The following is a 72089-nucleotide window of genomic DNA, read 5'->3' on the forward strand; positions in this document are numbered from 1 at the left end:
GACGCTTCAATCAACCAGTATTGATCTTATATGCTTATCATTTGTGTTTGAGAGTTATTTTCATGACATTAGCGTTATTAATATAGAGAACTAAATCAATGACTTCATATTAATAAACTGCTGTAATTATTGACTGAAGATTTATAATATTGATTGTTATTGATATTGCTGTTCCTCACACCTTTCATTGATGACATCCCCTCAAACCTATGTCGCTTCGATCCATCGTCCTCTAGCACAGAATCCACTATTCAAGGTAGATAATAGCTAGGATTCCGTGGCGTGTTCGCAGTTTTTGGTAGCAGATTACGGTTACGTCATTGTTTTGATGATGTCATAATGAGGTTGTGAGGTTAGGGTGTTAAAATTGTTGGTTGGTTGGTTCTTTCTTTCTTTTCTTTTTTTTTAACATGATTAGTGGCTAGTTGCCTTAAGTGACTTTCCACGGTTCCCTTAAGCTGAAGGGAATGTTCTTGGCATTGTTTGATTTTATTTGAATGAGTTGAATGAAGCGTTTTGCACTTGCACAGCTTTAGCTAATTTGCAGATGGTTGTGTTGGATATGAGTCTAGAGGAGTAGAGATACTCAAATTAAATGATTAGATTAGATGGAGTGGGTGTAATCCTATAGGTATGAGAGTAGGGAAGCAGCGTTCTTCATTTGAGTGTGGCGCTTGATGCAGGAATAATTATCCACGTGGTTGTTGATGACAGACCTAAGGAGAGAGGTCCTGGACTCCGGAGTATATTGACAAGTGTAGAAGACACTTGGAATATATTGTAATTCGTTCATTGAGTAGGCTGATCCGTCATGGTTGGTAAGTCAAGTTTGTAAGGAATTGGTGTGAATGAAATTATACTGAAGACTTGGTGAGTACTAAGTGCACTAGACAATAATCCAAGGAACAGTGAAGAAGTACAGTTTGCAGGTCAGATTTTGCTCACGATTGTGGGAACTGTGAAAAAGGAGTAGGTGAAAATTGAAGGTTTCTTTGGAAGGTTCTGAAGCATTTGTGTTACCCTACCTATAGTAAATGAGCAAATTTGTTTTCTTATTTTAAGGTAGCTCGCAAATTAATATTGCATTGATTTTGTGTATGGGTTGTGAAAGATTAGTACGACAGACTTTGTCAGCGTCTTAGTGAAAGGGGGTGAATGTGTGGGTATGGCGTAGTGTTGCCGCAATGGGATTGGTTGATTAGCAAGAAGGAGTCGTGCACGGATTCGTCAATCAGTCCGACAATAGAGTAATGCGATTGGAAGGCGAGGGGGTGAAAGAGAATTGTGGGATCGTAGTCACTTTTCATGATTGGTTATTTTTCTTTAACTTCTGTTAACTGCTTATATTTACTTTGCTTGATTGAGTTTGAAAACAGTAGACATTTTGTTTGAATAAACTGAGCCAGAAATGAAGTTTTTCAAAGCTTTGAGGTGTGCGTTGAGGGTGATGAATATATTCCAGTACTCGAAGGAGAGATTTGTCTGCCAGAGAATACTCCAGCATATATTGTGTTTGAGGAGAGAGGTACAGCGGCATGTCTTTGGTTGAAACATTCGGTCAAGATTACAAAGGAGGAAGGTTGTCTAGCTTTTCCAGAACATGGTACGTTCAATTTAAGAGTTCTGGATAACTTGAGGTCAAAGATGTACAGTCTAAAACCTCCACCGGGGCCAGGGCAGTACGAAGCAATAGCGTTATGGGAGCTGGTAGCAAAACAGCAACAGGCTTTAAAATATGAAAAGAAAATGAGAAGGGTAGAAAAGACGTTATCTGAAGCTGTGGGAGGATGAGGAACAGAAAAGGTGGAGAACAGATATGTTACATGGGGTTAGATTATTTCCAGCAAGAACAAAAGAGGATGAGGCAAAAACAAAAGATGGAAAGAAAAAGAAGAAGGGTCCGTTAGAACAGAACGCAAAAGAGCTGAAACGAGTCATGTTTAATGATGATGAAATGGAGGAAGATGAGGTAGTTAACCATATTGTAGAAACATATGTTCCACCAGGTATGAGACAGCAGAATGGAAAATAATGAAATGGGAGCGGTATGAGTAATATAACTCCTACTGCACCATTAGCTGCAGAATCAGCAAGGAGTAACCTGAGTCATGAGAGAGTTCAGATGCAGAGTAGTTTTAATGACTCATTGGGCAACAGACAACAGTTTGAAATTAACATTCCTGAGATACAGCCAGAGGTCCAGACAGTGAGAACAACTGCGGATATCGTACTATCACAGGGTCGCCAAGCGATGAATATAAGAGAACCTGTACATATGCAGATTTCATAGATGCAGACCATGAATGCAGGGCAGACACCAAGAGCTGGAACACTAATGAATCCGGATGCAATTACTGTACCTATTACGATGGGTCCAGTAACTCCATTATATGTTCGAGTGGACAATAGTGGAGAGAATTCATTGATGAGTGTGCAGAATAGACAGGGACCAAGTTTAAATGAGACAAATTCATTGATAGATTTGTCACCTGTCGAGGCATTGGGAACAATGGCTCCACAACCCAGTATGAGCTCAGGGCAAGGGCGAGAAGCATGTGCACAAACCAGTGGAATGTCACTGAAAGGTTTGTCTGCACAAGAAATCACAGAATGGTTGGAAGATTTAAATCACCCAAAACAACTGGAGAGAAAAGAAAAAGTGGAAGAGACAATAAACAGAGTGAGATTAAACATGGAAGGGAGCAAGCTTTTAGAGGGAAACATGGGGGTGAACAGACTTGACTCTTATACCGAAGGGCAATTGAGATATCTATGTAAAGCCATTACAAAGGGAGTAAACAGAGTTTATCAACAGTTACAAGACACAGCAGATGATTACGACATTGATTTGACAAAAATGAAAACACTGAAAATGAGTTATAGATTAAATCTGGAGGAAGAAGACTTTGTTCACATGAGGTCTGCATGGATGAGAACATATCTCAAAGAGCTACTAGAGAAAGTGCAGGTTTGGAGATCATTGGATAAATGGGAGAGTAGATGGGACAGGAAAAGAGAAGGACCAAAGAAAGATGATGGGGCACAGGCAGGAGATGCAGTAAAAAGGTTACCAATGAGAGAAACGCCAGGAGGGAATTTTATACATGTACCCTTGAATAGAAGTGATATTATAAGTTTTACAAATGATTACCCAAGACTGAGAGAAAAGCCAATGGAATGGTATCAGCAGACAGACAGATTTGTGAAACTGTCAAAGTGTCTGTGGGAAGACTTTAATACACTTTTTGACATTGTGGTTCCAGCAGATTTGTGGGTCAAATGTAAAAGGAGCGTTGATTGGCCAACGAGTGAACCGCAGAGAGATTTGAAAACAGATGCGCCGTCTTCTGAAGTAATGAAATATTACTATAAAGTAATTGAGTTTCTGAAAACAAGAGTTTCGCCGAAAAGTGTTGATTGGCAGCGCAAAGATAGAACAACCCAGGAAGGGAAGGAGTCAATTCATGCATATTATGAAAGATTGTTGAAGGCATTCAAACAGTTTAGTGGTGCAGAAACTATTGAAAAAGAAAACATGAAACATTTGGTACTCAGATTTGTTGATGGGTTGAAACCAGAAGTGAGTCAAATGATCAAGAATCATTTGATATGTTGGCAAGCAAAGCCGATTGATGAACACTTGCAGTATGCTAAATACTGTAGTGATGAAATTGAGTTGAAGCAAGCAGAAGAAGCTGAAAGAAAAGGCAATGGTGATGCAGATTAAGGCTGCACAAACAGGATTGCAAGGACATTTTCAACAGTTACCACTGGGAATAGTTTGTTTCCGAGTCAAGGTCGTGGTAGAGGTCGAGGTGGAATGATGCTTCCAGTGGTTAATAGAAATGTGGATTTGAGTTCAGTGGTGATGCAGGATGAGCAGCAGCGGTGAAAAGTGTTACCTTGTCATATTTGCGGATTGCTGGGACACTGGAAAAGACACTGAAAAACAGTTGAACAATTTCCCTTATAAAGTGAGAGTGAAATAAATGCTGAATGGCCGTTGGATAGTTCAGATGAGGAGGAGTATATGATGGCTGCATCATTAGAAGTGGATCAGAGAGGTCCTTGTGTGCAGGGTGAAGTGCATGGTCATGAGGTTATTTTTGGGGGAGGAGCCAAGATGGAGACCGGGATGGATGGCTAGAGCGTGTGCTCCATCCCGGACCCGCTGTAAACATCCTGTAGGGCACCCCCGGAGCGAGACCAGCGCACGGGGACGCGGGAACGGCCTCCAGAGGACCGGCGCGACTAGGTGGAGTCTAGCGCCATCAAAGTAGGAACTACCGACTCGGGGTCTCCCCTTTGCTCGGGCATCGGCGCACGAGGCATCAGCCATTACGGGGCCCGGAGAGACGCGAAAGGTGCCCGGAGCACCCGTACGCGAGTAGTCGATCCGCCCGGCCGGAGCGGCGCCTCAGGGCTCTTTACAACTAAGTCACACCGGCGAGTACGGTGCATTAGGATCGGGCGGTGCCCTCCGCCTGGAGCCCCGTCGGGCTGCATTCGGTGACGGAGCGGCCGGTGACGGTGCCTGCGCGCCCCAAGCGGGGTGGAAACGAAGGAGAACCGAGGCGCCTCTCGGCCCCCCTAGAGACGGAGCGGAACTGTGCCGAGACAGGAGAAAACACCTACCTGGAGCGCAGCACAGGGACGTTCGCCCGAGGGCCCGCTCCCCTTCCGACTTCTGGACTATACTGCACCGCAACACACGGCGCTGCGGCCCCTGGACAAGAAAGAAACAGCATGGCCGGGCCTGCGCCCCCGTCCTCCTTTCCCCCCCTCCCCGCTTTCGCCCCCGCCCGCGTGGGACTACGCGGAGTACTTCCTCCAGCGCTGGCCTTTACCCAGGCAGTTTTTGTCCGGGAGACCACAGGGTGTGGAGTTGAACTCGGGTGGAACAAAGGTCAGCACGGGCCGTCCCCGGCCGGATCGGGCCGGTCACTTCTCTCCTGCATCGGGGGCCCCTGGGCTCCGTTCGAGTGGACGCCCCCCTCTGAAGCCCACTGCTATCCCAACAACGGCCCCCAAGTACTCCTGCCCCCACTGGATACCTCACGCCTACCAAGGCTGCTGTCGCCAGGATGTGTAGCAACAATAACGGGTGACAGCTAATTATGTAAAATGGTGAGATACATGAGGTAATCCTAAGAACAAATCAACTGGGGTCGCTTGTCTGCTTTGCGGGCCCCCCACAATACCCCGTGAGCAAGCTGGGGCAAGACTCAGGAAGCCAAGAACGCGAATAAGGCTCGGTTTAAGCCCACCCCCCTGCGCGGAACCTGAAAAGCAGGGGAGCACACATTGAATCAGTGAAAAGAGGCAAAAAGGGAGACCCGCTGCAAATAACACCCAGAAGAGTTCTGTTGCACCCCACAAGGCCCCCCTTGGATGAACACAATGGTGGGCAGGCTTAAATCAGCTAAGAATCAAGACCGAGCCATGCATGGCCTGGCACCCACCGACCAACAGACAAACCCGACTCTACAAACACTGGAGAGTACACTCGTGACACAATCCGCACAACTGGAGAAAGTACTACAGGCGATTATGGACACTAAAACTTCCTTGGAAAATAGAATAGATGCGGTATCGCAAGACCTGAATCTACTCCGGGTGGATCACCGCAAGCTCTTGGAAAGAGTCAAAACGGCAGAAGAGGGGCTGGCCGAGCTGTCCCCCACGGCCCAGGACAACCAAAAACAGATCCAACGCATGGATGCGGAGCTGAAGGCGTTATGGAAACGGGCGGAGGAGGCTGAGAGCAGATCGCGCCGAAACAACATCCGCTTCTTGGGGTTTCCCGAAAATATGCAGTAACAAAGCATGGAAATATCTTTAGAACAATGGCTAATCAAAGAGGTGCTAAATGGGGCCCCATCCAAGTTCTTTACTGTGGAAAGGGCGCACAGAATCCTGGGCAGGCCTCTGCTCCCTGGACAACCACCCAGGCCATTGATTGCCAGATTCTTAAATTTCCGGGATCGAGATGCAATTCTACAACAGTTCCGCAACAAAGGCCCATTCAACTACGAGGAATCAGATATCAACGCATACCCAGACTTCACTCGGGAAGTGCAAAGAAAACGCAAGGTAAGGGTCAAATAACGCCTGCGTGATCTCAGTATTAAATCCGCTTTACTGTTCCCCGCCAAACTGAGAGTGATATCAGAGGATCGTACTCACATATTCACCTCCGCGGAGGACGTCTGGACATGGTTACACGCCAAAGGCCTTGCGCGCATGTGCGACGACGCAGAAGGAGGAGAGGAGTGGTTGACCTCGGCGTCAAGGAAGAGCTCCAGGAGGCGCACTAGGGGCCAACCGTCTGCTCAACAAGTAGCTGAAGAAAGAGCAAAAGTTCTGAAAGAAACCCCCCTGCTAACACAAAATAACTTCGTAGTAATCAGGGAGGTCCCTGAGATCAGCATGGACTCGGACACGGCCAGCTCTGACTCTACTATAACGGGTGAACCGAAAGGTCCGAGGGTCACCCCCAGAACAGCGGATGATCTCTGACTACGAATTACAGCATTATCTCCGCTTCATTACTCAGAAGAGTCATGGCTGGTCGATACGGAGGGCCCCGGAGCGAGGTGGGACCCCGGAAAAAGAGCAACCTCCAAAAAACGTGTATCTTTTGTACAAACTCATTGCTGACTGGTGAAGCCCCATCATGGGGATTGACGGGGCGCTGGGGGGACCCAGGGGGATCATATACTCCGGGGGCGCCTACAAGCATTTGCAGACTTAGGGGGTCATTCCAACCCTGGCGGTCGGTGTTAAAGCGGCGGTCAAACCGCCAACAGGCTGGCGGTAAAAAAAATGCAATTCCGACCCTGGCGGAAACCGCCAACAGAGACCGCCACTTTAACACACCGCCCGCCACGGCGGGACAAACAAACAGCGCGGCGGTCACCGCCAACAGACAGGCGGGAGACAATGTACCGCCCACCCTATCACAACCCACCAATCCGCCACCTTTTCCGGGGCTGTAGCCCCGCCGATAAAAACACGGCGGAAACAGACATTTCAAACGGAAAACGCTCACCTCCATACACCCCACGAGGAATCTGGACAGCATGGAACCCGAACTACACATCCTACCAGCCATTGTCTTCCTGCTCCTCTACCACGAGCACGCACGCCGGCGCAGAAGACAACGGTGAGTACTGCACCTATGACACAGGGGAGGGGGAGGCAAAAAAATTACGGGGACACACATATGCGACACACCCACCCTCACCCTCAACCACTACAACACACACATCAATGCATAGCAACACATCACAGTTACACCCCTAAACCCCCCGGAAGAATGCAAAGGCAAAAGGAAATGATTATAAATATAGAATTATATTGTAAGACTGAGTATAAAATATATCACACATCTATAACTTTATATACATAAATTGTCCAGTCCGATTTGTCCATCAGCCATTGTTCGTGGGCCACTGGGCCAAAACACATGGGCAAAGCCCACACAGGATACCTGCCTCCAACGGAGAGAACACTGCAGGGGCATCATATAGGAAAACTACAGGCACCTCAGGGGGAAGGGAAGGGGGGGGGCACCTCAGCCAGATGAGTCCACGTCGCCAGATCCACAAGGGGCCTCCATGGCCACTGTGCCATCCTGGGGAGTGCAAAGCCACAGTCTCACAAGTCTCTACAGTGGGTGGGTTGCCCACTGTGCCATCCTGGGGAGTGCAAAGCCACAGTCTCTCAAGTCTCTACAGTGGGTGGGTTGCCCACTGTGTCATCCTGGGGAGTGCAAAGCCACAGTCTCTCAAGTCTCTACAGTGGGTGGTTTGCCCACTGTTCAATCCTGGGGAGTGCAAAGCCACAGTCTCTCAAGTGGATAACAGTCTCCACTGGTACTGGAGGGGGACTAGTGCCCAGAGTGCTTCGTGCAGCCTTGCCCGACACAGATGCGGGCCTGCCCCTTCCGCCAATGGGCCAGCAGTGCTTGAGATGAAGGGCCCAGCGGAGCGGTGCTTGAGATGAAGGGCCCAGTTCAGCGGTGCTTGAGATGAAGGGCCCAGCGGAGCGGTGCTTGAGATGAAGGGCCCAGTTCAGCGGTGCTTGAGATGAAGGGCCCAGTGCAGCGGTTCTTGAGACGGCGGTGCCCAGCGGAGCGGTGCTTGAGATGAAGGGCGCAGTTCAGCGGTGCTTGAGACGGCGGTGCCCAGCGGAGCGGTGCTTGAGATGAAGGACCCAGTGCAGCGGTTCTTGAGACGGCGGTGCCCAGCGGAGCGGTGCTTGAGATGAAGGGCCCAGTTCAGCGGTGCTTGAGATGAAGGGCCCAGTGCAGCAGTTCTTGAGACGGCGGTGCCCAGCGGAGCGGTGCTTGAGATGAAGGGCCCAGCGGAGCGGTGTTTGAGATGAAGGGCCCAGTTCAGCGGTGCTTGAGACGGCGGTGCCCAGCGGAGCGGTGCTTGAGATGAAGGGGCCACTGCAGCGGTTCTTGAGACGGCGGTGCCCAGCGGAGTGGTGCTTGAGATGAAGGGCCCGGTGGAGCGGTGCTTGAGATGAAGGGCCCAGTTCAGTGGTGCTTGAGATGAAGGGCCCAGCGGAGCGGTGCTTGAGATGAAGGGCCCAGTTCAGCGGTGCTTGAGATGAAGGGCCCAGTGCAGCGGTTCTTGAGACGGCGGTGCCCAGCGGAGCGGTGCTTGAGATGAAGGGCCCAGTGCAGCGGTTCTTGAGACAGCGGTGCCCAGCGGAGCGGTGCTGGAGATGAAGGGCCCAGCGGAGCGGTGCTTGAGATGAAGGGCCCAGTTCAGCGGTGCTTGAGACGGCGGTGCCCAGCGGAGCGGTGCTTGAGATGAAGGGCCCAGTGCAGCGGTTCTTGAGACGGTGGTGCCCAGCGGAGCGGTGCTTGAGATGAAGGGCCCAGCGGAGCGGTGCTTGAGATGAAGGGCCCAGTTCAGCGGTGCATGAGATGAAGGGCCCAGCGGAGCGGTGCTTGAGATGAAGGGCCCAGTTCAGCGGTGCTTGTCCTGTTCAGCGGTGCTTGCCTTGGCGGTCCTTGCCCTGTTCAGCAGTGCTTGCCTTGGCGGTCCTTGCCCTGTTCAGCGGTCCTTGCCCTGTCAAGCGGTGCTTGCCCTGTTCAGCGGTGCTTGCCATGGCGGTCCTTGCCCTGTTCAGCAGTGCTTGCCTTGGTGGTCCTTGCCCTGTTCAGCGGTCCTTGCTCTGTTCAGCGGTGCTTGCCCTGTTCAGCGGTGCTTGCCCTGTTCAGCGGTGCTTGCCTTGGCGGTGCTTGCCCTGTTCAGCGGTGCTTGCCTTGGCGGTCCTTGCCCTGTTCAGCGGTGCTTGCCTTGGCAGTCCTTGCCATGTTCAGCGGTGCTTGAGTTGGCGGTCCTTCATTGCCCAGCTGGGCTGTGGCTGGCGGTCCTTCATTGCCCAGCTGGGCTGAGGCTGGCGGGGCCCTCCTGGGCAGCTGGGCTGTGGCTGGTGGGGCCCTCCTGGGCAGCTGGGCTGTGGCTGGCGGGGCCCTCCTGGGCTGCAGTACCAGGCCTGTGTGTGTCATCCTGCACACCTGGGATGGGGCTGGTGGGGCTCTCCTGGCCAGCTGGCCTGCTGCCGGACTTGTCGGGCGTGATGCCCTTCCCACCCTTCCCTGCACGCTTGTGGCCCTTTCCCACCTTTGGCGCTGTGCCAGGTGGCACCTCACTTCCTGACGGAGCCAATGTAGGGATTTTGGTCCCTGGGGTCTTTGGTCGCTCGCGCCGGGCACTGGCAATCTTAGGATGTTTTTCCGGTGGTGGGCTGGCCGTGCCTTTGCTCCTAGCTGAACTGGATGCCCTTGAGGGTGGGGGACTCCACAGTCCATGGACAACAGTCTTCACTGATCCCGGTTTTGTGGTGGCTGAGGTGCTGATTGGAGTCTTATGAGATGGACGGGGTGGGGGAGTTGTAGGAAAGAGGTCAAGTTTGGAAAGGAAAAGCAATTTAGAAAGAGAGGGACGGGTAGGTGTAGTGGGTGGGAGTGGAGGAAGAGGATGTGGTTGTAGGAGTGTGAAGTCTGGTGTCTTTGGGTGCAGGTGCTTGGGCTGGAGGCTGTCGTGAGGTGGATGGCTGTTGGGTGGGTGGGTGGCTGCCTGCGTTTGTGTAGTTTGGAGGAGGGGGTGACAGACACACTTGGAGAGGATAAAGGGGACGTGTAAATGGTAGTGGGGGTGGTGACTGCACGTGTGCGGAGTGTTCTGGTGGGTGTGCTGGTGATGGACGTAGTGGCTGAAGATGTTGTGCATGCAAGTGTGAGTGGAGACGTCACAGGGAGGGAGGAGGGAGACGAGGAGGAGGGGGACACAGTGGAGGCAGTGGCTGTTGGTATGTCTGCATGTGGATGTTGCTTGTGTGAATGCTTGTGTGATGTGTGGTGCTTATGTCTGGATGAGCTTCCCTTGGGTGTTGAGGTGTGTGCAGGCTGGTCTGTAGGTGTGTCTGGGATAGGCAGAGGTACAGGGGATTGGGTCTGGGTGGAGGAAGTTGGAGGGGGAGGCTAGAGACAGGGACAATTGCTGCTGTCAGTGCTGAGGCCAGAGCGTTGAACGATCGCTGATGGGCAGCCTGACCCGAATGAATGCCCTCCAGGTATGCATTACTCTGGTGCACCTCTCTTTGTACACCCTGGATGGCATTCAAAAGAGTAGACTGCCCAACAATGATGGTCCTTAGGAGGTCAATGACCTCCTCACTGAGGGCAGCAGGGGTGACAGGGGCAGGGCCTGAGTTGCCTGGGGCGAAGGAGATGCCCACATTCCTGGGTGAGCGGGCACGGGGAAAACGCTGAGGGGCTGCTGGGAGGGCGGTGCTGGTGCGCTGGGTGGCGGCTGTACCTGTTGCTGCGGGGGGCACGGATGTTGCCGCCACCACAAGGGAGCTCCCTTCAGAGGACGAGTCGCTGTCACTGACATCAGCACGAGTCCCCGCTGTGGAGCTCCCCTCGCCCTCCGTCTCACTGGTGAAATCCGAGTCAGTTGCATGGCCCGCCATGGCCATGTGAGATGCAGCTCCCTCGTGCTCCGATGCCACTTCTCCTCCGCCTGATGATGCTAATGCACACATGAACAGGAAGACCAAAAAAAAGATGGGGGGGAGGAGAAATAAAGACATGTTGAGTGCATGGATTACCGCTACCGTTGGCGGGCAAGACAGACACAGAAGCCCCCTGCACTACGCCGCGCACTTGGGGTCCACTACGCAATCGGTGGGACATGGCCTACAAGCCTATGGACGACAAATGCACACATAGATGACACAGGGCCATGGATACCTGTACTTGGCACCCTACAGAGGTGGGGGGCGGGGGCACAGGGCCAGGCCTTACGGAGGGGCCTAGCCTACAGAAATCGCCCTGGCCTAGGGATACCCACAGCCCTCCTCCCCCACCCAGACACCTCCACTGCGCGCAAAGTCAGCAGAATGTATTTGTACTCACCCCCTTGTGTCTGCTGTGATGTCCTCACGCGCCCATCCAAATCGGGGTAGGCCACCGCCAGGATCTGGGACATGAGGGGGGTCAATTGACGACTGGCACCCCTCCTACGTTGGGAGGCCATCCCCAGCAGAGCCTCAGCCGTCTTCCTGCTCCCGTGTCGGATGTCCTCCCACCTCTTCCGGCAGTGGGTGCCCCGTCTGTTGTGGACCCCCAGGGTCCGGACATCCTTGGCGATGGCACGCCAAATTGCGACTTTCTGGTGGGCGCTGACCTATGTGACATGTACAGGGAGAGAAAAATTGTCATCACCTTCTGCATGCTCGATGTGAGTGGCCCCCCATCCCCACCCTTGCCATGTGGCATATGCTCTCATCTGTTGTTTGATGCATGCCTCAATCGCTCCCCTCCCCACCATCTTTCATCCACCCGACTCAACCCAGGCACTGCCCACTAAGCATGGTCCCAGTGTACTTACCTGTTGGTCTGGAGGACCGTAGAGTAGCGCATACTGGGGGACACATGTTGCTTTGGTCCCCCCCAGCAGGAGTGAACAGGTGTACAGGAACCGGAAGAGTTATCATTCCATGAATGTACAGATGGTGTGTTTGGCTGACCAGTACATCTCCCATGTTAATGCCAAGTTCCCTGGGTCAGTGCATGACGCCTACATCCTGCGGAATAGCAGCATCCCGTATGTGATGGGTCAACTCCAGAGGCACCGGGTGTGGCTATTAGGGGACTCTGGTTACCCCAACCTGCCCTGGCTACTGACCCCAGTGAGGAATCCCAGGACAAGGGCAGAGGAACGGTACAATGAGGCCCATGGGCGGACTAGGAGGGTGATCGAGCTAACCTTTGGCCTCCTGAAGGCCAGGTTCAGGTGCTGCCATATGACAGGTGGATCCCTAATATACTCACCAAAGAAGGTGTGCCAGATCATCGTGGCCTGCTGTATGCTTCACAACCTGGCTTTGCGCCGCCAGGTGCCTTTTCTGCAGGAGGATGGTCCAGATGGTGGTGTTGTAGCAGCTGTGGAGCCTGTGGAGAGTGAAGAGGAGGAAGCCGAAGAGGACGACATAGAGAACAGGAACACAGTAATACAGCAGTATTTTCAGTGACACACAGGTAAGAGTAGACACTGGCATATTACATTTACTTAATGACTCCTACCTCTCTACTGTCTGACTTTTTCCCCCAGTGTATGGTAACTGTGTTGTGACTTTCCCTTCTGTTTTCAGAGCTGTGGGCCCCACTGCGTGACATCTGCTTTGTTTCCCCATGGACTACAGCTGTGTGACAGCGGTTTGTTACCATCACAATGTGAATGAACATTTTGGCACGGTCATGTCTAATACATTTGTTCTAAATCACAGCCAGACTCCAGATTGTTTTGTGCAATATGTGTTTTTATTCAAGTGCTCTAAATTGGATGGGTGGTTGCAAATCGGTGAGGGGTGATGGTGGAGGATTGTCCATGGCAGAGTCCAGACTATCAGTTTCACAGGTGCATTGTCCAAATGCCTGTGGGAAGTGGAGCAGGGGCAGTTTAAGGTTGGACAGGGTGACAATGTGGGACAGTGGGTTGACAATCAGGGTGGTATCCTTTGCTGGCGGGGGTCTTGACATCTTACTCTGCCTTCTTCCTGGATCTCAGGGCCCGCTTGCGGGGTGGTTCTCCTTCTGCAGGGGGTGGGGTTCTGGTGGCCTGTTGGTCTTGTGTCGGGGCCTCCTGTCCACTAGCGCCGGCGGAGGTGATAGGCAGTTCTTGGTGCATGCTAGTGTCAGGGGCCCTTTGAGGTGCCACAGTGTTCCGCAATGTCGTCGTAACTACCTCATTCAGGGCCACTACGATGGTACCCATGGCGGAACTGATGTTTCTTAGTTCCTCCCTGAACCCCATATACTGTTCCTCCTGCAGAAGCTGGATCTCCTGAAACCTAGCCAGGACCGTCGCCATCGTCTCCTGGGAGCGGTGGTATGCTCCCATGATGGAGGAGAGGGCCTCGTGGAGAGTGGGTTCCCTGGGCCTGTCCCACCCCTGTCGCACAGCAGCCCTCCCAGTTCCCCTGTTTCCCTGGGCATCTGTCCCCTGGACAGTGTGCCCACTACCACTGCCCCCAGGTCCCTGTTGTTGTTGGGGTGGTGGGTTAGCCTGGGTTCCCTGTAGTGGTGGACACACCGCTGATTGACGTGTCCTGGGGACAGAGGTATGGGCCCGCTGGGTGAGTGCTGTGCTGGTGTTCCCAGAGGGGGGGAGGTCTACTGTGGCCTGTGGCTGTGTGAGGGGAACCGACTGTCCCGGGGTCCCCGATGGACCGGGCTGGTCATCTAGATCCAGGGAGACAGAGCTGCTGTCCTCACTGTGGGCCTCTTCTAGGGGTGGAGGGGACATTTGTGGACCCTCCTGCGCGGTGACATGGCGTTCGGGTCCTGCAGGGGTATAAAAGTATGGTTATTGCTTCTGTGTGTGTCATAGCGTGCAATGGGTGGGTGCCCATGTACCCCAGTGCTGGCATTCCTTTGTGGGGGCTGTTGTGACGGTGGTTGGGGGGGGGGTTTGTATGTGTATGTGCAGTGGGCATGCTTAGGTGATGGGTGTCCATGCTTTGTGGACGCATGCAGGGCTAGGTGTTGGGATGGGTGGGTTGTGATGGTGAGACAGTTGCAAGGAGTAGGATGTGATGGCGGTGAGGGTGAGGGTGGGGGTATGAGTTGGCATGCAGGTGGGGGGGAGAAGTAGTTAAGATTTGCCTTACCAGAGTCCATTCCTCCGCCTACTCCTGCGAGGCCCTCAGGATGCAGGATGTTCAAGACTTGCTCCTCCCATGTTGTAAATTCTGGGGGAGGAGGTGGGGGTCCGCCGCCAGTCTTCTGCACCGCGATGTTGTGCCTGGATACCATGGAACGCACCTTCCCCCATAGGTCGTTCCACCTCTTCCTGATATCGTCCCTATTTCTTGGGTGCTGTCCCACAGCGTTGACCCTGTCGACTATTCTGCTCCATAGCTCCATCTTCCTGGCAATGGTGGTGTGCTGTAGATGATGAGAAAACCACGGCACATCACAGGATCGTAGTATGAAACATTTACTATTTAATAGTGTTTTAGGAAAAAACAAATGTCCTAATTCAAAGAAATACATTCATAAGGTTGCTTGTAGATAGGTTCCAGAATGGTAAAAAAACAGCCGACACGTGTTTCGTCATTCCTGACTTTTTCAAGGCTGTGAAAGATGTAATATAACAATCATAAAGCTATTTGGTACTGATGAGATGTATTTTAGTGTGAAAAGTGAATGAAGCAAAGATGTACAAGCCTGATAGCAAGAAGGAAAAAGAAAGAGAAAACCCCGTGTGGTCGATGTGATCAGATTAAAGATATAGAACAAGAATATTATAACACCTTACTAGTGTAGTGATTCTATATAAAAAAAAGAAAAAAAAAAAAAAGATTTTATTTTTTTTTGCCAGTGGGAAAGTGGATACTAATGACACCATAGTAAGAAATCCTGGAGAAGGTTAAAAAGCCAAACGCAACAATAAAGTGTTGGGTTGACTGAAAGTAACAGCATATCCCCACATGTGATTACAAGGATATGACAGTGTGTGTCCAAGCAGGAAAAATAAGGACATACCTCATTTAAATTTTGAAGGGTAGAATAACTGGTGGGAGTTCCATATTCCAAACAGGTTTAGTAAATTAGATCAGTATGGCAGAATGATAGACGGAGTCACAGGACCATGATAAGTCTATAATGCAATAAGGGAAGCATGGAACGTCGGTTTAGTGAGATCAAGGGAGAAAATTAGAAATTTAGAAGGGACAAATTATCTACTTATATGTCCAATTGGAGAAAAGGTGTATCAAAAAACATAAGTTAATAGTCCGAGATCAGGAAAATTTAGAATAATTGATAAATTTCGTAAAAACTACCGTAGTTGTATTTAAAACGATACTGTATTTCAAAGAATCAATTGTTACATAGGAGAACCAAATTGAGATTTAGAACGCTAACAAAAACGGACCGTAAAAATCGACAGTCCTTTTGAACCTTGAATTCTAGTGGGAGGGCGTGTAGTCGCCGTAATTTGTAAGAGTACGGTCAAGTTATGTACTGTTGAAGGCAGGTATAAAAAAATATTTAGCAAATTGTAAATTGCTACGGGTGAAATAGCCAAAACTAATAGGCTGCTGGGGGTCGCATAACTTAAAGACCACGATATAATGCGCGTTGACTTATAGAAGACATACGCCAGATGGTTAGTACACAAGGGAAAAGTGATAGCAAAGCGCCTTTACCTGTAGCCGATTTGTGAGTGGCCGGATACCGTGTTGTAACTAAGGCGAACGTCGGCAACGCGTGTTTTAAGGACGGGACGGAAAGTAGAGATGGAAGACGGACTAGTAGAACAAGAATGGGGTCCGCCATCTTAGAATGGTGCAAGGACACACAATGTCGATAATGGGAAAAGAGAAATTGTGTGCAATGTGGAAACGGATAGATAAGAAAATTTAAAACCTCGCTCATATTGATGTTTCTTGAGAACTGATATATATACAGATGTGCAGATAGTTGTGTGGATGCTAATTAGGTATGGTATATCGTTGTAATAATACATTTCTAAATTACAATATTACAAATGTATTTGAAAAATTCCTGGCAGATAGAAGGGGCACACATCACATTTTTGAATGGTATCATCAATATTTTACGATCTATACAGATAACATTAGAAAATGATTAACAAAGATGTCAAGAAAAAGAAGTGGATAATGAGATAATAGCATGACTGATAGCATGATAAATTAGTAACACAGTAAAATACACAGGTAGAATACATAGATGAAAAAGCAAAAAACCACAACAATATATTACAAAAAAGTTACAGGAAAACATGTAAATCCTTATCCGAGTTTAACCCTTCTTCCACTGTGCGGAGTCTGATTATCCATCTACTCTCTAATTGTCTCAGCAGGAGAGTTTTGTTACCACCCCTGTTGACCCTTCCCAGGGTGGCAATGCCATGTGTTTGTATGTTTAACCTTTCTTGCGATGGATGTTCTAGGTTATAATGGACTGCAAATGGGTAATCGTTGTTGTTGTTTTTGATGGCCCGTATGTGCTCTTGCAGTCTTTCTTTGAGTGGTCTGATGGTGCTACCAACATATATTTTCTTACATAAGCATAGAATACAATAGACAACAAACTTGGTATTACAATTCATGAATTGTTTTATCGTGTGTGTCATTTTGGTATTGTAGCAGACATTTTTTGTCTTGTCTAGAGTGTATTCACATACGTTACACTGGCCGCATTTATAGAAACCCGGTGGCGGGGAAGGTAACCAGCTCTCGTTGATTGCCTTTGGTAAGAAACTATGACATAGCTTGTCTCTTAACGTACGTCCTCTGCGATGGATTATGACCAGTTTGTCCTTGAGATTTTTCTTGAGGGTCTCATCGGAGAGTAAGATCTGCCAATTGTTCCTAAAAATCTTGAAGACCTCTGTGCTAGCACAGGTGTATGTTGTGACAAAGGCCGGGTTTTTTTTCCTGTCGACCTGTTTATGCGTTTTTTTGGAAAGAAGGGAAGGTCTATTTGTTTTTAAAATTCTGTCACGAGTGTTATTTAGCAATTCTTTGGAATACCCTCTATTTAGAAAACGATGTTCCAGTAAGTTTAACTGATTAAGAAATTCAGAGTCATCCAGGCAATGACGTCTGATTCTCACTGCTTCTCCAAAGGGAATAGCTTTAATTTGGGAGTAGGGATGTGCACTACTGGCATGCAAAACTGAATTGGAGGCTGTGGCCTTTCTGAAAGGTTTACTCAAGATTTGATTGCCTTGAATATATAATGTCAGATCTAAGAAGTCAACACTCACTGTGCTAGAAGAGCTAGTGAAATGCAAATTGTAATGGTTGGTATTTAAATATTGAATGAACCATTCCAAAGACATATGATCACCTGACCAAAAAAGAAGAACGTCGTCAATATAACGACCCCAGTATAGAATATGCTGTGTAAGATCTGGAGGGCCTTTGTTCCACAGATGGTGGTATTCGTAGTGTCCCATGTATAGGTTGGCAAAGGAAGGTGAGAACTTTGCTCCCATGGCCACCCCTTGTTTTTGTCTATACCAGGTACCCTCGTGTAAGAAAATATTGTTGTCCATGACTAAGTTAATCAAATCCATCAGCATGTTGGAGTGTTCATATAGAGTCGCTTGTCTTTTATCCAAGAAATGTCGAATGGCGGCCATACCCTCTATTTTGGGTATGCAAGTATACAGTGAAGAGACATCTAAGGTCACTAAAATATGACCTGTCGTCCATTCGAAATCTGCGATGAGACTTAGAAGATGTGTCGTGTCTTTGATGTAAGAGGGTAGGTTGCACACAAACGGTTGTAAAAACAGATCAATAAATTCGGAAAGTTTTTCCGTAGGTGAGTTTATGCCGGAGATGATAGGTCTACCCGGTGGAAAAGGTGCTGGCTTGTGAACTTTGGGTAGAATGTAGATACATGGAAATACAGGCGTGGGGTTGTAGAGATATTTAAATTCTAGATCTGTTAAGAGACCCCTGTGTCTCCAAAAATTTAGTTTAATCTCTATGTCACTGATGACTTTATCTATAGGGTTATTGGGGACTTTACAATAGGCTGTCTGGTCTTTAAGTTGTCTATCTATTTCCTCAATATAGTCAGTTTGGTTCATTATGACAATATTGCCACCCTTGTCTGCCTCTTTTATTACTATATCATCCATGTTTTCAAAGGAAAGTAAAGCTTTACGTTCTGCTAAGCTTAGGTTGTGAGGCCAAGTTTTTCTCCTAAGTATGTACTGGTTTTCCAATTTGTAAAGATCTCTTGTCACCAATCTGTGGAATACATCAATGGAGTTGTCTGAAGAAAAAACAGGTGTGAATCTGGAACGAGGTTTCAGACCACTACTTCATGTGGTAGTACCGGAAATGCCTAAGTCCGTTAAAATGTCAGTACAGGTGGGTGCATGGCTGCTGTTAACATTTTCCTCCAGGGAGAGCAGGGTTTGTAAGTCCCTTATGTCACCAACGGAGAAATTACATGTCTCTGGGTCTACCCTATGATGGGAATTGGGAAGAAGTTTCTGGTCAAAGAATTTAAGTAGTTTGCATTTTCGTACAAACTTAAAAAGGTCCATATGCATCTCTGTGAAGTTAGGAAATGTAGTAGGTACAAAACCTAAGCCTTTTTGGAGAACCCTACATTGGGGGTCATCAAGTTCTCTATCCGATAAGTTGATGATACATAGATCGTCATCATGCATTGTGTGTTTGTTTAGTTCTTTGTATTGCGTGTGACTGATCTCGTTGTCATGCCTGATTTGCTGTTGGCCGGCTCTGCCCCTCTTTCTCTTGCCTCTTCTGGTCCTTTTGTGTGTGTGACTTGTGCTGATCTGTTGTGTTTTTGACCCCTGCGGAATCTTTCCATTTCTAATAAAAAAGAGGATTTATTGTGTATGGTGCCTCTTTGTTCTTCTAGGGAGCTGCTAGCCTCTCCACTTGTAATGCTGGAACAGCTAGAAAGATCAGTGTCACTAGTCGCAATATTTTTTGGGACACTATGGACTGCTGATGACATTCTGTTTGTGCTAATGTCAGAATTTGAAATGTCAAATTTGCGTGCAAAAAATGGTGGTGTGCTGCACCTGTGCCCCGAACAGCTGTGGCTCTACTCGTACAATTTTCTCCACCATGACCCTGAGTTCATCATCAGAGAACCTGGGGTGTCTTTGCGGTGCCATGGGGTGGTGTGGGTGATGTGTGGGGTGGATTGTGTGGTGCTAAGTGTGGTGATGTGTATTGTTGTGTTGTGTGAAGTGCGTGCAAATATTGCTGGGTGACAGTGAATTGGGCGTCTGGGTGCTCGGATGTCTTTTCTCGGTGCGTGTTCACGAATCTCTAGGAGTGGAGGTTTGTGGGTGATGTGGGTGTGTGTTTTATATTTAATTGGGTGTGTGGGAGTGGTGTGTGTATGTGTGTGTATGTGTCTCAGGTGTGTGTATTTTGAATTGTCCAATGTGGTTGTGTTTTGTAAGTGTGTGTGTATTTTGAGCGCGGCGGTGTGTACCGCCAATGGAATACCGCGGTTGAAAGACCGCCGCGTGGATTCGTGTGTCGTGATAGTGTGGGCGTATTTCTGTTGGCGTGACGGTGGAGGTTTGGTCATCGGCAGTTTCCTGCTGCCCTTTGGTGTGGCGGACTTTTGTGGATGTCTGTATTTTGGCGGTTTGCCTGTTGTGGGTCCGAATGACCGTGGCGGTTTACCGCGGCCGCGGCGGTGTTATGGCGGTCTTCTGAACGGCGGTAAGCGCCTTTTACCGCCGAGGTTGGAATGACCCCCTTAGTCTGCGGTCTGATGTGAGCCCCACAAATGAGCCACATTAGACCGTCATGATAATACCACCACGGATATCCAGGCGGATACAGGTTTTTCTACATATTTACGAGTTAAGTAGTTTCACATTAGTTGGTAGGGGCGAGAGAGAATCAGTTGGGGGGGACAGTAGTAGTAAGTTAGTAAAAATGCACACTATAGTTCCATTACAAACACGCAAACACTGCTGCGATAGGCAAATACATCAGACAGCACTATTAGAGGGGCTGCACGCTGGAAGCTCGCAGAGCAAGGCAGAGGCACACAAACAGGTCCACCCCATAATCCCTCATGGCACCACAAACTAAACGCAACAGTAATCAGTATGACATAGTGACATGGAACGTGAGGGGTGTGGGCACACTGAGTAAAAGATCTCGAATCTATGCACGCCTCAAGCGACTGGGAATACACATCGCTATCCTCCAAGAGACACATTTAATGGAACCAGATCTGCGGGAGCTACGCGCGAAGTGGGGAGGACAATTGGTAGGCACAACATACTCAGCTTTCGCAAGGGAAGTATTGATATGGATCGCAGGAGGTGTCCCATTCCACCAAACAGCACATAGAATAGACTCAGGGGGTAGATTTGTGGTGGTGGAAGGTCAGCTAGATGGCAGACAACTTTCCATAGTTGGCATATACGCCCCAAACGGCGGCACAGCGGGATTCTTGGGCACACTCACGCCGTCATTGCTAGCAAACCCATCAGCTCCGGCTGTTTGGGGTGGGGACTTTAACAGCATACCGGATGCCACCTTGGATAGATCTAGCACTCAAATGAGCCCGATAGCCAGGAGGAACGCCACAAGTCCACTGCAACACTGGGCGGGCGACTTGAGACTTTATGATATATGGCGCATAAGGCATCCTCATCAGAGGGAATACTCATTTTATTCAGCCCGCACAAAACACACACTAGAATAGATATAATATGGGGCACCCAGGACATAGCCGCTCTGGTAAATGGGACAGAATACTTAGCGAAGACACTGTCAGATCACTCACCGTTGAGAGCAACATTAGATTGGGGAAGGAGCCGACAGGGGATCCCCACCTGGCGCCTACAAGTAGACGCGCTTCAAGACCCAGCATTCGCAGATACACTGAACGCCACACTACGTCAGTACTGGGAAACAAATGACCTAACTGCAAATTCACGTGCCGTGGAGTGGGATGCCCACAAAGCGGTGGTTAGAGGGCAGTGTGTCTCCACAAACTGGGGAGTAAGGCGCACTCTGCATGCCGAAATTGCTAAACTAGAAAAGGAACTAAGAGCAGCAGAAATAGCAGCTGCACGGGGGGAAACCCCTTACACAGCACTAAAAGCAGCCCGCATAAAATATAACGAAGCAGACAGTAGACTTCGGTGCCACGATTACAATTATCACTTAACGCGTCTGCAAACGGAAGGTGATAGATCGGGGAAAATGTTGGCCTGGTTACTGCGAGAAGACAGACAACACTCCCCCATCGGGGCTATCCGGGTCGACACTCACACCATGGTCACTACACAAGTAGAGATAAATGAAACGTTCAGAGATTACTATGAGAATTTATACACCAAACGCACCTCGTGTACGGCTACACAATTTGAGTCTTTCCTGGGGGGATCCCTCCTACCGCAATTATCTCAAACAGACAGGGACACACTTGAAGCCCCTCTCACAACAGGGGAAATAGATTTAGCTCTAGCGCAGATGTCCAGGAATAAATCGCCGGGAATAGATGGCCTTCCAATAGAGTATTACTCCGCATACTCGTCCCGCCTGAAACCCCAACTATTGAAGGTGTTCGAGGAGGCGTGGGCCATTGAACTGTTGCCCCCATCCCAGAGAGAGGCTATGATAGTGGTACTCCCCAAACCGGGGCGTGATCCCAGAGATGTCAAATCTTACAGACCACTCTCGCTTTTAAATTTAGACTGTAAAATACTGGGTAAAATACTGGCCAATAGACTCGCTCCCATTATACATACCCTAATCCACGACGACCAAAACGGCTTCATCCCGAAGCGTAACACTTTTTAAAATATCCGTAGGCTCCTGAGCGTAATGGGGACACCCCCCCGACGCATATGACGAAATGGTACTATCACTTGATATCGAAAAGGCGTTCGACACGCTGGAGTGGGACTTCCTCTTGGCCACAATGCGGCAGATGGGAATAGGTCCTAACTATGCGCGCTAGGTCCGTACATTATACTCAAATCCACAAGCCAGAGTGAAAACGGGTGGAGTGACAGTTTTCCTATCTCCAGGGGTACGAGACAGGGCTGCCCCCTCTCTCCATTATTATTTGCTATAGCAATGGAGCCACTAGCATCTAAAGTACGATCCATGGCAAACAACTGGGGAATAATCAGGAACGGAGCACACCACGTAATCTCGCTATATGCTGATGATGCTTTAATATACACCCGGAAAGGTACGGAGACGTTACCCTCCATAATGACACTTCTAGCCGAGTTCGGAAGGATATCTGGCCTAGCAGTAAACTGGGAAAAGTCTTGTGTGTTCCCATTAGTCAGGTGGCCACCAGGAAGGCAGGAAGAGGCGCCACGCGGGCGCCTGAAATGGTGCTTTGAAACATTTAAATACCTCGGGGTTCACATATACCACAGCACAGAGGACCTCAGAGACGGTAATTTGGGGAGAGCACTAGCCTCCATGAAGGGTTCTCTACGCTTCTGAAACAAACTACCGCTTTCTCCACCAGGCAGGGTGGCGGTCGCAAACATGCTGATTCTGCCCAGGTTGCTATATTATTTTGCGGCCCTGCCAATCATCCTTCCACGAAGCTTTTTTAGTAACCTGAATACAACTCTGATACAGCTCAAATGGGGGGGCGGCAGAGCGCGAGTGGCACTATCCACACTGCAGCGACCGGTGGACTCGGGCGGACTGGGAGCCCCCAATTTTGAACTTTACTATGCAGCAGCACAGCTACAGTGGCTGCAGCTCTGGTTCCACAGACCAGCGTCAGCTGAGTCTGTATGGTTGCAGACTCGGTTAAAAGGAACCCAACTGTTAACATGGCTGTCAAACAAGCACCCCAAAAGTGAATCTATCAACCCATTGCTAGCTGTAGCACATGCCTGCTAGGGGAAATATGTCCAGAAGGGACACGGTGCAGTCCCATACACCCCATATGTCCCACTGGAATGTCTTCCGGGGCGGCATATGACTGCGTCGCACTCATCCTCGGTATGGTTAGATGCGGGAATACGGATGGTGGGTGACTGTTTTGAAGACGGTAAACTAATGTCATTTGAAGCCTTCCAGGCCCTCACTGCAGTGAACCCTGGTCAATTCTTAGCGTACCATGCTTTATGCCACGCAATAAAAAAAACATGGGGAGCAGGAGCCCTAGAACCAGAGACTTCTCCCATAATACACCACATTTTACAGGACGATGCCCAAACGAAAGCAATCTCAAGCCTATACAAGATACTTAGCAAACCCCCAGAAGGCCAGGGAGAGGTGGAACACTGTCCTCCCTGTCCCGATCCCTCAAGAAGACTGGCCGAAAGTACTGTCTCACGCACGGGGTGTATCAAGGAACCCCAGATTCCGTTACACCCAGTTAAATTTTATACACCAAACGTACCTGTCACCGGCCAGGTTAAAGCGTATGTTCCCCGACACGGTTCCGACATGCCCCAGATGCACGGAGCCTTCGGCCCACTTTTATCATATGGTCTGGGAATGCCACTGAGTGCAAACAGAATGGAACAAGGTGGTGAAGGAGATTTCAGATTGGACGGGGCTTGTGTTGGCAGTGGACCCCAGATCTTGCTTACTGGGAGTGAGGACAAGAGCAAAAAACACAGACACTTACACAAGTTTGTAGACTTAGCCTACGTGATGTATAAAAGATTGATAGCAATGCATTGGAAAGCGTCCAACGCCCCTGACCAGAAATCCTGGCACACCCTTACACTGCGATGGGCCCGCACAGAACATCAGGTGCTCAAAAAATTGGCACGAGATGGTCAACCGCATACGGGGTGCGACACCTGGGAAACATTGGTAACCAAGCTTGAGACAAAAAATGATGATAAACCTCCATGAAGGGGGCTGTATATCAAACAAGCTGAATTCACTAGAATCCCACCCAGATATAACACGACAAGATGTCACCAGGACAAGAAATTCGCTGATGGGTTGCATGCCCCCACACCTCTCAACACGGGGCTAACTCGGGCGAGTACATTGTCATAGGAGCATTAGAAAAGGTAATGGGCAATAATCAGGTATATCTACCGCTATCCTCACTGAACACACGTGAGAACACCCTTAGCCATCCCAGGGGTTGGGCTCAACAATAGCCGGGGTGTCATAGCAGCCGCATTTGGGGCCTCTATGTGATTCAGAATAAGCATAATATTCTGAGCAAAGCAGCAGGAAATAATACTGAATGTAATAAATGGCTCGTTAAGTGTGTAAATGGATGGTGTTTGGTTGTTTCTACGTAATATTAATCAGATAAATGTGATCCTGCAGCATTTTGATAAACACTTGTATTGTGTATCTGCTATATAAAATCAATAAAAATTATTTAAAAAAAACAAAAGGAGGTTATTTTCTTGGTCGACACGCTCAATGATAAGGACAGTAGAAATACCAGACATACCTATTTCTGAGAGGACTGTGCAGATAGTAGGTGTTGCCAATAAACAATTGGTTAATGCCCTTGCAGAGCCAGTTCTTGTGAAAACTGGAAATTCTAGAGAATAGTTTCGTTGTTTGCGACTCTAGTCCAGTATCACTGTTGGGGAGAGACTTGCTGTGCAAGATAAATTGTTCAATTATGTGTTCATGGAAGGGAATTACAATGGAGACCATTAGTGCTGATGAGGACGATTTGTCAGTTGATGAAGGAAGGAGAATAAAAGGTTGTGAACTAGCTTTATTGAACGTGGAGGATGATCAGGCAGTCAACGAAGATGAGGCAAACGAAGAGCACAATTTGGAAGACTTAATCAGTTTCTTTCCAGTATTTGAAAAGAAAGATTGGCCAAATGATTTGCAGGAAAGAGTTAGACCAAAGGTTTTGGATTTTTCTGGAAAAGACATTGGTTTGATTAAAGGAGTTGAGGGAGTCAAAGTAGCATTGAAAGAGAATGTGGTGTTTCCCCAAACTGCTTAATATCCAATGACAAATGAAATAATAGAAGGGATAAGACCATTGATAGAACAATTTTTGGAGTAAGGTGTTTTAAAAGAAGTGATGAGCAGTCCATGTAATTCACTAATTATGGGTTTGAAAAAGCCAAATAGAAAAATACGTTTGGTTCAGGATTTGAGAAAAATAAGTGACATTGTGGTGAAATGTTGTCCAGTGGTACCAAATCCAGCAGTGATAATGTTTCAGATTCCATGTGATGAAGAATGGTTCACAGTCATTGATTTGTGTCAAGCTTTCTTTTCATTGCTTCTTTATGAGGACAGCAGATATCTCTTTTGTTTTAAATTCCTGACTAGTATTGGTGCAGGATTCCTCAGGGGTTTTCGGAGTCACCATCGATTTTCAATCAGATTTTGAAAAAGAACCTGGAGTCGTTGGTAATGCCTTTTCAGTTGACTTTAGTACTGCACATTGATGATTTGTTGATAGCCTCGAAAACAAAGGAAAGCTGTAAAGAGGATACGATTGCATTGTTGAACTTTCTGGGAGACAATGGTCATAAAGTTTCTCCTGCTAAGTTGCAGTATTGTCAACAAGAGGTGAAATATTTGGGATATTTGATTGAGAAAGGGTCGAGGAGAATTTCCAGAGAGGGAGTGGTGGTAATAATGAAAATGAAAATGCCAAATTCACAAAAAGAGTTGAGAATGTTTTTGGGAATGGTAGGTTATTGCTGACAGTGAATCCCGAATTGTTCAGCTGTTTCAAAGCCATTACAAAGATTGACACATAAGGATGTTTCAGTATAATGATGGATGAGGAGTGTGTGAAAGCTTTTACTGAGCTAAGAGAGAGTTTGTGTCAAGCACCAGCTTTAGGTATACCTGATTACACAAAACCTTTCCTATTGTTTTGTCATGAAAGAGGTGGATGGTCTTTGTCTGTTTTGATACAAAACCATGGTGGTATCAATCGTCCAGTAGCATATTTTTCAGCTACTTTGGATAATGTTGAAGCAGCTTTACCAGGATCCATGCGAGCAGTTGCAGCAGTTGAGCAGAGTATAACTCAAAGAGAAAATATTGTGATGGGTTGTCCTCTGACAATGGTCATGGTGATGGTAAGTCATTCAATAGAAATTCTAGTGACCAGGTCAAAGACACAATATTTGACAAATACAAGGCTGACACAATATGAAATAGTTATTCTTGGAGCACCAAATGTGACAATAAAAAGGTGCATAGTGCTTAACCCGGCAACTCTATTACCAAATGAGGGGGAAGATCTGTCTAACATCGATGATGTTGAACATGATTGTTTGGAAGTGACAGAACTATGTACCTAACCAAGAGATTACATCAAAGACACTTGTCTGGAAGACAATGATCAAATTCTTTTTGTTGATGGTTCTTGCTTACGAGACAACAGAGGTGCATTAAGAGCAGGATATGCAGTGTGCAGAGTCATAGGCATATTAGAAGCTTCATGGCTTAAAGGAGTGATTTCTGCACAAGTCTCAGAGTTGGTGGCACTTGTTAGAGCATGTCAATTATCATATCAAATGAAAGTGACAATCTACACTGATAGCCAATACGGATTTGGTAATGTACATGATTTTGGACAAATGTGGTCACAAAGATGGTTCCTGACTTCTTCAGGTTCACCTGTGAGAAACGGGGAAAGAATACATGATTTGTCACAAGCAGTACAGAAACCTAAGAAACTTGTCGTGGTCAAATGCAGTGTTCATCAGAGAGGACAAGATTATGTAACTTTGGGAAATGCTTATGCAGATCAAGTTGCACAATTTTGTGCCCTAAATGAGATTTCATTCAAAGGAAATCGGGAATTGATGTCTGAAAATGAAAACATGTATGCAAATTTTACTATGCAGATAGTGGAGACATTAGACGAGTTGAAAGCAATACAGAACAATGTTCTAGCAGAGGAAAGGAGAGATTGGATTAGACATCGATGCATACAAAGGGGGGATGAGATTTGGGTAACAATAGAGGGAGAGGTAGTACTGCCAAACAGTTTGCTAACGCAAATGGCAAGGTTCTACCATGGTCAAACACATATTGGAAGAGATGCAATGATCAGGAGTTTTAAACAATTCTGGTATAATCAAAAATTCAGACAAGTTGCAGAGCTGGTGTGCCATAGGTGCATAATTTGTCAGCATATGAATGTCGGCAAAGGAACAATTGTCAACATGGGTCACATAGGTATGGCAGGAGGTCCATTCAGTAGAATGCAGATGGATTTCATTGAAATGCCTGCATGTGCTGGTTTGAAATATTTGTCGGTGATTGCGTGCATTTTCCGTCATTGGATTGAGACTTATCCAACAAGGAGAAATGACAGTCTTACTGTGGATAAATTGCTTTTGCGAGAACTAATTCTACATTTTGGTTTTCTGGTTCAATTGAATCAGATAGGGGTACACATTTCAATAATGAGGTGATAAAATTGCTTTTTTCTGCATTAAATTTCCAGCAGAGATTACATTGCAGCTATCGCCCAGAAGCATCAGGTCTTGTAGAGCAAATTAATGGCATGCTAAAATCACGATTGGCCAAAGTGTGTGCATCGACAAATTTAAAATGGCCAGATGCTTTACCTCTAGAACTAATGTCGATGAGAAGTACTCCTGACAAAAAGACTGGGTTGTCTCCACATGAAATATTGATGGGGAGAGCGATGAGGTTGCCAGCAATTCCTGCAAACGCACTTGTGAATATTACATGTGATATGGTGCTAGATTACTGAAAAAGCCTGGCTGATGTGGTTTGGTCTTTTTCTCATCAGGTGGAAGCAGCAACAGTTCAACAAACACAAGGTCATAGTCTGAGAGCCGGAGACTGAGAGCTTATACTGAAGCATGTCCGAAAGTCTTGCCTTGAACCACAGTGGAAATGACCTTATAAGATCGTGCTCACTACAATGACTGCTGTGAAGTGTGCTGGTTTGCCAAATTGGTTGCATGCGAGCCATACGAGAAAAGTGCATGATCCAACAGAAAGAGAAGAGGACCTGTTAAGATTACCATAAGTTGAGAACACTGAAAACAGGGGAAAAGAATGTGAGTAAAATGTGTAGGGACGTACCTACTCCTATAACAGATGAAAGAGAGCAGAACAGTGAAAAAGTTGAGCAAGCTGTAAAATGAGTAGAAGAATCAGTCCAAGAAGAAGGAAATAAGACTGATTTTGATCCGAGGAGGGTGTCCTTGAATGAGAGTGAAAGACAAGAAAAAACAGAGGAAAAATCTGCTCAGAGGAGAATGACCTCAGTAGCAGGTGGTTTGTCAAATCAAACTGAAGAAGAGACAGATCCCATTGGGAAAGGAATTGAGAATAGTCCCGCCCAAGTGGATTATACTCTTCCAGAACCAATTGCGGGAACGTCTGAAGAGAAAGGTCCAAAGCCAAGTGAAGACTCAATATTTAGAAGACTACTGACAAAAGGAACATTGAAAGGAGACAATTGGCCAGAGAAAACTGCAGAAAGGGGAAAAGTTGATGTAATACCATCAATACCAGAAGAGAGAGAATTGCCTATAGAAGAACACACTAGTGGAGAAGATATTGAAAGTGGAAGACGACCGAAAAGAAAAAGAGTTGCAAGTAGGAGATATGCTGGACCTGAATGGGCATACCAAAATACAAGTGACTGGCAAGAAGAATTTTTGAGTTATTGTTTTGACAGAGACTTAGAAAATTCTGACTTTGGAACATGAAGATTCACAAGAAAGAGACTTTGGGTAAAAGAAAATTACATTTAAGAATTGAAACGCATACTGAAGAGACAAATATTGAAAATTACTAGAGAAGACAAATGGATAACTGGATTAGACGAGCTGTTATACCGAACCTGACAAAGGAACTGTCCAATAGTGAACAAATTCATAAATAAAAAAAAATTAGGAGGGATTTTTGAAGTGGTTTTTGGGAATTTTGAAATATTTTTTTAATTCATTTTTGTTTCCTAACTTAAGAAAATGAGTAACTCTTATAACCAAAATTGATGGATTACTTGTAAAGTGTTTGGTGTTGGTTTAGCGGTAATGAGTGTGTTGATATGTATATTATTGTTCATAGGAATGTCTGTTTATGAGATGGATGGAGCTAATCAGACTGCGAAAATAAGTTCTCTAGACTTGGCTGATAAGTCACTAACGAAAGATAGATTTAGGATAGATGTCAAATATCTACATGAGGCGAAAGAGCTTTCTTCTAACGTTTTCTATCGCTTATTGCATGAGGATGTTGAGGGGATGGATGCGACTGATTGTTAAGTAGGTACGCAGATTCCAGCTTCAGTGAAGTAGGAACTACGTATCACAGCTTGCTATAAGTTGCAGTCTTTTGCTAACGCGTTTTTATAATCAAGAATATATTCAATATTTGCATTCAAACTATGATATGGTATTGTCTTTTGTACCTGTCATAGGATATTTGAATAAAATAGCCAAAGAAAATAACATAGTGATTATGAGAGATTTTTTGGAACCTACTTTAACCTTTGGTACAGCCTTTACTCATCGTAATAATCTAACTTGTTTGCTAACACCAGTAGAAAATAAGTTTTTAGATAATACAGTAGACAGAAGGAGAGAAATAAAGGCAAAGATGGATAAGGGAATTATAAGTAGAAAGCCTGGAATAGATTATTCTTATACTGACATTACTAAACAAGGTAAACTAACAATAGATGCTGAGCATGTAGGAAAACTTTGTATACATATACCTTGGAGTAAAAATGATAGTGTTTGTTGGAAAGAGTGAATGTAGACATGTGTTTATGTTTAAGAGTAAGTGGGATTTTATGATCAATGGACAGAATCCTCCAATACCTGGGATTTACTATATTTGTGGAAGAAATGCATATTACCGTCTTCATAGAGGGTGGTATGGAACATGTTATTTGGGAATAGTCTTTCCTAAAATCTATCAGTTGGAAGACTTGAGTAAGATTCCTGATTCAATGAAATTTCAAACAAGACACAAGCGAGAATCAATTTCTAGCATTGTGGGATGCATATTTGGGGCTATAATTCCTTCAGTGGGAATAGTTCTAAATTTGAGTAAGATTCAGAAGTTGTCTACAATAGTAGAAAACATGTTGACAAGATATTCCGGAGCTATTAGTCTTCTGGATACAGAATTGGCTGCTACAAGAGCAATGGCACTTCAGACTCGCCTTGTGTTAGACATTCTTTTGGCGAAAGAGGGCAGAGTTTGTAAATTGTTAGGTTCTAATCATTGTTGTTCGTATACCCCTGATAACTCAGGGAAAGTTAAAGAGTTAATCACTAATGTGACTAATACTAATTGGAGGGATTTGAAAAAACTAACAGAAACTACGATCTGGGAAAAGGCCGGAAAAGGAATTGAAGCTGTGGGAAATTGGTTTAGAAATGTGGGAAGAAATGTTATTTTGACAATACAAAATGGATGTCAATAATTGTGTTATGTCCAACTGGAATTTGGGGAACATACAAAGTGATAAAGGCCCTCATTACAACCCTGGTGGTTGGTGTTAAAGCGGCGGGAATATCGCCAACAGGCCGGCGGAAAAAAAATGGGATCATGACCATGGCGGAAACTGCCAACACAGACAGCCACTTTAACACTCTGACCACCACGGCGGTAGAAACAAACACCACGGCGGTAACCGCCAACAGACAGGCATAAGACAATGTACCGCCTACTGTATTACAAGGCACCAATCCGCCACATTTTCCGGGGCGGTACCAACGCCATCAAAAGCACGGCGGAAACAGTACACAGAAGGGAAACCACTCACCTCTCGACACCCTACGAGGAACCAGGACGCCATGGAGCCCGAGTTACAGGTGCTACCAATGTTGGTTTACCTCCTCTTCTACCAGGAGCAGCTAAGATGGCAGTGACGACTACGGTAAGTACTGCACCTAGCACAGAGGGGAGGGAGGGAGGAAAACGAGAGTGACACACACACGCAACACGCAACACCCCCACCCCCACCCACAACACCATACACACAAATACATGAAACAACATTACATATACACCCCGTAACCCTCTGGAAGAACGCAAGGACAAAAGGAAATTATTGTAACGAGTATCATCATCGAAAATTCAGATATGGAAACAGGTCTATAACAGATCATTATATACAAAAATGTACAGCAACTACACAAGTCTGGATAGTGTTCCAATCATTGTCCGTGGACCAGTGGTCCCAAAATGCATGGGCGAAGCCCACATATGATACCTGCCTCTAAATGGAGAGAACACTGCTGGGACATCAGGTCGAAAATAAACAGGCACCTCAGGGGGAAAGGGAGAGGGGGCACCTCAGCCGAATGAAGGTACGACGCCACTGCTCCACGAGGGGGCTCCATGCCCACAGAATGGTCCTGGGGAGTGCAAAGCCACAGTCTCTCAAGTCTCTCAAGTGGGTGGGTTGCCCAATGATTGGTCCTGGGGAGTGCAAAGCCACAGTCTCTCAAGTCTCTCAAGTGGGTGGGTTGCCCACTGATTGGTCCTGGGGAGTGCAAAGCCACAGTCTCTCTAGTGGATGCTTTTCTCCACTGGTTCTGGAGGGGCCTTTGTGCCCAGAGTGCTTCATCCTGCCAAGGACTGGGTGAGTGGATGCTGTTCCCCACTGGTTCTGGAGGGGGCTTTGTGCCCAGAGTGCTTCATCCTGCCAAGGACTGGGGTAGTGGATGCTGTTCTCCACTGGTATGGAGGGGGTTTTGTGCCCAGAGTGCTTCATCCTGCCAAGGACTGGGTGAGTGGATGCTGTTCTCCACTGGTTCTGGAGGGGGCATGGTGCCCAGAGTGCTGCACCTGGGGTGTGGCAGTTCCCATTCCCTCACCTGGGTGTGTGTGCCACGAGATTTCCTGGAAACAGGTAGCATGATACTCCATGGAGTCAGAGACACACTCCACCCTGCTGTGACTTTGCCTGCCAACTGCTGGTACTAACAGTGCTGGTTGTGGTGCATCATGTAGTCTATGCAGGGTCCAGGATGTCTCCTGCAGCCTCAGATGGCTGCCCACTGGGAATGTTGTCCATATCGGCTGTGGTGGCACTGTCTGTGCACGTCACGGGGCAGGTGGCGGTGGTTGCGGCGGTGTCTGTGGTGGAGATGCTGCTGGTGGTGCATGTGTTAGCACCTGTGGAGGGAGACAGCAGGACGTCTCCTGCAGCCTCGGATGGCTGCCCACTGGGTATGATGCTGGGGACTGTTGCTGAGGCAGCAGACGTGCAGGTGGCGGTGCAGGTGGCGGTGGTTACGGTGGTGTCCACCACCGCACAGGTTGCTGTTCTGTTTGGCAGAAGGGGTGACACCAGTCCCTCAGCCAGAGGCTCCGTGCCCTGAGCTGACTTCCATTTAGCCTTGTGTCCCTTCCCCACCTTGGAAGTCGCTGCTGGGACCTTGGCACTGTTCCCTTTTGTCTTGGAGGATGCCTTGCTGGGTGGTTGGTGCGGCTTTTCCCTACGGTATGTGGGCTCCTTCTTCACCTTGGCAGGTGGCGGAATAGGGTGATCCTTGGCCTCGCTAGGTGGCACACTGGCAGCCCTGATGGGTGCCACCCGCGATGTTACTGGACTTGCAGGGACCACAGTGCTGGAGGATTTGGTGGCTGAGGTGCTGGGCTGGGATCTGGACATCCTGGCCCTAGGGGAAGGATGGGGGGGAGGTGTAGGGAAGAGGTCAATGTTAGCCAGGAAACGTTTTTTTGACACACTGGGCTGGGAAGATGGAGGGGGTTTGGGAGTGGAGGAAGAGGTAGTGGATGTAGGAGGTGTACGTCGGCTGAGTTTGGGTGAAGGTGCATGGGCTGGAGGCTGTTATGAGGTGGATGGCTGTTGAGTGGGTGTGTGCCTGCGTTTGTGTAGTTTGGGAGGAGGGCTCACAGACACACTGGGAGAGGACACAGGGGACGTGTGAATGGTAGTGGGGGTGATGATTGCACGTGAGCGGTGTGTAGTGATGGGCATGCTGGTGATGGAGGTAGTGGCTGAGGATGTAGTGCATGCAGGTGTGAGTGGAGACGAGACTGGGAGGGAGGAGGAGGACGTGGAGGAGGGGGACACAGTGGAGGCAGTGGATGTTGGCATGTCTGAATGGGGATGGTGTTTGTGTGAGTGCCTGTGCAGTGTGTGGTGCTTATATTTCCCATGTCCACTCTTGTGTGTTGATGAGTGTGCATGCTGGTTTGCTTGGGATAGGCGGAGGTACAGGGGATTGGGTCTGGGTAGTGGAAGTTGGAGGGGGGAGGCTGGACACAGGGACAATGGCTGCCATCAGTGCTGAGGCCAGAGCCTGAAATACTCTCTGTTGGGCTGCCACACCAGAAAGAATACCCTCCAAGTATGCATTTGTTTGCTGCAAATGCCTCTCAACACCCTGGATAGCATTCAAAGTGGTTGATTGCCCAGTAGTGAGGGATCTCAGGAGGTCAATAGCCTCCTCACTGAGGGCAGCAGGACTGAGTGGGGCAGGGCCTTAGGTGCCTGGGGCGAAGGAGATGCCCACCCTCCTGGGTGAGCGGGCACTGTAAACACGCTGAGGGGCTGCTGGGAGGGCAGTGCTGGTAGTGGGGATGGCGGTTGATGCGGTGGGCACAGATGTGCCTGCCCCCGCAAGGGAGCTCCCATCAGAGGAGGAGTCGCTGTCTCTGGTGTCTCCTCCTGTCCCCTTCATGGAGTTCCCCTCGCCCTCAGTCCCACTGGTGCCTTCAGACTCTGTAAATTCACCCTACAGGGCCATGCGGGTTGCAGCTCTCTCCTGCTCCGGTGCCAATGTTCCTCCGTCAGATGATGCTAATGCACACAAGGACAGGGTGACAAAACAAAAAGGGGAGGAAAGACAGAAGAGACACATGGTCAATGCCTGCAACACCACTACCGTTGGCGGACACAACACACAGGGAGCAGCCCTATGCACTAGCTCATGCACTAACAGTTCAGGGGAAAATCACATGCCCATGGGGGACTCTGCCTAGACCCATTTAATGCACAGCTGGAACCCACAGGAGCCTGACTAGGTGTAGAGGGCCACTACCACTTTTGGGTTTGGAGTGCCACTGAGCCTGCCAAACAATGGATCTACCTTGGCGCGTCTGCCCTGGCCTAGGGGAACCCACATCCCACTTCCCATACCCAGAAACCTGATAAAGAGCACAGAGTCAGCTGAATGAGACTCTACTCACCCCCTTGTGGCTGCTGTGATGCCCTCAAGCGCCCATCCAACTCCGGATATGCCACCGCCAGGATCCTGTACATCACGGGGGTCATGGTGCGACGGGCACTTCTTCCATGTTGGGAGGCCATCCCCAGCTGGGCCTCTGCCGTCTTCTTCGTCCAGCGGTGCAGGTCCTCCCGTCTTTCTCGGCAGTGGGTGCTCCGTCTATGATAGACCCCCAGGGTCCGCACTTCCTTGGCGATGGCACGCCAAATCCCCTTCTTCTGGTGGGCGGTGATCTATAGGAAAAGTGAAGTAAGAATGGATTTTACTCCCCCGTCCGGTTCTTCTTACTCATTGGACACAAACCTCCCACCCTGGCCCAGAAAAACATACAATCATCATCTTCACATGCTGGCCTCTGCCCCCCCTTGTATCTTCCATCCATGCCACTCCATACATACATGTCCCACGCATCATGCTCACCGTGTACTCACCTGTTTGTCTGGAGGACCGTAGAGTAGCGTGTACTGGGGAGGACCCCATCCACCAGCTTGTCCAACTCCTCTGCAGTGAAGGCAGGGGCCCTTTCCCCAGACACTGTAGCCATTGTCGATTCCAGACTCCGGTCACAGCAGCACTTGCAGTGTAGGTCCTCTCCTGTTGAAGGTCAGGTATCAAGTGAGTGAACAGATAGGAAATGGCGGTCACGTCAGCGGCGGTGCGTACCGTCACCACTAGCGTACATCGTCATTGGCTCCTGGAACCCATAGGGCCCAATGATAACCAATGCTGATTTGCGCTGCGGTCTTCGACCGCCTACCGCAACGCTTTACAACGGCAGCACAGTTACCTCATTTCCCCTTGTCCCTCCTTACAGGTCAGGCAGCCGCCATTTCAGGGGGGCACATGGCAGGGCAATTAGCTGCGTCACAGCACTTTTGGGCAGGAATACAGACAGACAGTGCCACACACTGATTACATCACGATTGTTCTAAACACCCTTGTGAAACCTATGTGGTGTATGACCCTCTGCTCACCCTTCTCCTCCATAGGGCACTTCCACTGGGGCAGCATATGAGATGGCGTCACCCTCTGGTATACAGACTCCTGGTGGACCTGTCGACAATGGAAGACAGACACATCATTATCACCTACAGACTTGATCGTGCCACAATCCATGAACTGTGTGCCCAGTTGGAGCCAGACCTGATGTCAGCTATCCGCCATCCCACAGGAATCCCCCCTCTAGTGCAGGTCCTGTCAGTACTCTGTTTCCTGGCCAGTGGGTCCTTTTGAACAACAGTGGCCATGGCATCAGGGATGTCACAGCCAATGTTCTCTAACGTGTTGTCCAGAGTGTTGCAGAGTGTTGTCTGCCCTGCTGAAACACATGCGCAGCTACATCGTTTTCCCTCAAGTGGAGGATTTGCCCACAATGAAAGGTGACTTCTATGCCCTGGCACATATCCCCAACATCATTGGTGCCATTGATGGTACACATGTGGCATTTGTCCCCCCCCCCTTGCAGGAACGAACAGGTGTACAGAAACCGCAAAAGCTACCATTCTATGAATGTGCAGATGGTGTGTTTGGCAGACCAGTACATCTCCCATGTGAATGCCAAGTATCCTGGCTCAGTGTATGACGCTTACATTATGAGGAATAGCAGCATCCCTTAAGTGATGGGGCAACTCCAGAGGCACCGTGTGTGGCTAATAGGTGAGCCCAAGGTCCCAACACAGTTGACATAGGTGTCTGGGTATGGAAGAGTCCCTAAGGGTTGGAGGATGTCTAACAGTTGTCCCTCGATATTTGCAGGTGACTCTGGTTACCCCAACCTGTCATGGCTACTGACCCCAGTGAGGAATCCCAGGACAAGGGCAGAGGAACGCTACAATGAAGCACATAGGCGAACTAAGAGGATAAAAGAGCGCACCTTCAGCCTCCTGAAGGCCAGATTCCGGTGCCTCCATCTGACAGGTGGCTCCCTATACTACTCATCCAAGAAGGTGTGCCAGGTCATCGTGGCATGCTCTATGTTGCACAACCTGGCTTTGTGACGCCAGGTGCCTTTTCTGCAGGAGGATGGGCCTGATGTTGGTCTTGTGGCAGCTGTGGAGCCTGTGGACAGTGAAGAAGAGGAGGCAGAAGAAGAAGATATAGACAACCAAAACAACATCATCATGCAATACTTCCAGTGAGACACAAGTAAGAGGCACTGCTCCTCTCATATCATACTACTGTTGGACATTGCCTGAATCTGAATTTTTACCTCTGTGTATGGACCCTGACATGTCACTTAGGCTTTCCATTTCACAGATCTGGGTCATACTTTCTGCCTTCTGCTATGTTTACTTATGCCCAACAACTGTTGAATATTGGTATGTGAAAATGATCGTTGACATTTCTATATTTCTGAGAGGTTGCAATTACACATTTGTGAAAGTACAACCCTTGGTCGCTCCTCACACTGCCGCCCCGCGCTGCCTCCACTTGGCCGTTCCCTTTTTTCCTAAAAAACCTGCCGCTGCGTCCCCGCGGCCCCTCCCGCCTCCCCCCACCTCCTCACCCTTAATTTTCAATTTCTCCTCTTCCCCTTGCCGCTGTGACCCAGCGTCCCCTACCGCCTCCCCACCGTCCATTTTCAATTTCTCCTCTTCCCCTTGCCGCTGCGTCCCCACGGCTTCTCCCACCTCCCCCAACCTCCTCACCGTCCATTTTCAATTTCTCCTCTTCCCCTTGCTGCTGCGTCCCGGTGGCCCCTCCCGCGTCCCCCCACCTCCTTACCGTCCATTTTCAATTTCTCCTCTTCCCCTTGCCGCTGCGTCCCGTGACCCCTCCCGCCTTCCCCACCTCCTCACCGTCCATTTTCAATTTCTCCTCTTCCCCTTGCTATCCCCTGCGGCCCCACCCCCCCAGCCTTCACATTCACTGATACCTCCCTCCTCCCAGCTGCCACTCCCTCCCTCCTCCCCATTTATGGCAGCTCCGGCGCGGATGCGCCAAAGGCAAGCCCGTCTGCGCCCGTCCGTGCCAAGAGCGCGCCCAGCGCCAGTCCCCCTGGCCCCCTCAGACAAATCTACTCCCCCCTCACCCTCCACTCACTCAACCCAGGCCCTTGCCCCACCTGCACCCTCTCCAGCCCCACACACACTCATGGCCCCTTCACCTGCCACACCTGTCATTTCTCCTGCTCCTCATCCCTCACACCACACACCAACCATAGCGACCCCCCGACAACATCCACAACACCCCCAACGCAATACACACCTGCTCTGCCCCCACCCCCACCAACCAGCCCGCAGCACACCACCCTACAACCAGAAAACACCCCGCAACAACACCCTCATGCACCACACCACCCACCACAACCACCTCAGCTGCCTGCTCCTCAACACCCGCTCCCTTCACAAACATGCCATAGAACTCTGGGACCTCATCACATCACACTCTCCTGACATCGCCTTCCTCACGGAAACCTGGACCAACCCCTCCTCGGAACCCGACATAGCCATCGCCACCCCCAAGGGATACAAACTCCAACGCAAAGACCGCCTCAACAGGCCAGGTGGTGGCATCGCCATCCTACACAGGGACACCATCAAAGTCACCACCAGCTCCCAAGACACTATCGACAACACAGAACACATGCACTTCCTAATCCACATTAACAACAACTCCACCCTCAGAGGTACACTAATCTACAGACCACCAGGACCACGCCCCGCCTTCTGCGACACCATCGCCAACACCATCAGCTCGCACGCCCTCACCTCCACAGACTACATCCTCCTCGGTGATTTCAACCTTCACTTGGAGAACCTTCAAGACCACAACTCTACCTCCCTCATAGACAACCTCACCAACCTCGGACTCATACAACTGTTCACCGCACCCACCCACCCACTCAACAGGACACACGCTCAATGCAATTTTCACCTCAAGCCAACACATAGCCTACACCCACACCACCGAACTCCTCTGGACTGACCACCACTGCGTCCACTTCTCCTTCACCAAACCCCCCACACACCACCATCAACACACCACAACCTACCGCATGTGGGACAAAATCCCCACAGAACGCCTGAACTCCCAACTGGCTCACAACCTCCCCCGCCACACCAACGACCCCAACACAGGAGCACACAACCTCTCTAAATGGATCACTACCTGTGCAGACACACTAGCCCCCCTCAGAAAACACATCACCACCCGCAACATCAAGAACGCTCCATGGTTCACACCCGAACTCCAAGCGCAAATGCCACCAAGTGGAGAAAATATGGCGACAAGAACCCTCTACAACCAACTTCTCCACCCTCAAAGCCACCATCCGCACCCATCACCAACTCATACGCACCGCCAAAAGAGATCACTACAAGACACGCCTTGACAACAACTCTCAAAACAGCAAAGAACTCGTCACCATCATTAAAGAGCTAACCAAACCCAAAGCCAGCAACATAGACCCCACACACACACAGCCCCTATGTGACGCCCTCTCCAACCACTTCCACCACAAAATCCTGGACATCCACAACAGCTTCATACCACACACACCCACCACACACACCCCCCACTCACCCAACTCAACCCCCACTAACGACCCCCCAACCACACTCACCATCTGGGCCCCCACCACACACGAAGAAACCGAAAAAAACATGAACTCCATCCACTCCGGAACCCCCTCCGACCCCTGTCCACATCGCATCTACAACAAAGCCAGCCCAGCCATCGCCCCCTTACTCCGCAACATAATCAACTCCTCTTTCGACTCCGCCACCTACCCAGACCCCTGGAAGCACGCAGAAATCACCGCTCTGCTAAAAAAAAAACAAAGCCGACCCGGAGATCCTCTCAAACTATCGCCCCATCTACCTCCTCCCTTTCCCCGCCAAGGTTGCCGAGAAACTAGTCAACGCCCGCCTATCCCACTTCCTCGAAGAAAACAACACTCTTGACCCCTCACAATCCGGGTTCCGCAAGAACCACAGCACGGAAACTGCTCTCATCGCATGCACTGACAACATCAGGACCAAAGTCGAAAAAAGGCGAGACCGTCGCACTCATCCTCCTAGAGCTCTCCGCAGCCTTTGACACTGTCTGCCACCACACACTTCGCACACGCCTCCACAACATAGGAATTAGCCACAAAGCCTTAGCCTGGCTCTTCTCGTTCCTCACCGACCGGACCCAGAGAGTCCGCCTTCCACCTTTCCACTCCACCGCTACCAAGATCATCTGCGGAGTCCCCCAGGGGCCCTCCCTCCGCCCCACACTCTTCAACATTTACATGATCCCCCTAGCCAAGATCCTCCAACCACACGGAATCACTATCCTCTCCTACGTAGATGACACCCAACTCATCCTCTCCCTCACCCGCAACCCCACCACCGCCAAAACCAACCTACACGCTGCTCTCCTCGACACCGCCAACTGGATGACAACCAAACACCTCAAGCTTAACTCCAACAAAACCGAGATCATCATCTTCGGCCCCAACAAAACCATAATGGCCGACTCCTGGTGGCCCACCACCCTAGGCCCCGCACCCACCCCCGCAAACCACGCATGCAACCTCGGCATCATTCTGGACCCCTCCCTCTCCATGACACAACAAATCAATGCACTAACCTCCTCCTGCTTCCACACACTCTGCACTCTAAAAAAAAACCTTCAAATGGATTCCCCCAGAGACCAGGAAGACAGTCACCCATGCACTCATCAGCAGCAGACTTGACTACGGTAACGCCCTCTGCGCCGGCACCACACTCAAACTCAAACGCAAACTCCAGAGAATCCAGAACACAGCCGCACGCCTCATCCTTGGCCTCCCCGCCACGAACGAATCTCACCACACCTCAAATCTCTTCACTGGCTCCCCATAGACAAGAGAATCACTTTCAAGATCCTCATCCACTCGCACAAATCCCTCCACAACACCGGCCCGACCTACCTCAACGAAAGAGTGAACTTCCACACTCCCACCCGCAACCTCCGATCAGCCGACCTCGCACTAGCTACAGTCCCCCGCGTCCATCGTACCACCACAGGAGGCAGGGACTTCTCCTACCTAGCCCCCACAACCTGGAACTACCTCCCCACCAACCTCCACAAACCCAAAGACCTCCTACTCTTCAGAAAAAACCTCAAGACATGGCTGTTTGAACAGTAACCCTCCCTCACCCCCACCATACTAGGGCCTTGAGACCCTCATGGGTAAGTAGCGCGCTCTAAAAAATTTTTTGATTGACTGATTGATTGACTGACTCCAGATTGATTTGTGATTCAAGGGTGTTTATTTCAGTGCTAATAAGTGTAGGGGGCTGTGCAATGGGCTGGGGTGATGGTGGAGGAATGTCCATGGTAGAGTCCAGTCTCTTGGTATCACAGGTGCATTGTTCAAGGGGGCATAGGAAGTGGAGTAATGGCAGTTCAAAGTTGTCAGGGTGACAAAGTGGGACAAAAGGGTGACTATCAGGAGAGTGGTATTTCCTGGCGGGGGTCTTGGCAATGTTCTCTGTCTTGTTCCTGGATCTCAGGGACCGTTTGCGGGCTGATTCTCCTTCTGCAGGGGGTGGGGTGCTGGTGGCCTGTTGGTTCTGTGGCGGGACCTATTGTCCACCAGCACTGGCGGAAGTGGAGGGCTGTTCATCGTTCAGGCTAGTGTCAGGGGCCCATTTGTGTGACACTGTGTCCCTCATGGTGTTGGCCATGTCAGCCAGCACCCCTGCAATGGTGACCAGGGTGGTGTTGATGGACTTCAAGTCCTCCCTGATCCCCAGGTAGTGTTCCTCCTGCAGCTGCTGGGTCTCCTGAAACTTGGCAAGTACCGTGCCCATGGTCTCCTGGGAATGATGGTATGCACCCATGATGTTGGAGAGTGCCTCGTGGAGAGTGAGTTCCCTGGGCCTGTCCTCCCCCTGTCGCACAGCAGTCCTCCCAGTTTCCCTGTTATCCTGTGCCTCTGTCCCCTGAACCGTGTGCCCACTGCCACTGACCCCAGGTCCCTGATTGTTTTGGGTTGGTGGGTTTGCCTGGGGTCCCTGTAGTGGTGGACACACTGCTGATTGACGTGTCCTAGGGACAGAGGGATGGGCCCGCTGGGTGTGTGCTGTCTTGGTGTTTCCTGAGGGGGGAGGCTCAGTGCTGGTTTGTGACTGTGGCAGGGGAACCGACTGTCCAGAGGTCCTGGGCTGGTCATCTTGATACAGGTGTGCAGAGCTGCTGTCATCACTGTGGGCCTCTTCTGTGGGGGGACTGGATATGTCTGGCACCTCCTGTCCGGTGATGTTGGGTATGGGTCCCGTTGGGGTGTAAATGCATAGTTATTGTATCTGTGTGTGCCATCTTGTGCAATGGGTGAGTTACCCTCTATTCCTGTGCTTGCATTAATGTGTTTGCCCTTGTGTGATTAGTGATGTTGAGGTCTGGGTGGGTATCTATACTGGACATGCTTTGGTGATGGGGGTCCTTGTATAGATGTTGCATGCAGGGCTTGGTATTGGGATGGGTGGGTTGTGATGGTGGGGCATATGTGAGGTGTTGGAGTGATGGGGGTGAGGGTGAGGGTGGGGGTATATGATGGCATGCAGGTGGGGTGGGGGATGTAGTAGTAAAGATTTGACTTACCAGAATCCAGTCCTCCTGCTACTCCTGCGAGGCCCTCAGGATGCATGATTGCCAAGACTTGCTCCTCCAATGTTGTTAGTTGTTGGGGGGGGGGGGGGGGGGTGGAGGTGTCCTCTATACTGCTACCGGGTGTCTGGATACCACGGAACGCACCTTCCCCCGTAGGTCGTTCCACCTCTTCCTGATGTCATTCCGTGTTCTGGGGTGCTGTCCCACTGTGTTGACCCTGTCGACGATTCTCCGCCATAGCTCCATCTTCCTAGCAATGGATGTCTGCTGCGCCTGTGATCTGAAAAGCTGTGGCTCTGCCCGGATGATTTCCTCCACCATGACCCTGAGCTCCTCCTCAGAAAACCTGGGGTGTCTTTGAGGTGCCATAATGTGGTGTGGGTGATGTGTGAGGTGCTGTTTGTTGTGCTGTGTGATGTGTTGTGTTGGTGTGTGTTCTTTGAGGTGCGTGGATGTTGTATGAGTGATGGTAATGTGTGCCTGTGGATGCTGGCGTTGTGTTCGCTATTCTCTCTCTCTGCTTTTTGAAAAGTTGTTGTAAGGGTTTTGAAAAGTTGTTGTAAGGGTTTGTGGGTGTGTGTTTTATAGTTGTCTGAGTGTGTGGGTGTGGTGTGTGTATGTGTTTCAGGTGTGTGTCTTTTGAATTGTCCAATGTGGTTGTGTGTCTTTTGTAAATGTGTTTGTATTTTGAGCGCAGTGGTGTGTACCACCAATGGATTACCGCAGCTGAAAGACCGCCGCGGTGATTCGTGGGTCGTGATAGTGTGGGCGTATTACTGTAGGCTGACGGTGTAGGTTTTGGTATCGCCAGTTTATCACGGACCTTTGGTGTGGCGGACTTGTGTAGGTGTCTGTATTGTGGCGGATTACGAGATGTGGGTCGTAGTACCTGTAACAGATTTCCGCCGCGGCCACGGTATGTTGGCAGCCTTCAGCATGGCGGTAAGCGGGATTTACCACCAGGGTTGTAATGAGGGCCAAAATGTGTTAAAAGGAGAAAATTGGAGAAGAATAGAAGAAGTTTTGAAATACAAATGAATACATTTTACAAAGGAAATAATTTGAAAATAAATGAGACAAAATTTTGATTCTAATGACAATAAATGAATTTTTAAGAATTGATGTGATGACATGAATAGTCATCAGAGGAGGGATTGTGAGAGTGTGATTTTTCTAATATGTTTATTAATGATTTTCATACTGAAATGTGTAATGAATTAACGTGCAAAACAAGTGACTTTTGAAATTTTCGTTTTTCTGTTCTTGGCTGAGCAAAATAATAATCAGACGCTGTGGTTATTTTCCATGATTCAAAGCTTTCATAAAAGTGTCTTCGAAGTTTGTGTAGATATGCCTGCAGCTACCACTAGTGGGTTGCAGCGTTATTTCTCACAAGGTCATGTCTTAACCAAGCATTACATAAGTTGAAATGTTCTATTGATTGAGAAGGTTACTAATATCTGATCTTTCCTCGAGGATGGAAGTGAATTGAAACTGTAAACATTTCTTCCTGAGAACAAGATATTCGAGAGGCGACGAAACAATGGAGTTACAGACGAGACGGAAGAAGCAGTGATATACTGGAGGAAAATTTTATAGTTAGAGGAGACTTGTTGTGTTTTAGGTCATCAATTTAGCTGTCGATTGGCTGAAATGAGACCACCCCATAGACTGACCAATCATAAGCTTATTAGGATTTAGTATAACAACCTGGGTAGAATTCTCTGGGGAGGGTGATTAGTGCAGATTATAGCAGATGAGGTTTGAGTCTGATGGTTCGAGACTTATTGGCTGTAGCTGTCGTTAGGCCTAAATCTTCTGATGACATAACTGATGGTGTCCTCGGCCCAGTTGCTGTTTCTGCTTTTATCTTTGGTATGTATGGCATTGAATTGTGAATTGTGTCTCTTTTGCTTTCCAGGCACCAGCTGCAACTTACGATTTTATTGCTGCACATTAATAACATTTTTTTTATTATTAATTGAGTTAGGAGTTTTTCTAAATTTGTGTTATTAAATTCTTTTCACATGAAGTCCAACATGTTGATGCTAATCTGTGGTTAGTGAGGGAACTAACTTTGAAATGCTCATGACTTATTTTGAAATCATTTGATGCTCAACTAATGTATACTCTACCATTATTACCAGTTTGTGTATTATTAATAAGTGTGATACTTTTAGAGATAATTTGTTTGATTGTTTTAATCAGATTAAGATATATACGATGCTTCAATCAACCGCAATTGATCTTATATGCTTATCATTTGTGTTTGAGAGTTATTTTCGTGACATTAGCATTATTAATATAGGGAAATAAATCTATGACTTCATATTAATAAACTGGTGTAGTTATTGACTGAAGATTTATAATATTGATTGTTATTGATATTGCTGTTCCTCACACCTTTCATTGATGACATCCCCTCAAACCTATGTCGCTTTGATCCATCGTCCTCTAGTCCACTATACAGGGTAGATAATAGCTATGATTCTGTGGTGCGTTCGCACTGTCATCCTCTATTTTGATATATTGGGCTGGGTAGCTACATGTCTATGTATATTTTGCAGCCTTGAAAAAGTCACCTGTTGTTGGCTGTGTTTATGGAACTATGCTCAACTGACTACTTGGCTGTATTTATGGATCAATGCTTAACCGATCTCCTTGATGCCTTTGTCTACTAATTGAAGGAATCCACTACAACCAACTCAACTGGAGGACATCTTTATTATGAACATTGTTTTGAGAGCTGCGGCTTCTGTGCTAAATTTCGTGTTTGGTCTTTCTTTGAAGCACTAACTTATGCTCTTGGGTAGTGGAGCATCTTACCGCATAGCACCATAATCCGCCCCATGTTTGCATGATTTTCAACATGAACTACTATTGATTATACTTGCTCAATGTGTGGGAAGTAGACCCCTTTTTACTACCACTACCCATCTCCTTTCATGTTTTATATTTAAAATTGTTTATCTGTGATTCTTATTTTTGTAAGCTTTGATGGCTCTTTGAGCTCAAATAAAGTACCTCTTGAACTTGATCTTGACAGCCAGAAGTCTGCCTACTTTATTTCTTCCTTCCGAATTACTTTAGTGTATTTTCGCCAGGGAGTACTTTCCATTACAGAACCAGAGTTGGCCCTGTACATGGATTACTTGATGTCATAGCCTTTGAGGATGTTTTTGTTTTCTCCTTCCAGTGTGTGTAATTCTTGCTGAAGGATCTGCATCTGACGAAGTCATGTATCTTACCACGTCTAGCTCCTTCAGCGATGTATGTCTCTCGGAATACTGTCTTCATAGAATCCCACAGTACAGCCTTCTATATCGCTATGCTGGAGGAACTCTTTCAATAGGGTATGGCTCACCTGTAGGCCATCTAGGTGAGCCCCTCTGCTCATCATTACCTCATACCATTTCTACTGTTAGCCGGGAATTATCAGATAAAGTTATCATGCCACTCTCTGCTCTATGTGCTTCTATCAACTTTGCGTGGTCAAATAGCATGGAGTATACTCTAGCATACGAGTTTTTAAATGCAGAATAGTGATGATAGTCTCTTTCACTGTTGTAGGGTTGATAAGTCCCACTTTTGCTAAACAGTTGCCCTTGCCCTGTGAAAGGTCTACTGTTCGCCTCCTTTCTATCTCCTGAATGATCTTTTTTCCCATCTAGCACCATCTCACAGTTCTCAGAGTTTGGTGGAAGGACCGCTCTTGACATTTATTTGGGCCACTAATCTAGATAGAGAGATATCACCTCCTTCAGAACCCTTCGGGACCACACCAACAAGCCAGTAGGAGGAGTAGCCATCATCTACAAAGAGGCCATACAGTGCACCACAACCACCGACAATACCACCACCCCATGGAACACCTCAACTTCAAGCTCCATGCAGACAATTAGACAACCGTCAGAGGCACTATCACATACTGGCCCCTGAGCCCATGCTTTAGCTTCTGCAACACCATAACAGACTTCATCGCACCCCCTAGCCCTGCACTCCAGGACTACATCTTCCTTGGTGACCTCAACTTCCACATCAGTGACCCCAACGACATCAACACCACCCATCTTCTCGACAGTATAAGCTGCCCCAGGCTGACCCAGATCATCTGTGACTGCAGTCACATGCCAAGACACATGCTGGTCCCATCTTCACCTCCAGCAGCTGCATCAAATACAGCCACGTCACAGAACTCACATAGACTGATCACTCCATCGTCCTCTTCATCATCTCCAGCTCCCACATTGCACCCCCAAGATGGCCAGCACCCCCAGCTGCACCAACACCATTGTCCCCAGGCAGAGAAACAAGCAGAGGAGACCCCCCCAAAATGGCCAGCTGGAACACCCAAGAACTCAGATCAGTGAAGCACAAAAGCAAACAGGTGGAGAGAAGATGGAACGCCAGCAAAAACACCTCCGACAGAGCAGCCTTCAAGACCGCTCTCAATCTCTACCACCGCCTGCTGAGGGCAACAAAGAAGTCAGCCATAGCCACATGCATCAAAACGAATGTGAACAACAGCAAAGAACTGTTCAACATCGTTAAAGAATTCTCCAACCCAGCTGCCAGTGAAAACAACATCTGGCCCTCACAAGAGCAGTGTGACAACCTCAAAGACTTCTTCCCAGGCAAGATCACAACAACATACAAAAACTTATATCTGCAACCTACACCTATGGATTTCCTCAACAGTTCAGCCACCACTGCACCGAAACGAAGCTCAGACTGGCTACCTGGAACCTACTCTCAACTCAGAACACCACCTCCATCATGAAAACCATCCACTCGGGAGCTCCTACAGACCCATGCCCACATTACACCTTGAACCTGGGAAATGAAAGGACTGGTCAGGAACTCACCACACTGCTGAACACCTCAATCTCCACTGCAGAATTTCCTGGCACCTGGAAACACACCAAAGTCAGATAACTCCTCAAAAATCCCTCCGCCGATCCTAGTGAATTCAAAAACTACTGTCCAGTCTCCCTGCTCCCCCTACCAGCCAAGGGACTGGAGAAGACTATCAACAAATAACTCACATCATACCTGGGCAGAACCAGCTACTCAGCACTTCCCAATCAGGCTTTCACAGCAACCACAGCACTGAGATGGCCCTGATTTCAGTCAGAGGTGGCATCAGAATCCTCCTCGACTGAGGAGAAACAGCAGCCCTGATCCTCCTCGACCTCTCGGCAGCCTTTGAACACCATATCCCACCACATACTGATTGAAAGGCTCCACCACATCAGCATCCGAGGAGATGTACTCAGATGAATCACTTCCTTCCTCACAGGTAGAACTTAGAGGGTCCCCCTAATACCTTTCACCTCTGAACCATAGGATATCATCTGGGCTCAGCCATATGCTCTTCAATGTATATATGACCTTGGTGGTCAACATTGTCAGAAGTCATGGTCTCAACATAATATCCTACGCAGATGACACCCAACTCATCCTCTCACTCACCAATGACATCACCACCACCACCACCAAGTTCCACAGATGCATAACAAGTGTCAGCGAATGGATAAAGAACAACTGCATAAAGCTGAACAAGGACAAGACGGAAGTCCTAATCTTTGCCAACAAGAGCAACACATGGAATGACTCCTGGTGGCCATCTATCCTAGGACACCCGACACCCGCCGACCAGCCAGGAACCTCTAAATCACCCCCAATAACAAGCTCACCATGAAATCACAGATAAACACTGTTGCTTCCTCACTCTGCACATGCTAAGTAAGATCTTTAAGTGGCTACCCGTACACATGAGACACACTTTGACTCAGGCCCTAATCACCAGCCGAGTGGACTATGGCAATGCGCCCTATGTAGGAATTGCCGCACACCTCCTACAGAGACTTCATACCATACAAAATGCTAAAGCCAGACTCACCCCTCCAACGAATTCACATCACAACCTACCTCAGGCAACTCCACTGACTCCCTGTACAATTCAAGCTACTAATCCACGCACAAAAGGCTGTACACAACCAAGGACCCACCTACATCAACCACCGCCTGAACTTCCACCAATCATCTAGAAGACTACGCTCCGTCATCATATCACTTGCCCAGATACCCTGCATCTACCTGAGCAGAAGTGAAGAATGCTCCTTCTTCTACATCAAAGCAAAGACCTGAAACAGCCTCCCCACACAGCTCTGGGCCATCACCTCACTTCTGGAATTCTGAAGGGCCCTCAAAACCTGGCTGTTAAATTGAGTCTTTCGGGACCTACAAACGTCTGATTACTCTATTGGGTGATTATCTGCTCCATATAACTTGATTGATTGATTGATATGAGTAGCCATCGTCCCTTCTTGTTACGACTCTGTCTTCCCATCTCTGGGGGCGCTGTAAACAGACTATTATCCAGAGTCCCTTTCTGACTCCTGTTTGCTTCCCTTTTCAATATGGTATGCTATTGAAATGCTATTGAAGACCTACATTTGCTTCCATGGACTTCATGTCACATAATGCACTGCCTGGTAGTCAGTAAGACTTGGATTCTGCTATCCATTGTCTCCTATGGGAATAGTCCTGCTGTTCCTTTTACTGGATTCTCTCCGCCAGGACCTGTAGGAGAGTGGAACTGCAAACACCTGTGATGACTCTTGTGCAGCCCAGCCATTTGACTACGCCCTGGGCTTGCTGCTGCTTGGAACTGCGAATGAGCTGCTATTTCCTGAAGCTCCTCGTTGTGCATTTGAGTTTGTTTCCTTTGTGTACTAGACCTTTTGTTTACCCGTGTCCCAGTCCTGTTCCTCCTTGTTCCAGCCAGAGCCTGCTCCCTGTTTTCCAGTCCTGTTCCTGCTTGCTTCAGCTAGAACCTGCTCCCTGTTTTCCAGTCCTGTTCCTGCTTTGCTTCAGCCTGAGTCTGTTCCCTGTTCTCTCCAGGCCTGTTCCTCATTTGCCTCCTAGTTTGTTCCTTCTGTTTCCTCTTGGGTTATTGTGTCTGGTGAGTGTACTATCAGTCCTCACCTGTGTATAAGTGTTTTCCTTTGTACTGGGGTTGGCTCCTGGTTTCCAGGAGGCAATTCCTGCCCCATTCTTTGTCTAGTGTTGTATGTAGTCTTAAGTGCTTAACTATGACAGTGTGCTATTACTGTTTTCCAGGAATTGCCACAGTGTCCCCAGCTGGGCCCACAAGGATTTGTCTCGTGTTTGTAAGTACAATCCTTGTCTGTGCTCTAAGGGTCCAGAGACAGAATCAATTCCGCTGCCTCCTTTCTATGGGGCTTGCGGGGTGACTACCTGTATGAGTAATCTGCACAGAGGCATTTATATTCCCTTTTGCTGTAGGAAGTTCTGAGCCTTACCTGTGTACAACCTTAGTGGTAACTCCAGTGTGGTTGTCCATTACTGATCCGTTCCCTGTTTTTTCACACTAAGGTTGCTCTGCCTTCACTATCCTGTTTCTGTGCCTTACTATAGCTGTTCATTCCCGGTGTATGCCTTTAGCTGCTTTGGTGCACTGCCTCCATAGGGAGATATTCTGTGACCTGAAGGGGTGGCCCGCCCAGAGTCCAGACAGAATCACCCAGAACCGTGACACTTCTTATCCCTACGGATACTGCTTATGAAAAAGCCCACATGCTTCCCTATCAAGATACCCATCCCATTAGTTTTGGTGCTAGTGGTTGAGTAGTATTGCTGAGGGAAGGTCCTAAATCTCAACTGCTCGGTGTCCCTATTTAAAAATGCGTCTCTTGAGGAAAGTTGATCTCCCAGAGATATTTCAAGGTGTTTGGGACCATCACCCTTTTTGCAGGAGCGTACATGCCCCTGGTGTTGAAAGAGGATAGCATTAAGTGTCTGCTCAGTTTCAATGTATCTGAACCACAATTGATTGACCCTAAGGATCCTTCCTGGCACAAAGTCAAGTCTTGTTTTGAAAATCAAGTCACAGATTTTAGGAAATTACGACCCTGTCACTGTATGACCAACAATATTGTTATCCTCCACTGCTTTGAACTTCCCCACCATATGGCAGTTAACATGTAACCATTCTAACCAGTGAAGTCCCCAGTTAAATTTAGGAATTATCTTCCCGTTTCAGGATGTACTGGAGTGAAACCCACTAGACATTCACATCTGTGAAGGCTGCCTGGCATACTCTCCCCAACAGTTGTTCGCTCTTATCTAGGCCCCCATTGTTGCTGCCACCCTTAAGTTCCAATACTTTCCTTTATGTTCACCATACTGGGTTGGTCATGCTGTTAGTCTTTGCTATGCCATGGGCTGTTCTGGCCCACCGCCCGCCACCTGTTTCCGTAGTCAAACAGAGACACTTGATTGTTACTTTCCTTTCCCCCTGGATTGGGGTTTTAACTTTGTTCCCCTGTCATTATCTTCCATCTTTCCCGATTCGGCTTATGTGGCTTCCTTCCTGAGCGTTCTGGCTTGTGCAGCCTTACGGTGGTTCAGTATTCGGTATGCCTCTGATCCATGATCATGTCTTTCACTTGAAAGAGTGATGTAGTCATCTGATAATGTCATGTAGGCGGTTGTTCTGAGATGGGGTTCATCATCATAGAGTATGATCCGTCTTGATTGGATCATCTTTTGTGCCCCCTACAATAGAGAGCAAAAGTTTTTGCACAAAGCCCTCAATGTCAGTAGTGTCATCCCTCGTGATATGCTTCCATCTGGAATATGTTGTCAGTATTGTTGAGTTTGTAGCATGATGTTTTGGTCCCAGATGTTGATCATTTGACCTATCAAGAATTCCATTTCCTCCCTTACGTTTTCTTGGACATCCACCAATACCTGCTTAGGTCATCACACAAGACATCAAAGGTGTCTTGCAGTCTCTGAAGGAGATCCTATAAGAATTGCCTCATAATCGAGCCTTTTTCTGTCCCTATGCGAAGATCAAGGCCCTTTTTGTCATGTCTGTTGGCCCCTACTCTAGTCAGGGTAAGCCTGCTCAAAAGGTCCTTCACTGACTGATCCCATTTGGTTTTGGAGGAGGCCATGACTGAGCTATTCTGATTGAGTGATATTTGACAAATACAGTAGCTTGGCCAGGAGGTTAGGACACAGGATCTCATACCTGCTTCAACGCTTTAGCTTGGTGCTCCAGGTACAACTGTAGAAGGGTGGCCAGCACTAGTGATCACCTCCCAAAGTCTTCACTATTTCTGAGAGTTCATCTTGTGAGGGTGAGGAGCCGCCTGATACTGATTCTCCTGGTACAGTTCCTTGAAGCACCCTCCCATTCTGGAGAAGCAGTCTTTCTGTGCGGCACTAGGCACAGAGAAGGTGGTGGGCCACAATGAGCTCATCCGGGGTTTGCAGTCAGGTATCACTCTCTGCCCTGTGGACATCTTCAGTAGGGTCCTTCCTTCGGTCAATTCATGTTATCCTGTCTTCGCCCATGGGTCACCCACAGCTCCTTGCATGGCTTGGAGGCTCCTCAATGCATCCTTTACAGTGCAGCATGCCCCCATATACTGCAACATCGACTCTGAAAACCCAGGGGCCCCACCATCAAATCACTCCCTTTGCTGCTGGGGTAACTTTCCTCACAGGACTTATACTCCTCACAAATCCAGCTTAGCCAGAGGCTGCTGCCACCACATGCTGCTGACTGTTCGGGCCATCTTCCATGGCCTCCATGTTGGACATGGCCCTTTTTAGGGGATTTCCCTGAAACTTTTTGCATTTTTTCTCTCAGCCTTTTGCTGACTGTGCGTAGCCTTAGGACTCTGGGCCCTTTCCCACTGTACTGCAGGGAGAAAATGTGCACGCCCTTCCAACTTACACCTGGAAGAGGCGCCTATATAATTGTTTGCGATGCTCTACCCATGTGTGCCCTGTAAAATGGTACCCCACATACCCAGGGCAGGTACAGCCCTGGCCACTAGTGGGACGTTGCACTGAGTGTGCAACCCACCCGAGTAGCCTGACCAACATGTATCACTCCTGGTATTCCTGGTCATGCAGGTGCGCCTACGCTCAGGGTGGTACCTTCCCCACTGGGCCCAGCCCTGAGTACATTGTCCGCTAACCCAAGAACACCCCCAGAGGGCAGAGCAGAGGGTAGGCAGAAGGCAGGGCAGGTACACAAGAGTGTACCCTGCCCTGGTAGGGGAGAACCCCCATGTGAGTTACCCTAACAATGAGATTGGGTCTTCGTTGAGGTTATGCTGATGCTCTCTGAGTGGCCTTAAGGCCTGGGCACTATCCCACTACAGGTACAAGGGGAAGGTGTGCACGTGTCCTCCCTACATAAGTTAGGAAGGGGCGCCTGCATGTAGGTGTACACTTTCACCTTGGTATTTTCAAGTGTATACTGAGCCTGGCTTTCCTATATGTGCACACTTGCACATTGGTGTTTTCATGTATATCCTGGGCCTGGCTTGCCCATATGTGCACACTTGCACATTGGTGTTCTCAGATGTATACTAGGCCTGGCACAACTTGCCAGCATGTGCGCACTTGCACATTAGGGTTTTCATGCATATAAGCCTGGCCTGGATTGCCTATATGTGCACAATCACACATTAGTGTTTTCATGTATATACTGAGCCTGGCTGGCTTGCCTGTATGTGCACACTTGCTTGCACATTGTTGTTCTCAGATGTAAAAAGGGCCTGACACAACTTGACAATATGTGCACACTTGCACGTTGGTGTTTTTATATGCATAGTGAACCCGGCACAACTTGCCAGTATGTGAACACTTGCACATAAGGGTTTTTATATATGTACTGAGCCTGTCACAGAAGGCCTGTATAGGCACACTTGCACCCTTGTGGTGTTCTCAGAGCTTGTTTCCAGCCTGCACCTGCTGGCTTGTGCATGTGCACTTGCCCATGGAGTGAAGAATGCCCATGTGTGTTTTCACTGGCATTGAGAGCTGCTCTGCCCATAGGTTAGCAGCTCTAATTATAATTAATCCTATCTGCAATAGTGGATTGCAGTGGAGCAGCCCCATCATGTTTACTATCATTAGATTCCTAAAGACACCCCCTTTTCAGTGGTAAAGGTGGTTTTGTCAGTAGTACCGTGGAAATGGCACTTCTAGAAAGTGGGCATTTCTATGTTCTAAAATCTCTTTTGTATGCCTTTTTAATTCAAGCTTCATTTCACTGGGGTAAAACACATCTGTGCATTTCCCAGCAAGAGCTATAAAACTTGGAGAACCAAAGCCATCTGAGGGCCTGGCAGCATAGATTGGAGGGCCAAGTCATGGCACCACTAAAGATAAGGATCTACATTACAGGGCCCAATGGCAGACTGCACTGAAATTTAGGAAAGACATCTGTGGTTCAAAAGGGACCCTTTTAAACCACCCCCAACTTCAAAGGACCATTTCTGTACAAATAGGGGAGGCACACTTGAGCAATTCAGTGATACACTTGCAGGAGCCTGGTGTGATTCAAGTCATCGCACACCAGGTGGGGTGTCTTATCCTCGGTAGACGCTGCAGTGGTAACTTTCTGTGCAGTGCGTGACTAAAGTCATTGCGCACCAGATTTTGTGCCTCATTCCAGGGAGGCACGGCAGTGGTAACATTTTGTGTGCAGCAGTATTGTCTGGTAAGACTCAGGTTATTGCGTGTGCAAGATGTGGTGTCTCATTTTCGGGGAAGCACTACATTGGTAACTTGTCGTGGGCAAGCGGGATTGTCTGGTGCGACTCGAGTCATCGAGCACCACACTTTGGGCCTCACCCGAGGGAGGCCCTGCATCAAGCACTTTGCACTGGTATTCGGAAGCGTCTGGTGCGACTCAGGTCATCGTGCACCAGAGCTTGTGCCCATACCAGGTGAGCACGGAATTTGGTAAACTCTATGTGCAACCGGAATGCCTGGGGTGGTCCAAGTCATTGCAACCCAGCCATGATTCCTCCTCTCCTGGGAGGTGCAGAATTGGTAACTATCTGCGAAGTGGTGTGTGTGGCTTGGCTGGGCACCACCGTGAACAGCGTGTCCCAAGGCTACACTCCCCTGTGCTTTGCAGACCAGGGCCTGCGCTGGAAGCCCGGTGTGGAGAACCTTGAGTGAGCTCCCCGAGTGGAAACCAAAATCACCATTCGCCGACTGTTGCCTGTTGAGTCAACCTCTCCTTTCCCCCCATACCTTTGCCCCAGGATCTTGTTTAAGTGTAACCACCAGCCACAAGCAGCCTAGTATCCGGGGGAAAGGTTGCTGCTTTTCTAACTCTGAGGGGAGGCCGAAATTGTTTGGAAGGTGGAGGTGGGTTTGGGTCCAAGAGGGGTCTGCAACACATTTACACCTCACCTGCCATTTGTCAGAGCACCACATTAGGATGCTGGAAGTGAGTGTGTGCGAGTGCGTGTAGACAAGCATGGCTGACATCTGTGGCACCGCAAAGCAGTGCAGAGTGACTGTGTGGGAGCGGGTGTCTGAGGTTGATTTCACCGCACAGCTGCATAGCCATACACATTGTTTACAATCATGGGTAGCTTTGACGTTTACTGGTGCGGCCTCGGCTGCAGAGTTATTTCAAAAGTGCTATATTTCTCCAGATGCATGCATTGCTGCTATCGTTAGGAACCAGGATGCATACTAGGACGGGTTTAAATTGAATTGGGGTGATCGTTGGGGCGGGTCACGTGCTGCCAACGCCGTAGAACCGCATGTAGGTGCAGGGAGGGAAAGTATCAGTTTCTCATGTGTGCATACTGTTGATTTCGTATTAACAGTGTTGGGGCTCAAACTATTAGTGATATTTTCAAATGTGATCTTTGTCAAGATTTACATGATGTTCATGTGGTGTTAATTCATGTGTTTGGTGAATATAAAATGTATTTACATACACCTTGTATGTACTTATTGTGAGAACATGCTGTGTTGATGCTTCACACATTGCCTCTGTGATAAGCCTGACTGCTTTGTGCCAAGCTACCTGAGGAGGAGCGCAGGTTATACAGTGAGTGTAATCACCCACCCCTGACAGGAGTGATAGGTTCTGCCTGGTTAGGGCCTTGCCTCAGCCAGCCAGAATGTGCCACCTCAAACATTCTATTTTTCTTTGTCCTGCCCCCACAGTCTAAGAGCTGTTGGGATCTTCTAGGAGCTTGTACTCAGCAGAACTTGGTAGGATTGAGACTCCATTACATTTGGCGCCTCTTCATGTGCGAGTCAAGAATTTGAGTGGGAGAATGACTGATGATTGCTGTTTGGCTTAGAGGAGAGTGGAACTCCAATTCTCAATGCTCTGCCATCTTGGCCAATCCCCAACATTGTTTTATATAGGCGATGGCCCAGCATCTCCTTCAACAAAATTATAACAAAACAAAACAAGCAATCACAAAATAAAAAGGCTGTCTGCCAGCGCCAGACCTATTTGCTTTTTTTATATTGCTGATGGAGCAGCAGTTCCCATCAACAATAAAGTTTTACAAAAATTATCAAAATGAAAACATGTACTGACAAACTAAAAAGATGGGGAAAAAACTGTCAGACCTATTGGCTTTACCAGTGCTTGTTTACTAAAAGAAGTTAGTTGTGACATAAAATGGCTTCTGTAGTTACTGTAGTTATGGTACTTGAGGCTTCAATCATTGTCTTTTAAAACCAGTTGGATGACTTATTAAACCTGCAGGACAATGCCGGCTTTTAGACACTCTGGTTGGAGAGGACGGATGCCAGTATCTTCTTGATCGTGTTTGTATTCAGTGAAGAATTGTACGTCTCTGCCTCAGTTTAAAAATAACTGGCCAGAGCTTTAAACTAGCATTTTCATTGGTTCTGAAAACGTAGCCAAAATCAGAGTAAAGTTGAAGTCGGACTTTTTGTTTCATTTACGCTCTGTAACTATGTGAATACGCAGTCACCTTTAAACAACGTACCGTACATGCCGCAGAGGATTTTGTATTGTTTTTTGCAAATTACTGTACAAGCCTCAGCATGTCCCCAGTGCCTTCTCACCCACAGTGGCAGCAAGATAGGTTGCACCGGAGCCTGTGACATGGTGCCGACATTTGCACAGACCCACAACTACAGAGACATTGTCAGCTACTACCCCGTTACCCCGAACTTCTCATGTAACGTTCTTCATTCTATGGTACATTTTAGACAGCGCGGGCACCTCTAAAATTGCATAAAAAATAATTAACCAACACAGTGCAAAAACGGCACCCCGCAATTGTGATCTCTCATTTGGAGAAGGGGGGAGTAAGGGTTTTGCTAGAAGCAGAAGAATGTTTGGGTACCCTTTGTTTCAGAACAGTCACCTGGGATTTTACTTTTCAACGAATGACCTGCATGCATATTTCTTTTTAAGAATTTTCTTCACCTAAAATCATTTCACCTTCAACAGAACTTTGAAACAAAATGTTTCCAACTGGTGTTATGCAGCCACAAAGCCATTTCACTACACATTTTCTTCCTTTACAAAGGTGCTGAGTTTGTCTTAACCAGCAGCAGGAGATGCAAATCCTTTAAAAATAAAACAATAATAAACTATGATTATTATCGTTTATTTTTTCTAAAAAGGGGCGGGCCATGGGGGTGATGAGCAGTGAGGGGAGTGCACAGAGCACTCCCCTCAGTGAGCATGTATGTTTGGTTGGCCGTCTCGGGCCGGCCAAACACACATGTGCACAAGGGCTCTCTCCAATCCAGCACTGTGTTGCTGGGTTGGAGAGAGCAACCCAGGGTCCCAGTCTGCGTTAGAGCACCAATCATAACGCTGCTTTGTGCAGCGTCATGATTGGCTGCAAGGCAGGCTGGGAGCCTGGAGTGCGGCGGTGCGGTTCAGGTAAGTTTATTTATTTCTTTTTTATTCCCTCACCCCACAATTTTCCTAGTCGCTAGCCGCGACTGTCTTAACTACATACAACAAAATAACAAAAGACTTTAGAACAGTGTTTCCCTAACTGTGGGTCCCCAGCTGATTTTTGGTGGGTCCAGAAAGTCCAAGCAATAAATAAAGATGCCTTTAAGTTCTATATTTATCTTGTCACATTTACTGAGCTTGAAAGACAGATCAAATTTCAGGCTATGTCTGCTGACAAATTGCTGCCTATGAGCTTTTAAACATGCGGATTGATGTTCACGAACTCCTCTCACTTTGCAGTCACAGAAAGAAAAGTAAAGTGAATGTTATGACTGCTGCTGGGGTACAGTCAGTGTGAAAGGAAAGGCTGTAGGATGTCATGTTTTTGTGACATCCAACAAAATGCAAACACCTGTAAACGAACTGTACACATTCAGCAGTTAGGAAAGCAAAAACAAAGCAAATTGTTTTGTAATTCAAAAGTGTGAGGGAAACAAAGTCACTTTACTTGGTGATCCACAAAATGATGACTATTTATTGAAACCCCATTTCCACACCTTATCCTTCGTGTGTAGTATAGTATTATCTGTAAACTGTGTCTGTCCAAATTAGGGGCCATTTCAAAGGAAAATGCGCAGTCTGTCAATGACAGTGCGCTACCATAGGATGATGCTTTAACTACATTAAGGAACCCCTTGTTTCATCTCAATTAAAGCTAGGTGGGTCGCAAAAGTTTGTTTTCTGAAAATTGAGTCGTGATTCTAAAACCTTTGGGAAGCACTGCACTAGGGTAAAGTAAAAAATGCATCCATAAATGCACTACGTTTGGGATTTGTTCTGGAAATAATGATTCTATTTTAATAAATCTAAAAAATTATAGAAATGCATTAAAAAAATGTTTAAACATTTTGGGGGTCATTACAACCCTGGCGGATGGTGTTAAAGCGGCGGTAAGACCACCAACAGGCTGGCGGTCTTTTTTTTAGTATTATGACCATGGCGGTTACCGCCATGGTCATCCGCCGCTTCCCCGTTCCGGGTTTCCAGCCCGGCGGCCGTGACAATACCACAGCCGGTATTGTGACCCGGCTTACCGCCGTGGATTTCCAGCTGTAGGAACCGCCATGAAATCCATGAATTCCTTCCCTGGCACTGATAGGGGTCTCCCCCACACCCCACCCCAACTCCCTCCCCTACACCCCCCACCACCCCTGCCACCCCCCAAAGGTGGCAGGGCCCCCCTCCCCACCCCGACCCCCGACATTACCTTACAAATACACACCCGACACGCACGCAGGCACCACCAACACACATACACGCACACACACCGACATACATGCCAACATCCACACACACACTCAGACACGTACACCCACATTCACACATTTACGCACACATCCATACAGACATACATACAAACACGCACACATTTCCGAAACACGCAACACCCCCGCAAGCATACACATACTCACACACCCCACCTACATACACAGACGCACACCCCCATGCACCCACACAACACCCCCCCACCCCCCTCCCCTAACGGACTATCGACTTACCTGTTCTGTCGATCCGCCGGGAGGGGACGGGAGCCATGGGGGCAGCTCCGCCAACACCACACTGCCAACAGGACACCGCCGCACAGAATCACAGGACGTGATTAGCTTGGCGGTGTTCTGTTGGCGTGGCGGTGGAGGTGGAGCAACCTCCACTTCCCCGCCGCCCGCAAGTATGGCTGTTGGCGGCTCTCCGTTGGAAAAAAGACAGAGGGCAGCCAACGGTCATAATACGCTGAGCGGCAAACCGCCACTACTGGCGGTCTTCCGCACGGCGGTCCCTCGGCGGTCTTCTTAAAAGACCGCCGAGGTTGTAATGACCACCTTTGTGTCGGGAATGGTGCAGGGCTGTTTTAATCTTCACATTTCCCCCCTCTTCTTTCTTAGACATATTTTTCCTTTAAGTGCATTTTGCCATTGAGCCACTCTGACCAAGGATTTGCAATGCAGACAGAGGATGATATTCCTTTCTGGCCTCCATGACTGCATCAGCATCCTTTACAAGGAGTCACAGAAGAAACCATGCCGCAAGGGAGGACCTCTGCAACAATAGACCTCTTGGGTGGTGATGAGGAGCCTGCACCTTTAAATTGTAACCAGGCCATGTACATGTAGGCCCTGGTAGACAGTAAATGGACAAGTGCTCTGCGGACATGTACTGGATGAATGCTGATCTTACTAGAGGTAAACGTTCTCACAGATTAATCTGCACTTTCTCCAGCACTAATCTCAGCTTGAAACTTGCACAGGCTACACAGGGAACCATTGCCATCAGAGGGTCTGTCTGAAATCACACCCCAGTGAATGTCAGATGCTGTATGGCTTTAGGTTAAACTCCTGGTTGAGGATGATTCTAGGCTGGTGAATAATTTTTCAGGTCACCCTGTCCTCTTCTTGTGGCTTGAAGGAAGAATGAACCCAGTCAGCCAGTAATACAAATGTGGAAACATGTTGTCATGACTGCAGTAACCCCGCTGCTGGGGGCAGTGCTGTTGCATCGTGAATACACAAGGTGCTGAACCCAACCTGTTTGATGGCAAATGATAGCGGAAATGTTCATGGGCTACGACAATATGTAGAATCACATGTGCTTTGGAGTGCTTGGTAATTAGAACATTGTTAAAGCCTGTGGAAAGTAACAAGCCTTCCGACTGAACCAGTGCAAGGACGGCTTTCAATATCATCTTTTTGAAGCACGATAATTTGGTTACCTCAGATAATACCATCACTGGATGTAATTCTCTTGACGGTCTGCATACTGGGATAAAAACTGCATGAATTGCTGCTGGGGCATGAACGATTGTTGTTTTTTCAAATTTGCTCCACCCCTTTTATGGGCAAGCACAAAGTGCTCCGTCCATTCTGTAATTTCTCTTTGGGCTTGAAACCACTCCCATGCCACGTCAGTCACTTACATTGGTTCCTGGGCTTGCCTTTTAAAATCCGCTTGCTTTCATTTGTGAAAGGCATGCATACGTCATGCCTTTTCCGGTGTTTAGCCCACCTACACAGCACCGGTAAAGTACCAAAAACATACGAGGCTCGATGTTTTCAGCCTGGAGTCCGGACTACTTTATCTGTTTATTTTCTACGCAGCGCGATCGCGCTGCATTGTACATAGAGTGATCGCGCTGTGTTTTTTTTTTTGCTTTACAACGCTAATAGCTCTAACTCGAACAAATGCGAGACCCGTTGCATTGAAAATGCTTGTTGTCATAGTTAACATAGTTGACTCTTTTGCGATACAGCAAGATAGTGGAGTCTGTCAACAGTGATTGGCGTATGGCCGCATGTAGAATCAATGCAGTGTCCTGCTCAAAGCTCACACCCACTGATCTGAGTCCAGAGATTCCCGCTACTGGGTGGATTTGCACAATTCTACAGCTGATCTCCCACTGGAGATTTTAGGGCATCATACACTGGGTGTGGAGGAGGCAGAAAGGTAAGACTTGTGAATTGGGAAGAAGGGTTGTCTATGCTTGTGTTCTGCCGGAGAACAGGCCCGACTCTAAATTTATCCACCTTGTGGAGTGGGATAATAGTGAACATCCACCTTGCTGCAGTGGTTAATAGGCCACAAACTTACAAAATACAACTGTATTTTGTAAATTTGCGCCGCTTTTGCATCAAAAAGCGGCGGAAATGCGGCGCTAAAAAGTACAAATATGGGCCTAAGTTCCATGGCCCAACCTATTTCTGAAGAAGCTACTAGGGCTTACACCACCCACTGCCCCTGCTAGGTCAGCAGAAACACCAGTTTCGGTGATTACTGCCAATCATCAACTGCTACAAGTTTGACATGATGCACTACTTCAAAAAGACACTTCCAGCTGTAAGAATGGACCAGACACACAGTTCATTATGTGTTTGTTTGATTCTATGGAACTGTGATACATTTTGAAGGTCTTAAAAAAAGTCACACAGCGCCACCACTGGCAGAATAAAATGCCAGTGTTTGTAAATAAGTGCAAGTGCCGAGCGCTTGCAAACATAACACAAATTAAGTACTGTATTGCTGAGAAGGGAAGCTTTTCTGCCATTTAGGGAGCCACAAGTGGGATGCACCATTCTCCTCCCTTCTACTGTCTTCTTTGTCATTTCTTCTAGTTTATGTTTAAAGAACTCAGGCCCTCATTCCGACCCTGGCGGTTTCAAACCGCCAGTGTGGAGGGCAGAGGAAGCACCGCCAACAGGCTGGCGGTGCTTCCCGGGCCATTCTGACCGCGGTGGTAAAGCCGCGGTCAGAAAAGGGGAACCGGCGGTTTCCCACCGGTTTTCCCCTGGCCCAGGGAATCCTCCATGGCGGCACTGCTTGCAGAGCCGCCAAGGGGATTCCGACCCCCTTCCCGCCAGCCTGTTGCTGGCGGTGTAAGGCTGGCGGGAACGGGTGTCGTGGGGCCCCTGGGGGCCCCTGCACTGCCCATGCCATTGGCATGGGCAGTGCAGGGGCCCCCTAACAGGGCCCCACAAAGATTTTCAGTGTCTGCTTTGCAGACACTGAAAATCACGACGGGTGCCACTGCACCCGTCGCACCCCTGCAAATCCGCCGGCTCCATTCGGAGCCGGCTTCCTCTTTGCAGGGGCTTTCCCGCTGGGCCGGCGGGCGATCTTTTGGAGATCGCCCGCCGGCCCAGCGGGAAAGTTGTAATGACCCCCGCGGTGCGGTCGTTTGACCGCGGTGCGGTCTTTTGGAGGTTTCCGCCCGGCGGGCGGCGCCCGCCGCCCGCCGGGGTCGGAATGACCCCCTCAGAGTCAAATAATTGTAAATAGCCCAACAAGCTCCCCTATGCTCTTTCTAGAGTCTACAATTTCACTCAGGCGTGTCATTTAGTCAGAATAGCAGTACCTGAAGTGGATGAAACACTGGCTACAACACCTGATAATTCATCAAAAGTACACCAGACAGAATCCAACATAATGATGCACTATTCCTCGCTGCATCTTCGCCTTGCTGAGTAAGACCGAGCAAGCACAAAATCAGGGATTAGTCTGTATAAAAAGTTCAAGCTTTCACCTTCATGCAAAACATGAGGCTCTCTCCTTCGTAGCCAACTGGGTCTTATGGAAAGCATCTTTATGAGACCAGGAAATACCTTTGAAGATCTGCAAGTCAACAGTCAACTTTTATCCCCACTGAATATTCTGTCTTGGACCTCACCAGTGAATACCACCTATGAAGGCCATGTAGGGATGTCGACTCCTAAATGGCCCTGCATTCACTCCCTATTATGTTTTATAATGAAATGTGCTCCAGTATGCCCATATCTTTAATGACATTTTTCTCCAGCTAGAAAATCCAGTTTGCCTTTCTGGGACTTTTAACAATGCCCTGGTGTTTGCCAGTGATAAATTATTTTTGTGGCAACCTCAGGATATAAACATCTCTGGGTGAATATATTGGGAAACCAAAAATAATGGAGGATAATGGTAAGAGTGCAATAGTGTTCAATCTCAATATTGTTGTAAATGTTTTGTGGTACTCCAATATTGCTACAAAATTTATGAAAATAATGCCATGGGACATAAAATTGCATGTAAATATATTGTTTTGAAGTATTTACAATTCTTCTATGTAATATTGTTGTAGGAACTATCTTTTTTTAATGTTATGTAGTTTTTTCATCAGTTTAGTTATTCATTCAAAGTTATATAATTGTAAATAGTTTGGGGGGTTAAAATCTATTTACTAATTATATTTCATGTTATTTCTTTTATTTCTCAGCAGGTCGTTGGGTTTAAAGGGGATTTATCTCAGACACATTTCAAAAAGTATATTTTACAATATTTTATAAATTGCTAATTAATTTTATTAAAGGTGAATTGATTATTTAGTTTAGCATTTTTCTAATGTATTAGATTTAGGATTTTTGTATTATTATTTCTGGTATAATGTTTGTGTTTATCTTATATACCATAAATTTTCAGCATTTTTTATTGTTATTTTGAATTTGTTTATGCCAAGCTGTTAGGTTTCTAGATGAAATATATATATTTTTTCCAAACGCTCCTGCGTGTTCCCGATATCTTCCACCTGCAGGCCGGTGCAAGCAAGCAAGCGCAGGACCCGCTAAATATTAAAAGCATTCCTTTATGATCCACTCCAGAAATGCTGGCACTCCAGATTACGGCTTCAGAAAAAGTTTATTAAACGCTCACGCGTATCAACCAAACTGTCTTTGTCAGAGCAAACCTGACGAAGACCATTTGGTCGATACACATGAGCATTTAATAAACTTTTTCTGAAGCCGTAATCTGGAGTGCCAGCCTTTCTGGAGTGGATCACGAAAGACTGCTTTATATATATATATATATATATGAATATATATATATATATATATATATACAGAGAGAGAGAGAGAGAGAGAGATAGATGAATATATATATATATATATATATATATATATATATATATATATATATATATATATATATAAAAGAGTTTCATTAATTTGTTTATTAAATATGCAAATTATTTTTAAAACAATTTTGGGGGAAATGTTATGAGTGTTGGCTGTTTTGTGAAATTGCTAAATATATTTTATAATATTTGTGGCATTTATTAGTTTTAATCATATTTTGTGTTCCTTATGTTCATATTATATTTGACCGGAATAACTTGTTACTCTGTGAGAGCCATCACCCACGAGCATTACGAGATAATCTGCCCCTATGGTCAATTCCTTCGGCTTCGCCGTAATTGCAGTAATATCCACTCATTTGAGTCTCAAGCCAAGGACCTTTCTAACAAACTCAGGGGGTCATTCTGACCCCGGCGGTCTTTTGGCAAGACCGCCGAGTTACCGCCGCGGTAAAGACCGCCGACCGCGGCGGTATGCCGCTGCGCGTATTCCGACCGCTGGGAGCGTTCCGCCGGAATACCGCCAGCAGCCACACTGGCGGTCGGTGGGAAAGTGGAGGCTGGTCAACCTCCACAGCCACGCCAGCAGAACACCGCCCCCAGAATTACGACCCACATTTCTGTGTGGCGGTCTTCTGTTGGCGGTCTTCTGTTGGCGGTCACGTCCCTATGGCTCCCGTCGCCTCCCGGAGGACCAACGCACAAGGTAAGTTGATCGTCCGTGAGGGGAGGGGGTGGGGGGGTGTTGTGTGATGTGTGCGTGCATGGGGGTGTGTAGAGGGGGTGTGTGAGTGCGTGCATGCGGGCGGGGGGTGCTGCTGTGCCTTTGGGCAATGTGTGTAGTTCGGCGGGTGCGCATGTCGGCATGTATGTGTGCGGGTATGTGCCCCCGTTGTGTATGTGTGTGTGTAGGGGGTGTGCATATGTGCATGTTGGGGGTGCGTGCATGTCGGGGTGCGTGTATGTGCATGTCGGGGTGGGGGGGGCAGGGGGTTCGTACCACCTCTGGGGGGTGGCAGGGGGGTGGAGGGTGTGGGGGGAGGACTCGTGGGGGGCAGTGGGGGGTGGGGGAGACCCCTATCAGTGCCAGGGAAGGAATTCCCTGGCCCCGATAGTGCCTACCGCCATGGTTCGCATGGCGGTTCCCGACCGCCAAAAACCACGGCGGTAAGCAGGGTCATGATACGGTTGGCGGTCTTGGGTCGACCGCCGGGCCGGAGTGTGCGAACTCCAGCCCGTCGGTCATGACCGCCGTGGCGGTCGGAGTGGGGAAGTGGCGGTCGATCGCGGCGGTGACCGCCGCGGTCAGAATGCCATTTTTTGGACCGCCGGTCTGTTCGCGGTCCGACCGCTGCCTCTCCGCCGACCGCCAAGGTAAGAATCAGGCCCTCAGTGAACGTCACTACCCGGATCGTGTGGTTAATACAGCCTACAAGCGGGCTAAATATTGTGACAGGGAGGCATTACTTACGACGGGCAATCGACCCACAGACACTAAATTGACTTGTGTATCTACATTTACTCCTTTGTCTAACACTATTAAGAAAGTGGTTAACAAACGATGGGCCATCCTGTGCAGCGGAGGAGAGGATATTTCCAAACCTCTCATTGCTTTCAAAAGGACCACTAACATTAGGGATATGTTGGTTCACACACACCCACGTATTTGTACTGTACCTCCTAGACAACAAGCCCTTTGGGACCTCCCTCCTGTCGTAGGCCACTTCCCGTGTTGAAGCTGTAATGTGTGTACTCTAATGAAACGCACTGATACTCTTGAACTTGAGCCAATAGGCACATGGCGACTATTGAGACACACCAACTGCAATACTCGCAATTGTATCTACTTGATCACATGCCCCTGTGGTTTACGTTATGTAGGCATGACCACCAGAGCAGTTAAATTTAGAATTAATGAGCATCGTAGTAATATCAGATGCGGTCAGACAACAACCAAACTTGTATTCATTACATGGATGTTAAGCATAACCAAGATGATATGTGGTGGGTGGTCCTGCAGACTAGTTCACAGAGAGACACAAGATCTCTTTTCGAACTTGAACAACGCTGGGTATATAGATTAAATACCCATGTGAGGGGTCTGAATGATGATATCCCCTGGATTACCCTGTCGCAGAGATAGTTATTCTTGCGGTATGGGGATATGTGACTATCCAGTAGAAGTTTGATTTTCATCTCCGGATTGTCACCTCCATTAAGGTTGTAGGTGGGCTCCTGACCTCTTTATGGCCAATTTACCGTTCATGTATTATTGAGGACGGGTTTATATGACTTCACTTATCCTTTTGCATTTTTAGATCCTTGTACATTATTCTATGAGAATAGGTGGGATATATTTCCACTTACTCTATATTTGGCTTTTTTACTAATCTATACAGTTGTGATAGCTTTCCAGCCTTTGTTATCAAGTGCTATAATGTTAGCAATCTCGATGTGAGCTATTTTTGCTATTCGCATAGGAACTCCTCCTTTCCATTGTCATGGTCCCGTGGCGATACCTCTTTTTCATCAGGCAGATCTATCTACCCCAAGTGCTAAATCGTCAAGTATGATAAACGTCCTCGTTCCTTTACTCTAGGAACAAAGTTCTGTTTCTATGACGATCATTTCTACTCAGACCGAGTCCCTTGCTCATTCGTTCAGGGACCCGTTACCTAGCAACGCCATAGTTATTGCAACACATTTACTTCCGCATTTCTCAAGGAACATAGTCGTGTTTCTATGACGCCGATTTTTACCCAGACCGAGTCCCTTGCTATCCTGCGCAGGGATTCGTTACCTAGCAACGCCACCGCTAGTGCAATTCATTTACTTCCGGACTTCGGGTTTTTAATCCTGTGAACCGCGGCCTCCCCTATTCTTACGGGAGCACGGCCAGGGGTAGGTCACCGCGCGCGGCTCCGGATTATATCAAGTAAGTGACATGAGACCGCCTTGAATGTTTTGAGTGAGTTGTCTCACCCCAGTTTGTGTTGACACGGTCCATTTGGTTGGACCGCAATGGGACTGCTGTCTTCCCCCAAGAGAATAACGCTCACTCGAGCGTCTTTGGCAGACCTTCTTTCGGCGAAGATCGGGAGTTGGTTACCGCCCTTGTGTTGTTTCTCTGTTGTTCGTTAGAATTTTATGGCCAGCATTAGAGAGATATCTATCACAGAATTATAGTTTTTCTCTGAATGTATTCTTTTTAGTCGCAATCAATGTTGTGCTTATTTCAGTTGGAGCACCGCCATTAAGCCTGATATTTCTTTATAGTTGAGGAGAAACAAATATTTGTTTATTTCCCTTCTTTACTTGCTGGACCTGATGGTATCATAACTATTATAACTATACAGTGTACTTTTGGATGTGTGTAGCCGTTACCTAGTGGCTAAATATCAGGATCAATGTATCCTATTTTTACTCATACCTTATGGGTGATTGCTCTTTTTTCTATTTCCACCATGGCCATTTATGTTTGAGACTTGTTATACTAATGGCCTTATGTTGTTTTCTGTTTACCTGACTATTAGTAATTTTGACGTCCGGCCAGCGGTCCATGCTGTCCCATGAAGCACGTTCCTCAAATTGGGAGGGTAAGCAGTCATTTTTGATGTACAGACGTTAATATGCCACTTCTTGCACCATCACTTGATTGCTCACAGATCGACACTTGTGTGCTCTACAATATCACTAATGAAATTATATCAACATTTTTTCTTTTCATTGTTATTTAGATCACAAGTGACCTGTGTTCATTTGTTGTCAGGGCGACATGTAGGATTAGTGTGTTCAAGTTACACCAGATAATGTTTAAGTGACTGGAGACATTATGACTGACGGTTGCAGGTTGTAGGTGTCTTTCCAGTATTGCAATTTGTGGTAGGAGAAGTATTTGTTATTTTGGTCCTGAAGAAGCGTCATGGGATCCTGTTGGACCATAGAGACGCAAAACATGTAGACCCTTTTTTCAGGGAAGGTCTGGTAGTTCCTAGCCTCCTCTATTTCAATAAGTGTGATTGAGATTACCTGATCATTACTTCAGGTGCACTCTCACTATTGATTTTAATCTTGGCCCATACCCTACATGGACTAATAAAACTGTTACTCTCCAGCTAGGGTTGCGAGTCAATTTTATCCTCTAGTATTTCTCTCCTTGCCTCCTTTATTTCTCCAAACTCACAATTGGGGTCTTGGCATCATCGAGAAAATATCTCTGGCAAAGAGCCCCCCTTCGGGGGGTGCCCGTCAGACATTGCAGCGCCGGTCTGACGAGGAGCAACTCCGATGATGAAGCATGACACCCATTTGGGTGTGTGAGGTTTTTGCTCCTAAATATTAGGACTCCTCCGTACTTTTTCTTATGTCCCCTTTCCCTTTGGAACAGTGTATTGAGATTTTTGTTTCATACTATATTTGTGTTCATTATGTTTTATAAATTATAATGATTATTCTTTTTATCTTTGTTGGGTTGCTTGGTTTGTAGGGAAGTAGGGCAGAAGTGTTTCTCGATATATTTTTATTAATTTCAAATTTTATGTATTTTATGTATTTCTTGGTATTGGTAAAATAATTTAATAACTACGTAAATGAAGTGTAAATAATTTACTTCTCCATAATACTTTTTTGTTTACTTTCAAACATTTTAATTTATATGCATATATTCTTTAAATAAGTTTAGTTGTTGATTATTGTGCTTATTTTTGTTTTATTTTTATATGTTTTTATTGCCTTTTTGTATTTACATCATATGCATTTATTTTAATTACATAATATATTGTTCTGTGAGGAGAGGGTCCTGGCCGTCCTGCATACTGAGGGCTTGACAGGAATACCTGGGGGAGCCGAGTTACAACACAATAACTGTTACAAAACTGCAGTGCCCTGCATGCCCACAGCTCAGCTTTTGCCACTGTCTCGTTCATTTACCAGCCTTCAATACCCCTAGTACCTGAGGTGTAAGACTATCAATGGGTACTGTTGGACCTAACATCACAGCTGCCAAGGCCCATCACTTGCCATAGATTGAAATGGTGCATGTAAGTGTTTCATTATCAAAAAATCATTCCAGGACTCATGGTATGTTTCAACGTGTAAATGTATGCTCCAACCTAAAAGAAGTCTGCCACCAGATATGTAATACCCAGCATCTGTCAAGTGTTGAGAAGTAAAAAGAGTGACTTGACGGCAAAGCACAGGGTGCCCTGTTTCTGTAACTCCAACCACCAGCCCAGTGTTCACTTGCCCTAATACACCTGTTTGTTAACTCTTAATTGAAGTTTACTCACTTGGGAGGATATCATTTGACAAGTGTGCAAAGCAGAGGGAGTGACTGACCGCAAAGCCCAATATCCCCTGTTTCTGTAACTCCAACCACCAGCCCAGTGTTCACTTGCCAAACTACACCTGTTTGTTAACTCTCAATTGAATTTTACTCACCTGTGAGGATACCATTTTGTCAAGTGTGTGAGTTAGAGGGAGTGACCGACTGCAACTCCCAGGAGGCCCCATTTCTGTAACTCCAACCACTAGCCCACTATTCACTTGCCCAAATACACCTGTTTGTTAACTCTCAATTGAAGTTTACTCACCTGTGAGGTTACCATTTGTCAAGTGTGTGAAGTAGAGGGAGTGACTGGATTGCAAAGTCCAATAGCTCATGTTTCTGTAACTCCAGCCAGCAGCACAGTGTTCACATGCCCAAATACACCTGTTTGTTAAGTTTGTATGTTGAAATAATACATGGCTTTTCCATGCATGTTGGTACTTCGTGGGCATTACAATGAATGTGTCTTTACCACGCATTTTGTTATCACACACATCATTAAAATGACATGCCTTAGGGAAAGTGTTTGACTTTGGAGAGGCATAATTTAGTATTCCAAGTCCAGTCTACCCGTCAGTAGGGAAAGCGTTGTATTCTGAAGCCAAACGCCGCCTTCCCTAAGGCATATTGTTGTAAAGATATGAACGGCAAAGGAATGCATGTTAAAGACACATTTGTTGTAACACTTGCGATGTAACAGCATGAGTGGTTCGGGCCGCTTTGTGAATGCTGTTTTCCGTTTGTTAACTATCAATTGAAGTTTATTCACCTGGGAGGATACCATTTGTCAAGTGTGTGAAGTAGGGGATGTGACCAGACTCCCAAGTCCCAAGAGGCCCTGTTTCAGTAACTCCAACCACCAGCCCAGTATTCACTTCCCCAAATACACCTTTTCTTTTTGGCAACTCTCAAATGAAGTTTACTCACCCGGGAGAGAGCAATATATGGATCATGCACAACACACAGACTTGTCTGTCTACCTAGGTCCATCTTGACCTGCTATCCCAAGATAAAACTATTGAGGACATAAATGACACCTTACCATGTGTGAACACAAGTATTCCTAAGGCCGTGAGCTGCATCACCAGATTGGTAGCAGCAGCAAACACATTGACATAGCACTGCACACATGATGACTACAGTCATATATACAACAAAGTTGGGTGTTTTCCTGTATCTCATTCTTCTAGGCCTCCGAATGGTCAAATGCACATGTTGTCTCTAAACTGTGTTGGCTTCAATGTTAGTAAGATGTCTTTTTCATTCCCTCATCAAAAGTGCAACCGATCAGCACAATTATTGAGCTGCTTGAATCTAATAGTTTAGGCAAGCTTCAAACATGTCATGTCAAATACTCCCATACCATGGTGACTTGGCACAAAAGGTCCAATGTCTCTACTTACTGTAACACAAAACCTTTGGAGGTAGATGTCACTCTTCAACCAGTAACAATGTACTCTTTTTATGAACAGGTCAAGCTGCCACAGCCCCTGGGCAGACCTCGTTCACCGACGACACTCCCACTCCACTCCTGGATGAAGCCCTCAGTGATGACGACACTCTTGGACTTGTAAATGAGGAGGACGGTCCTGGCACATCTGGGCAACCTGGTCAGACAGCAACAGTGAGTCTCACTGTGCCCACAACAACACCTCCCAGCCCTGTTGCATCAACATCACAGGCAACAACGTGCCCCCCCAACGTTTGTACCTAGCACACTTTCAACAATCTTGTGCCCCCCAGTCCTGGATCCGGAGGTGCAACCCACCACTTCTGACACCGAGGGTCCAGGACCCAGTTGGAGAGGGCACCCTGTGCCCAGGGTACAGGCTCGTAGGGGTAGGGTGCATGGGAGAGATGCTGTGGGCCAGCGGAGTGAGGCCACTGGGGCTCCTGTCGACCTAGATACCATCAACCACGTGTTGGGGGTCTATCAGGAGTCCCAAAGCATGATGGGCCAGGTGTTAACTGAACTCCAGGAAATGAAGCAGCTGCAGGGGGACATGAATCAAAATTCCAACATGTGCACCCTAGCAGGGGTGCTGAGGGGCATCCTCACATCCCTGAGCAGGGCGTTTCCACCACCATCCTCCCCTTCCTGTGAGCCAACTACCTCAAGCCCAAGTACATCTGTGGCAGCCACAGGAAGGGAGGCCCTGCCAGAGGCACAACCACCCTCAGACATCCCTATCTCTGCAGCAGCTGACCCCCCCACACCCTCGCAAGCAGGGGTATCCATTCAAGAATCTAGGAGGTGTGGATGGCAAGACACCCACCACTGACATCAAGAAACCTCTTCCTTAATGTCCTCCTTTGTGTGTCACACATACACTCTGTGGACTGATCTTGAACCACATTCTAGTTTCAATGAGAGGAGTATTCTGGAGTTTGGACTTCCAATGGTGTGGCATCTACTCCAATGATTTCATTCATCATGACTGACCCCTTTGCTTTACATTTTTGTTTCTTTCTGTCACAAATGTATTTTCTGGATTAGCATTGTAATAAATTCACCCGTCACAAACTCATTGTATGCTGTCTTTAAATTCACATTTAGCTATGTAGACCATGTGAACCATGAAATGGAGTACAAGCTACTTGTGCAAGCAGGGATACGTTGCATGTACAAAGTCCAGCTCAGGATTACAACCATTACACACTAACACATACGTATGTTGAAGCAGATATCCTAATTAGAATTTATTAATGAGTGTTTACATGTTTTGATGAACAAAAAGTTGTTAGAAAAGCCAAACATAGAGAAATGAATGTGCACATTTGAAAATGTGCCCACGGAGAATGGCAGCCACTTATACAAACTTGTACTAAAATGATTAAAACTGCGTGAAATAATGAAAATATGTAATAATAATGTAGTAATGTGTCATATTAAGATGTATAATCTATGTTCTGCATTATATTGTAGAGTTAATTTAGTTGAAGTTGTGGCCTAGTTTTCTGCGACGCCTCATGGTGAAGCCGAATAATTTGCATGCTGTAGAGAAGTTGAGATGTTGAACTAACCTTGAACCACCCAATGTCAAGGTCTTCTTAGCTAGAATTTTCTGCAATGTACCGACGGACAGGAGATGATGGAATCAAATTGATACAATTATGTGAAGCGTAGACGAGATGTACTTTCCCAGGACTCAAACAATAGAGACACTGACTGAAGAGGAAAATGCAACATTTTCGATACCTGATGAGCCGGACGATGAGGACATTGTACAGTGAACCAATCAATGAACTGAGAACGGAGAAATATTAGAATTCATAGATTTGCAAAATTAATATTATAGGATAGAGTCATAACTGGTGATTAATTGACCAATTAGGAATTAGGGGGATGGACTGAAAAACTCGAATAAAAAGTCATGACAAGGGGCTAAAACTTCAGATGCGAGGAGAGAATTGATGATGTAAAAAAACACGATCTGAGATTCAATCATTGGGCTCATGCTCTTGAGAGTCTGATGCGTTGCTGATCAATTGATTACCTGAAGACGAAGACTGACTTTGTTGCTGATCCATTCCGTGGATAGGTAGCTATGACAATATGAATGATTTATTTTTGTGCGTTTTCTTTCTAGGTACCAACTGCGCTGTTTTATAATTTTTCTCTTAGCTAGATGTTTTCCAAATTCATGTTTCTAAATTGTTTTCGCATGAAGTCCCACATGCCTAATGCTAATCTTGGTTAGGTAAGGTTCTTTTGGGCGACGCTGACAGTGACAAATGATTGACAAACTGGTTGCTGAA

This window comes from Pleurodeles waltl, chromosome 3_2 (assembly GCF_031143425.1).
Source record: "Pleurodeles waltl isolate 20211129_DDA chromosome 3_2, aPleWal1.hap1.20221129, whole genome shotgun sequence".
Taxonomy (NCBI): domain Eukaryota; kingdom Metazoa; phylum Chordata; class Amphibia; order Caudata; family Salamandridae; genus Pleurodeles; species Pleurodeles waltl.